The sequence below is a fragment of the Primulina tabacum genome, unplaced genomic scaffold (genome assembly GCF_025594145.1).
Source record: "Primulina tabacum isolate GXHZ01 unplaced genomic scaffold, ASM2559414v2 Contig610, whole genome shotgun sequence".
Taxonomy (NCBI): domain Eukaryota; kingdom Viridiplantae; phylum Streptophyta; class Magnoliopsida; order Lamiales; family Gesneriaceae; genus Primulina; species Primulina tabacum.
Genome location: NW_027459809.1, coordinates 6,710 through 75,178, shown reverse-complemented (window position 1 = coordinate 75,178; position 68,469 = coordinate 6,710). Strand labels below are relative to the sequence as shown.

Here is a 68,469-nt window from a genome sequence, read left to right as displayed (position 1 = left end):
CACAAGTCGATGAGAAAGCTGAAAAGGGATATTAACAGATTTTGCTCTTAAGTTAATCTTTTTTTGGAGGATAGTATATAATGGATAAATACTAGTAAATAATTTTTGGAGGATAGTATATTAGCAAGAGATATGTTATTTGGGTGATATATTCTCCGAAATATCAAACTAAAACATGCTCCCACATTATTCTTATACTCAAAATATCAAACTAAAACATGCTCGAAATATATAAATAAATCCATCTGTATAAATATATTTCAAAATATTTTATAACATTTTATTCTTGTTTAATTATGTGCTCGATATCTATCTAGTTTTCAAAAGTTGATCCGCAGCCAGCATGATTCCCATTTCCTTGGAATAATTGTACAACACTTAACATTGAATTATCTAGAAATCGAAAAATACCATGGATTGCCCCAATTTAGGCTATCTTCGATTAGTTTCAATTTGAGTAAAAAAATAAAAAAACATATAATACATAAATTACATTTGAATTAATACAAAAATTAAATAAATTCAAAATTGAATTAAATGAATTGATATAATCAATGCAAACAATAATTAAAGTGGTCATTTATTACAGTACACACACATATATAATTAATTTTGATATCTGCACACCTACCGTACACACTTTTGTGAGCACCGATGAGGTGTCACTCATCTATTGGATGTGATGAAATATAGAAAAATTACACATCGAATGGATGAGTGATATATATATATATATATAACATTGCAATCATTTGTGTTTAAAATTTATTTATACAGTTTGTAATAAAAATTATATCATAGTAACACAAATCATATCACAAATTAAATTGATTGATATAATCAATGTAAAAATTTTAATTTAGTTTATATTTTCAATAAAGTTTAGTTTCAATTTGAAAAAAAATAATAAAAAATATATAATATATAAATTATATTTAATTAATAAAATGAATTAAATTCAAATTTGAACTAAATGAATTGATATAATCAATACAAACAATAATTGAAATTATCATTTATTGTAGTACATATATTTCAATATTAATGATATATCTTTTCTTTTTTAGAAATAACATTTTGACGGAAATTAATATTTTTGGCAAAATATTAGAGTACTTGGTAAAAGGACATCGTAAAATGCACAATTGTATTTTAAAAAAACCACTAAAGAACCAGTTGTTTCCTCGTTCAATGATTTTACTTCTTAACCTATATTGCTCATTAAAGAAATTGAGGGACTTGATCATGTAGAATACAAGAAGGTTGGCATTATCCATTTTCTCCAATTACCCTTCCTCCTCACCTTTTCTCCCTGCAAGAGTAAGAAAAAAATCGCCTAGATGAGTTAGAAACCACCAATACTCTATCTAAAGTGCATGTCGTGGGATGGAAATGTCTACAAAATACCCAAAGGATAACAAGTCTATAGATATATAGACAAGCTCTGATGAGAAAGCTGAAAAGGGGATATTAACAGATTTTGCTCATAAGTTAATCGCATATGCACTTGTTTTTTCAGTAAAATTTTGGACTACATACTAGTAAAAGATTACTATAAGAAAAGTGGGTATTGCGAAGATCAATATGCGATACATTCACTGTATTTCCACCACATTCGAAGCTCGCAAAGCATCCAATATAAGTTGGACATGTCTGTCAGCTCCCTAATCTGAAAATTGAGAAGTATAATATTAGTATTCTAGTTAAGTCTCATCGTAATAGGTGGCCAAATCATTTAAAAGTTGATATGATCAGCCATAAAATATCAGCTGCCCTCTGGACTATGATAAGAGGTTTTAAATGGCAGCACTAACAGTCGATTTGGTGTTTCAAATCATGGCAGGCAAGATTTTCAGCCAGAGATGATTTTGATCCGATCAGGCCTCTCCAAATCCACTCCAAAGACCACTTACATGAATAACTAACCCGTCAAGCTACTTCATTCTCAAAATAGTATCATTGTTACCTAATGAAACCAACTAAAAGAGTGTACCATGATTCTAATGTGCATTCTTGGTCATACAAATTTACCATTTCCATATCAATATAAATCTTCTGATAAACTCAAGCGTATTACAGTTAGATATCAATTGTCATTTATTTCATCCAAGAATAATCTAACAAAAACCGAAACATTCAAATTTCTTAACCTATATTGCTCACTAAATTCCAATTAAAGAATCAAGCTTTTGATATTTTCAACTTTCTGATCTAGAGCCTCAAAATTTCTCTTCTATGTACCAACAATCAAAAAGAATCGCAAGTTTAAGTTTAGATAAATATGGATAAAGAAATAAGCATAAGCAGGAAATTTTCATTAATTTGACCGACTTACTTTCTTAAGCTTGCTATTAAGTTTATGGGAACCCATCCATCCACATCCATTTTCTGGCGCAAATATGTGTCCTTCACCAAATTATCATCACTGCAAGATACATGTGAAATCCAAGCGTGATACCATGCGCAAATAGACAGCAATGAGCGGATGAATCATTTAGTATGCATAACAAAAATAAAATACCAAAAATAATAATCTATCTGTTTCACAATTTGGAAGGCCAAGTGAGGATCAGGTATGGGAGACGACATTGGTGCATATGGAAACATAGGCATGTGCCCGGGTGAACCTGGGTGGGGTCCAAGAGCAAAATACGTAAAAGATGAAGCATCTGCAAATTGAAACAAAATATAATTAGCACGCAAGATAATCTACAGAAGCAAGTATCTCAAAGCAGCAAACCTCACCATTGTAGAACACTGGGGGACCATAGGGCCGCGCACCCACAGTGGGAGGTGGAGGAATAAAGGAGCACTTGAAACTGGACCACGTATGAAGGGCCGAGAGGCGACACTCTGCTGGGGTGCAAGGTTTACTCTGCTGCCAAAATGATTGATGGTTATAGCTCCAATCATCAATCCAACGGTTCCTGGTATCGTTTGCTACCATGGCCATGATTAGAAGAACCATTCCCTTGAAGTTGCGGTCCACTGTTGTTCCTTCTAAAAGGACCACGGCGGATGGTGTGGCTCATGCCCACTGTGAGATCCTCCTCTCTGTCCAACATCCCAACGTGTGTTGTCCCTAGGAGATACCCCCGAAGAGATGCTGGACTTCACTGGCTTAAAAGGAGACGCTTCAACCACAGAACTGTGTGAATTTGGTGCTTGAGAAAAGCTGCCGTTGGCTGTTATGTTTCTGTGACTTGTCCTGTCACCACCTAGCTCCGGAGAACACTGGCGGATAGGAGATTCATGGTTCGAAGCTGAATTTGTTGCTACTTCCTGTGAAGACCAAGAGTCAACTGACGTCCCCTATTATTCACAAAAAGAAAATTTCGTAAGGAAAGCAGTCTAACTTGTACGAAAACTTGATCATCGAGTTCATAATAGCACTAGAAGCATATAATAAAACCCAAGCAACTAAGAACATCAGATAAATTGAACAGGTAGATTAAAAGGGCCAAAATATAGAGAACAACAATGACAGAAATAATAAACCTGTGACAGAATGATTGGTTCGTGAGAGAGTTCTTCAAGAGAATCAGTCGAACTCGAAGAAGCCTTCGTGGAAGCACGAGCTGATTTGGAGAAATCAGGCCAAGATGCTGTCCCCATCAAAGCACCAACCTGCGGAGCAACACCATTAGCGGATTGTTCCAAACACACTTCTTGGTTACACCAACATTCTCACTTCCCTCAGCCTGACCATCCTCGGCCAAGAAACTAGCAGGTGGTGCGATTAATTGGTTTAGGAAAATTTCAGAAGGCAAAACGTGCTTCTGATCAGAGATACTCGAACATGAACAAGGCGACGCGAGCCGTGAATGGCGATCAATACAGAATTTACAGATTGAACAGAGGCGAGGAGTCAGAAGCAGTAGCCATTGCAGAAAACAAAAAAATAGGTCAGGCAACTGAACATCAACCCACCAACACCATCGAATCGATTAAAGAAAACCCAAAAATTCCCACTCGAAATCGAAATCGCCTATCTCCGCCCGTTTTCTTGTTCGGAAGCAAATAAAAGTGCAGTGTTCTAGTCTCCCCGCATATATATAAGAGCAATGAAGCGGGGAATTAGTTTCTCTACGACAAATATAATTACAGCTCGGATTTAATTAGGATATACGTATTTAGTATCAAGATAAAAGATAAAGGTTAATTTATTTATTTATATATCGGAACAAATAATATTTATATCTCGAAAAAAAAAACAAGAAGTAAAATAATCGATATTTAAAATCCGATATCTTTTATTTATAAAAACAAAGCCTATGTTTTGTAAAAATCGAAAAATCTTTAATGATTTATAAGGTGATTTATATCAAGTTTTACTTTTAAATTTTGACATATGGTGATGATATAATTTATCTCCAAATTATCATTAAGAAGATCTTATCTTTGTATTTCAAATTGTTTCACATTAACTTTTTTGCTAGAAATTTTGATAGAATTAAATAAAACTCAAATACAAGATTAGATAAGAAAAACAAAAAACTTACTCTAAAATTACTAAAAAATAAATAATCTAAATAAGAATAAAATATTACTATTGTCATATTAATTTTTTCCTAAAAAAATAGCCGATTTATCTTTAATACCCATACTTTAAATAAATAATAATTAATGTATAACATACTATACTTTCAAAAATATAGATAAGGATTGGATGTTCAAAATTTGAAAATATGGTGAGAATAAGAACATGAGTGTTACTTCTGTTCTTAGATAATATAGAGATTATAATTTGCTTTAATCATTCTAATCAATTGACAAAAATATTCTTTAATTAAATAAAAATCATGATAGAAATCTACGTTAAACTAAATAGATTTTTTTTGTCAATTGACATGTAATAATTGTTCTAAATAATTTATGTACTAATTGATTCAAGCCCAAAAAATTATTAGAAAAAATTGGCTCTACAATTATTTGTCACTGGTTCAACCCTAAGAATTATTATTATGGTCGATTCATCTATGCACTGCTATCTAGAATTAGAGGTGATTTCAACATGTTCAAGAGTTGATTTTTGTCGTATAAGATTATTCATGGTACACACGTAGCATTTTGTTCTAAATATCACTTATTTTTTTTTGTTCCTGTTGATGATTGTATCTAATATTATTCTATCACATCTCAGGCACATGTAAACGCCACAACATAACGAACTCTTATATCAACTAACAAATACTTCGTATTTGCTCTTATTTATGAAAATTGCAAACCGAGTTTTTATAAGAGTGCATTTATGTCATTATAAACTCATTTAAGTATTCAATTTTCTATATAAGAAGAAATATCAAAGACATGTTTTCGGAAGTCCTCAATAAGCTCATCCATTTAAAAATTTAGTGGTGGTAATATTTTTATTAAATATTGTATATTTGTCCCGGAATCATGAAATACAAAACCTAAAGTGCCTCTTAAAACAAATATAAACCGTACCGTTATCATAGCACAATTTTAGTACAAGGAAATGAATCCCTCTCTCTTTATTCTTAGGTAAATGAAAATGTTCTTTGTTTATGGAAAATCAATTTAAAATAGGAAAGGTTTAAAGTATATTCTAAGGGTGTGTTTGGTTGAGTGGATTAAACAATGATAGATTAATAGTCAAACACTTATCCAATATTTGGTTAAAATTTTAAGATGTTTTAATAATCATTTTGATCCGATTTAAGATCCAATTTTTTAGATAACTATTTGATTATTAATCTAACAAATCAAGTGAGATACACTATCAAAACTTAATAAATTACATTTTTCTCCTCTTATTTCTTAGAGTGTTAAGTTATTTATTGAATAAAGAGTGAGTCTTATGTGAGACCGTCTCACGGATCTTAATCTGTGAGACGGGTCAACCCTACTCATATTCACAATAAAAGTAATACTCAGCATAAAAAATAATACTTTTTCATGGATGACCCAAATAGAGATCCGTCTCAAAAATACGACCCATGAGACCGTCACACAAGTTTTTGCCTTGAATAAAAAATTTATTTTAGAATGTTGTACGTTAGATGTCGATCCTGATATTTAATATATATCATTATTATTTAATTTGATTTAAACTTTAAAAAATATAAAGATATATTTTTATTTTGAAAAAAATAATTTATTTGTATATATTTTAATAAAATAATAAAAACTAAATTTTAATGTTGGTTATGCTTATCAATAATATTTTATTTTTTATATTTAATTTTATGATATTTACACATATTAATTCAGAGATTATTAATATCGTTATTATTATATTATTATTATTATCTAATATTATGTATTGCTTTGAGCACAACAAATAAGTAAACTTAACAAGGGTATAATATTAAATTTATTAATACGCAAAAACTTGTGTGAGACGGTCTCACGGGTCGTATTTGTGAGACGGATCTCTTATTTGGGTTACCCATGAAAAAGTATTACTTTTATGCTAAGAGTATTACTTTTTATTGTGAATATGGGTAGAGTTGACCCGTCTCACGGATTATGATCCGTGGGACGGTCTCACATGAGACTCACTCAATATTTAAAAGCTAATCACATATTCAAAATGTTGAACCAAACAATCTTAATAGTATCACATAATGTTTGATTATCTATAGCATAATTAATCATTTATTTATCTCATCACTTGTACCAAACACACCCTAATAGAATAAGAAAACATGAAATGAAATAAATATTTTAAAGATTCGTCTTGTCTTATTAACCAGTTGAAATCGACTGTGTTAGATCTATTGTCCCTACTAATGCACTAGTATAATCGGTTGGGAGAATTCAGAATCGATTGGACAATATCTTTGTTAGATGACTTCCGAAGAAGTTTTTTTGTTTGAAAACCTCTTTCTCCAAATCCACTAAGATTGGACGTTGATGCAGGATTTGATGTATCCTGGAACCAGTTCGACGTTGGTGCAGTAGTTGGTGATCCACAGGGTGTTTTAGACTGTTCAAACAGTAATTCAACCGACGGTCAAGATGATATTTAAGTTCTAGAAGTTCAACCACTTATTGATTCGGCGGATTTCCTATGACAACAGAATCTTTAGGCCCCAAAATTCACAAGCACACTGACTAGAAAAATTTCACCAGGCGGGCCTACTCCAAATCTCCAGAAACTATACCAAAAGCAATCATGCCAATGTTCTAGCTATACACATATATGGAACAAAAATAATACCAGAAAACAGCAAAAATCAACGAAGATTGTTTTGCGCAACCGCTTGGCACAGTTCATCCTCGTAGAATAGGGCTCTATTAGAAGCCAAGGATTTGCAGACAGGTTTCGGCAAAAAGGATGGCACCAAACATTTTGAAGAAAATGGGGATTCTTGGAAGAGAACAGCTGCAATTTGGCGCATCTCAGTGCATTTTAGACGAGAAGGGGGACGAGGGCCATGCTTAGGTGCCTTGGGTGAGTGAGGACTGCCAATCCACACTCCTTTTCCACCTCCCTTGCTGCAAATGGTTCCAATATGTTTCAACATTTTTTGTTTGTAGTAGACTTCTTAAGTACAAACAACATATTGGAACCATTTGGTTTGAGTGGTTGTAGATTCAATTTCTTGATTTTGGTTTGATCGTACGCTTCTAATGCAGGTGGGTTATCACGATTCAAGGGGTTTGGTGGTTTCACCCACCCCATAATTATAATGTGTTTTTTCCTTAACATTGATTTGTTCTCCCGTGGTTTTTATTGTTTTAGGGTTTAGGTTTTTGCTATGTCCCGCAAATTGGGGGTTTTCAGCATATTTGGGGATTTAGAACATTTAAAGAAATTATAATTTTAGGCTATGTTTGGACCTTGGGTGACAGAGAATGTGAAGAAAACCATCATTCATACTGAGAACCCCAAGGATGCAGTTTTCATTTTCTTTGTGATTGTGTGTGTAGGATTTTGGATGTGAATTTTGTGCTGTATAGGTTTTTGGAGTTGATTAAAGGTGATTTTTCAATCACCTTATGATTATTTTTTTCAGAAACGTCTCACGCAGCGACTACCGAATTTTAGAGGGATGTTGATCTTTAGTAGTACTTTCTCTCGAATTATTCTTTATGCTAATGAAGGAGCTGTCCCTGCTATGCAGTTGGTACCATATTGGGAGCAATGACTGGAGCGCTTATTGGCCAAGAGACAGAAAGTGGATTTGTTAGAGGGGCTTCGGTTGGTGCCATATCCGGTGCTGTTTACTCCATCGAAGTCTTTGAATCATCACTTCTTTTGTGGCAGTCCGATGAATCTGGGATACAGTGTCTCCTGTATTTGGTAAGTCTTATCTATTGAATGGATTAATAATCTTGAGTCAATACTATTCAATTGCAGACGTGATAATTCTGGCATTCAATCTTCGAGATTTATAGCATGTTTAGTAATCTGATGAGTTTGGAGCTAATAATCTGACTGTACAGATTGATGTGATAGTGAGCCTTCTAAGTGGCAGACTTGTCCGCGAGCGTATTGGTCCACTATGCTAAGTGCCGTGCAAAGTCAGGTATTATGCTGCTCGATTGCTTTTCTTTGAAATAGGGATGACAGTATTTTTATTTTTTGACTTTAGAATTTTTTTCGTTAATCAGATGGAACATGTAGAACACATTTGAAGACGTTCCCGACATTTTTGACACCGGTGGGGCAAATGGTTTGTTAGTAGACACAGTTGAAAAGTTCCCATATATACTCTTGCTAATATACTATCCTCCAAAAATTAGATTTACTAGTGTTTATCCATTATATATATAACTTCAAAATATCGTACTCAGCTCAAAATCAAAACGTAGTAAACTAATTTTAAGTATGATTCAAACTATTTTCATCGTAACAATTTATATTATAACAAAAAATATTATTTAATGCTTGTGGCAACACATTAAACGGTATATCGGTTAGATTAAATATTTTCTTTAGTCTTACTTTATAGATTTTCAAAGATATTTTATTGAAAATGTCTATAATTTTTGCAGTGATAAAGATGCAATTAGTAAAAATAATCACATTAAAAACACATTTTATTCATACTGCAATTCAATTTTTTATATATATATATATATATATATATCAAAACATTTTTTATACGCATAAAGTCTCAACTAAATAAAGAACATTATCCTGTCATCAAAATATTAAGTATCAACCAAAAACCAAACAGAAAATATCATATCCAATATTTCAATATAATATAAGATTTTCTGGGGAAAAAAAAGAGAGAGGTAATAGACTGAGACAATCACGAATCCAACTAAATTACCAAGACTATAAGCAATAAGTGGAAGTTAACCAAAATCTTCAGACGGTGACTAAATGAAGAAAGGAAGAACAAAAAACTTTTAGCAAACCAAATCTAGTAAACATTCTCTATCCAAAAATCCATGATTAGGGGGACTAAAATGTAGAAAACAAAAAAAATGTGCCGTGTTTCAGATAGCCGTTGATGACTTCACCGCACAAGCTCGGAAAAGCAGCCTAAAATATAGAGTTGTTGTATGTTCAAAGTCCCCACCTATGTATCGTTAAAACTATGTGTTTGTCTTTTCATCATGTATATGCAGACTAGAAATATTGAGAGATTGAGAACTTGATCATGTAGGATACAAGATGGTTAACATTATTTTCTACAGTTACCCTTCCTCCTCACCTTTCTCCCTGCAAGAGTAAGAAAAAAATCGTCTAGATGAGTTAGAGACCACCACAAGCTCGAAAAAAGCCTAAAATATAGAGTTGTGTGTGTTCAAAGTCCCCACCTATGATAATATAGTATCGCTAGAAACTACGTGTTTGTCTTTCATCATGTATATGCAACTAGAAATATTGAGAGATTGAGGACTTGATCATAGGATACATGTGGTTGGCATTATCCATTTTCTCAGTTACCCTTCTCCTCACCTTTTCTCCCTGCAAGAGTAAGAAAAAAATCGCCTAGATGAGTTAGAGACCACCACAAGCTCGGAAAAGCAGCCTAATAGAGTTGTGTTCAAAGTCCCCACCTATGATAATAATATCACTAGAAACTACGTGTTTGTCTTTTCATCATAATATGCATACTAGAAATATTGAGAGATCGAGGACTTGATCCTGTAGGATACATGATGGTTGGCATTATCCATTTCTTCTTACCCTTCCTTCTCACTTTTTCTCCCTGCAAGAGTAAGAAACAAATCACCTAGATGAGTTAGAGACCACCAATACTCTATCTAAAGTGCATGTGGGCTGAAATGTCTACAAAATACCCAAAGGATAACAAGTATATAGATATAGAAGGCGGTGAGAAAACTGAAAAGGGGACATTAACAGATTTTGCTCGTAAGTTAATAGCATATTCACTTGTTTTTTCAGTAAAATTTTGGACTACACTACTAGTAAAAGATTAACTATTAGAAAAGTGGTATTACGAAGATCAAACATGTTAATCATTCACCTGTATTTCCACCACATTCGAAGCTCGCAAGCATCCAGTATAAGTTGGACATTCTGTCAGCTCCCTAATCTGAAAATTAAGAATGTATAATATTAGTATTCATAGCTAAGTCTCATCTTAATAGGTGGCAAATCATTTAAACAGTTCGATATGATCAGCCATAAAATATCCAGCTGCCTCTGTCACTATGATAAGAGGTTAAATGGCAGCACTAACCATCCTGTATCCTACAGGATCAGGTTCTCAATCTCAATATTTCTAGTCTGCATATACATGATGAAAGACAACACATAGTTTCTAGCGATACATAAGTGAGGACTTTGAACATACAAAAACTCTATATTTTAGGCTGCTTTTCCGAGCTTGTGCGGTGAAGTCATCAACGGCTATTGGCACATCGGCACAGTTTTTTGTTTTCTACATTTTAGTCCCCCTAATAAGGATTTTTAGATAGAGAAGGTTTACTAGATTTGGTTTGCTAAAAGTTTTTCTATTCTTCTTTTCTTCATATAGCCACCGTCTGAAAATTTGGTTAACTTCGACTTATTTCTTATAGTCGTTGCTAATTTAGTTGGATTCGTGATTGTCCCGAGTTTATTACCTCTCTTTTTTTTCAGAAACATCTTATATTATATTGAAATATTGGATATGAATTTTTTCTGTTGGGTTTTTGGTTGATACTTAATATTCTGATAACATGATAAGGTTCTTTATTTTAGTTGAGACTTTATGCTTAGAGAAAAATGCTTGGATATATATAGATATATATATACTATATATATATATATATCTATATTATAAAATTGAATTGTGGTATGACTAAAAATATGTTTTTTTATGTGATTTATTTTTACTAATTGCATCATTACCACTGCAAAAATTATAGATATTTTCAATAAAATATCTTTGAAAATCTATAAAGTAAGTCTAAAGAAAATATTTCATCTAACCCCATATAGTGTTTAATGTGTGGCCACGAGCATTTGAATAATATTTTTTTGTTATAATATAAATGTTACGTTGAAAATAATTTGAATCATACTTAAAATTAGTTTACTACGTTTTGGTTTTACGAGGAGTATGATATTTTTGAAATTATATATATAATGGATAAATACTAGTAATCTAATTTTTGGAGGATAGTATATTAGCAAGAGTATATGATTTATTTGGGTGATATATTCTCCGAAATATCAAACTAAAACATGCTCCCACATTATTCTTATACTCAAAATATCAAACTAAAACATGCTCGAAATATATAAATAAATCCATCTGTATAAATATATTTCAAAATATTTTATAACATTTTATTCTTGTTTAATTATGTGCTCGATATCTATCTAGTTTTCAAAAGTTGATCCGCAGCCAGCATGATTCCCATTTCCTTGGAATAATTGTACAACACTTAACATTGAATTATCTAGAAATCGAAAATACCATGGATTGCCCCAATTTAGGCTATCTTCGATTAGTTTCAATTTGAGTAAAAAAATAAAAAACATATAATACATAAATTACATTTGAATTAATACAAAAATTAAATAAATTCAAAATTGAATTAAATGAATTGATATAATCAATGCAACAATAATTAAAGTGGTCATTTATTACAGTACACACACACATATATAATTAATTTTGATATCTTGCACACCTACCGTACACACTTTTGTGAGCACCGATGAGGTGTCACTCATCTATTGGATGTGATGAAATATAGAAAATTACACATCGAATGGATGAGTGATATATATATATATATAACATTGCAATCATTTGTGTTTAAAATTATTTATACAGTTTGTAATAAAATTAAATATATCATAGTAACACAAATCATATCACAAATTAAATTGATTGATATAATCAATGTAAAAAATTTTAATTTAGTTTATATTTCCATAAAGTTTAGTTTCAATTTGAATAAAAAAATAATAAAAAATATATAATATATAAATTATATTTTAATTAATATAAAAATGAATTAAATTCAAATTTGAACTAAATGAATTGATATAATCAATACAAACAATAATTGAAATTATCATTTATTGTAGTACATATATTTCAATATTAATGATATATCTTTTCTTTTTTAGAAATAACATTTTGACGGGAAATTAATATTTTTGGCAAAATATTAGAGTACTTGGTAAAAGGACATCGTAAAATGCACAATTGTATTTTAAAAAAACCACTAAAGAACCAGTTGTTCCTCGTTCAATGATTTTACTTCTTAACCTATATTGCTCATTAAAGAAATTGAGGACTTGATCATGTAGAATACAAGAAGGTTGGCATTATCCATTTTCTCCAATTACCCTTCCTCCTCACCTTTTCTCCCTGCAAGAGTAAGAAAAAAATCGCCTAGATGAGTTAGAAACCACCAATACTCTATCTAAAGTGCATGTCGTGGGATGAAATGTCTACAAAATACCCAAAGGATAACAAGTCTATAGATATATAGAACAAGTCGCATGAGAAAGCTGAAAAGGGGATATTAGCAGATTTTGCTCATAAGTTAATCGCATATTCACTTGTTTTTTCAGTAAATTTTGGACTACACTACTAGTAAAAGATTTACTATAAGAAAAGTGGTATTGCGAGGATCAAATATGCGATACATTTCACCTGTATTTCCACCACATTCGAAGCTCGCAAAGCATCCAATATAAGTTGGACATTGTCTGTCAGCTCCCTAATCTGAAAAATTGAGAATGTATAATATTAGTATTCATAGTAAGTCTCATCGTAATAGGTGGCAAATCATTTAAAAAGTTTGATATGATCAGCCATAAAATATCCAGCTGCCTCTGTGACTATGATAAGAGGTTAAATGGCAGCACTAACAGTCGATTTGGTGTTTCAAATCATGGCAGGCAAGATTTTCAGCCAGAGATGCTTTTGATCCGATCAGGCATCTCCAAATTCCACTCCAAAGACAACTTACATGAATAACTACCCGTCCAAGCTACTTCATTCTCAAAATAGTATCATTGTTACCTAATGAAACCAACTAAAAAGAGTGTACCATGATTCTAATGTGCATTCTTGGTCATACAAATTTACCATTTCCATATCAATATAAATCTTCTGATAAACTCAAGCGTATTACAGTTAGATATCAATTGTCATTTTATTTCATCCAAGAATAATCTAACAAAACCGAAACATTTCAAAATTCTTAACCTATATTGCTCACTAAATTCCAATTAAAGAATCAAGCTTTTGATATTTTCAACTTTCTGATCTAGAGCCTCAAAATTTCTCTTCTATGTACCAACAATCAAAAAAGAATCGCAAGTTTAAGTTTAGATAAAATGGATAAAGAAATAAGCATAAGCAGGAAATTTTTCATTAATTTGACCGACTTACTTTCTTAAAGCTTGCTATTAAGTTTATGGGAACCCATCCATCCACATCCATTTTCTGGCGCAAATATGTGTCCTTCACCAAATTATCATCACTGCAAGATACATGTGAAAATCCAAGCGTTGATACCATGCGCAAATAGACAGCAATGAGCGGATGAATCATTTAGTATGCATAACAAAAATAACATACCAAAAATAATAATCTATCTGTTTCACAATTTTGGAAGGCAAGTGAGGATCAGGTATGGGAGACGACATTGGTGCATATGGAAACATAGGCATGTGCCCGGGTGAACCTGGGTGGGGTCCAAGAGCAAAATACGTAAAAGATGAAGCATCTGCAAATTGAAACAAAATATAATTAGCACGCAAGATAATCTACAGAAGCAAGTATCTCAAAGCAGCAAACCTCACCATTGTAGAACACTGGGGGACCATAGGGCCGCGCACCCACAGGGGGAGGTGGAGGAATAAAAGGAGCACTTGAAACTGGACCACGTATGAAGGGCCGAGAGGCGACACTCTGCTGGGGTGCAAGGTTTACTCTGCTGCCAAAAGATTGATGGTTATAGCTCCAATCATCAATCCAACGTTCCTGGTATCGTTTGCTACCATGGCCATGATTAGAAGAACCATTCCCTTGAAGTTGCGGTCCACTGTTGTTCCTTCTAAAAGGACCACGCGGATGGTGTGGCTCATGCCCACTGTGAGATCCTCCTCTCTGTCCAACATCCCAACGTGTGTTGTCCCTAGGAGATACCCCCGAAGAGATGCTGGACTTCACTGGCTTAAAAGGAGACGCTTCAACCACAGAACTGTGTGAATTTGGTGCTTGAGAAAAGCTGCCGTTGGCTGTTATGTTTCTGTGACTTGTCCTGTCACCACCTAGCTCCGGAGAACACTGGCGGATAGGAGATTCATGGTTCGAAGCTGAATTTGTTGCTACTTCCTGTGAAGACCAAGAGTCAACTGACGTCCCCTATTATTCACAAAAAGAAAATTTCGTAAGGAAAGCAGTCTAACTTGTACGAAAACTGATCATCGAGTTCATAATAGCACTAGAAGCATATATAATAAAACCCAAGCAACTAAGAACATCAGATAAATTGAACAGGTAGATTAAAAGGGCCAAAATATAGAGAACAACAATGACAGAAATAATAAACCTGTGACAGAATGATTGGTTCGTGAGAGAGTTCTTCAAGAGAATCAGTCGAACTCGAAGAAGCCTTCGTGGAAGCACGAGCTGATTTGGAGAAATCAGGCCAAGATGCTGTCCCCATCAAAGCACCAACCTGCGGAGCAACACCATTAGCAGGATTGTTCCAAACACACTTCTTGGTTACACCAACATTCTCACTTCCCTCAGCCTGACCATCCTCGGCCAAGAAACTAGCAGGTGGTGCGATTAATTGGTTTAGGAAAATTTCAGAAGGCAAAACGTGCTTCTGATCAGAGATACTCGAACATGAACAAGGCGACGCGAGCCGTGAATGGCGATCAATAACAGAATTTACAGATTGAACAGAGGCGGAGGAGTCAGAAGCAGTAGCCATTGCAGAAAACAAAAAAATAGGTCAGGCAACTGAACATCAAACCCACCAACACAATCGAATCGATTAAAGAAAACCCAAAAATTCCCACTCGAAATCGAAATCGCCTATCTCCGCCCGTTTTCTTGTTCGGAAGCAAATAAAAGTGCAGTGTTCTAGTCTCCCCGCATATATATAGAGCAATGAAGCGGGGAATTAGTTTCCTACGACAAATATAATTACAGCTCGGATTTAATTAGGATATACGTATTTAGTATCAAGATAAAAAGATAAAGGTTAATTTTATTTATTTATATATCGGAACAAATAATATTTTATATCTCGAAAAAAAAAACAAAGAAGTAAAATAATCGATATTTAAAATCCGATATCTTTTATTTATAAAAACAAAGCCTATGTTTTTAAAAATCGAAAAATCTTTAATGATTTATAAGGTGATTTATATCAAGTTTTACTTTTAAAATTTTGACATATGGTGATGATATAATTTATCTCCAAATTATCATTAAGAAGATCTTATCTTTGTATTTCAAATTGTTTCACATTAACTTTTTGCTAGAAAATTTTGATAGAATTAAATAAAACTCAAATACAAGATTAGATAAGAAAAACAAAAAACTTACTCTAAAATTACTAAAAAAATAAATAATCTAAATAAGAATAAAATATTTACTATTGTCATATTAATTTTTTCCTAAAAAAATAGCCGATTTATCTTTAATACCATACTTTAAATAAATAATAATTAATGTATAACATAACTATACTTTCAAAAATATAGATAAGGATTGGATGTTCAAAATTTGAAAATATGGTGAGAATAAGAACATGAGTGTTACTTCTGTTCTTAGATAATATAGAGATTATAATTTGCTTTAATCATTCTAAATCAATTGACAAAAATATTCTTTTAATTAAATAAAAATCATGATAGAAATCTACGTTAAACTAAATAGATTTTTTTTGTCAATTGACATGTAATAATTGTTCTAAATAATTTATGTACTAATTGATTCAAGCCCAAAAAATTATTAGAAAAAATTGGCTCTACAAGTATTTGTCACTGGTTCAACCCTAAGAATTATTATTATGGTCTGATTCATCTATGCACTGCTATCTAGAATATAGAGGTGATTTCAACATGTTCAAGAGTTGATTTTTGTCGTATAAGATTATTCATGGTACACACGTAGCATTTTGTTCTAAATATCACTTATTTTTTTTGTTCCTGTTGATGATTGTATCTAATATTATTCTATCACATCTCAGGCACATGTAAACGCCACAACATAACGAACTCTTATATCAACTAACAAATACTTCGTATTTGCTCTTATTTTATGAAAATTGCAAAACCGAGTTTTTATAAGAGTGCATTTTATGTCATTATAAACTCATTTAAGTATTCAATTTTCTATATAAGAAGAAATATCAAAGACATGTTTTCGGAAGTCCTCAATAAGCTCATCCATTTAAAAATTTAGTGGTGGTAATATTTTTATTAAATATTGTATATTTGTCCCGGAATCATGAAATACAAAACCTAAAGTGCCTCTTAAAACAAAATATAAACCGTACCGTTATCATAGCACAATTTTAGTACAAGGAAATGAATCCCTCTCTCTTTATTCTTAGGTAAATGAAAATGTTCTTTGTTTATGGAAAATCAATTTAAAATAGGAAAGGTTCAAAGTATATTCTAAGGGTGTGTTTGGTTGAGTGGATTAAACAATGATAGATTAATAGTCAAACACTTATCCAATATTTGATTAAAATTTTAAGATGTTTTAATAATCATTTTGATCCGATTTAAGATCCAATTTTTTAGATAACTATTTGATTATTAATCTAACAAATCAAGTGAGATACACTATCAAAGCTTAATAAATTACATTTTTCTCCTCTTATTTCTTAGAGTGTTAAGTTATTTATTGAATAAAGAGTGAGTCTTATGTGAGACCGTCTCACGGATCTTAATCTGTGAGACGGACCCTACTCATATTCACAATAAAAGTAATACTCTTAGCATAAAAAATAATATTTTTTCATGGATGACCCAAATAGAGATCCGTCTCACAAAATACGACCCATGAGACCGTCTCACACAAGTTTTTGCTATGTCCCGCAAATTGGGGGTTTTCAGCATATTTGGGGATTTAGAACATTTAAAGAAATTATAATTTTAGGCTATGTTTGGACCTTGGGTGACAGAGAATGTGAAGAAAACCATCATTCATACTGAGAACCCCAAGGATGCAGTTTTCATTTTCTTTGTGATTGTGTGGTGTAGGATTTTGGATGTGAATTTTGTGCTGTATAGGTTTTTGGAGTTGATTAAAGGTGATTTTTCAATCACCTTATGATTATTTTTTTCAGAAACGTCTCACGCAGCGACTACCGAATTTTAGAGGGATGTTGATCTTTAGTAGTACTTTCTCTCGAATTATTCTTTATGCTAATGAAGGAGCTGTCCCTGCTATGCAGTTGGTACCATATTGGGAGCAATGACTGGAGCGCTTATTGGCCAAGAGACAGAAAGTGGATTTGTTAGAGGGGCTTCGGTTGGTGCCATATCCGGTGCTGTTTACTCCATCGAAGTCTTTGAATCATCACTTCTTTTGTGGCAGTCCGATGAATCTGGGATACAGTGTCTCCTGTATTTGGTAAGTCTTATCTATTGAATGGATTAATAATCTTGAGTCAATACTATTCAATTGCAGACGTGATAATTCTGGCATTCAATCTTCGAGATTTATAGCATGTTTAGTAATCTGATTGAGTTTGGAGCTAATAATCTGACTGTACAGATTGATGTGATAGTGAGCCTTCTAAGTGGCAGACTTGTCCGCGAGCGTATTGGTCCAGCTATGCTTAGTGCCGTGCAAAGTCAGGTATTATGCTGCTCGATTGCATTTCTCTGAAAAAGGGATAACAGTATTTTTACTTTTTTGACTTAAGAATTTTTCTTCGTTAATCAGATGGAACATGTAGAAACAACATTTGAAGACGTTCCCGACATTTTTGACACCGGTGGGGCAAATGGTTTGTTAGTAGACACAGTTGAAAAGTTCCCAGATATATACTCTTAGCTAATATACTATCCTCCAAAAATTAGATAATGTTAACCATCTTGTATCCTACAGGATCAAGTTCTCAATCTCTCAATATTTCTAGTCTGCATATACATGATGAAAAGACAAACACATAGTTTCTAACGATACATAAGTGGGGACTTTGAACATACAACAACTCTATATTTTAAGCTGCTTTTCCGAGCTTGTGCGGTGAAGTCATCAACGGCTATCTTGAAACATCGGCACAGTTTTTTTGTTTTCTACATTTTAGTCCCCCTAATAATGGATTTTTGGATAGAGAATGTTTACTAGATTTGGTTTGCTAAAAGTTTTTCTATTCTTCTTTTCTTCATATAGCCACCGTCTGAAAATTTTGGTTAACTTCGACTTATTTCTTATAGTCGTTGCTAATTTAGTTGGATTCGTGATTGTCCCGAGTTTATTACCTCTCTTTTTTTTCAGAAACATCTTATATTATATTGAAATATTGGATATGAATTTTTTCTGTTGGGTTTTTGGTTGATACTTAATATTCTGATAACATGATAAGGTTCTTTATTTTAGTTGAGACTTTATGCTTAGAGAAAAATGCTTGGATATATATATAGATATATATATATATATATATATATATATATATTATAAAAATTGAATTGTGGTATGAATAAAATTATGTTTTTTTATGTGATTTATTTTTACTAATTGCATCATTACCACTGCAAAAATTATAGATATTTTCAATAAAATATCTTTGAAAATCTATAAAGTAAGTCTAAAGAAAATATTTCATCTAACCCATATAGTGTTTAATGTGTGGCCACGAGCATTTGAATAATATTTTTTTGTTATAATATAAATTGTTACGTTGAAAATAATTTGAATCATACTTAAAATTAGTTTACTACGTTTTGGTTTTAAGATGAGTATGATATTTTTGAAATTATATATATAATGGATAAATACTAGTAAATCTAATTTTTGGAGGATAGTATATTAGCAAGAGTATATGATTTATTTGGGTGATATATTCTCCGAAATATCAAACTAAAACATGCTCCCACATTATTCTTATACTCAAAAATATCAAACTAAAACATGCTCGAAATATATAAATAAATCCATCTGTATAAATATATTTCAAAATATTTTATAACATTTTATTCTTGTTTAATTATGTGCTCGATATCTATCTAGTTTTCAAAAGTTGATCCGCAGCCAGCATGATTCCCATTTCCTTGGAATAATTGTACAACACTTAACATTGAATTATCTAGAAATCGAAAAATACCATGGATTGCCCCAATTTAGGCTATCTTCGATTAGTTTCAATTTGAGTAAAAAAATAAAAAACATATAATACATAAATTACATTTGAATTAATACAAAAATTAAATAAATTCAAAATTGAATTAAATGAATTGATATAATCAATGCAAACAATAATTAAAGTGGTCATTTATTACAGTACACACACACATATATAATTAATTTTGATATCTTGCACACCTACCGTACACACTTTTGTGAGCACCGATGAGGTGTCACTCATCTATTGGATGTGATGAAATATAGAAAAATTACACATCGAATGGATGAGTGATATATATATATATAACATTGCAATCATTTGTGTTTAAAATTTATTTATACAGTTTGTAATAAAAATTAAATATATCATAGTAACACAAATCATATCACAAATTAAATTGATTGATATAATCAATGTAAAAAATTTTAATTTAGTTTATATTTTCCATAAAGTTTAGTTTCAATTTGAATAAAAAAATAATAAAAAATATATAATATATAAATTATATTTTAATTAATATAAAAATGAATTAAATTCAAATTTGAACTAAATGAATTGATATAATCAATACAAACAATAATTGAAATTATCATTTATTGTAGTACATATATTTCAATATTAATGATATATCTTTTCTTTTTTAGAAATAACATTTTGACGGTAAATTAATATTTTTGGCAAAATATTAGAGTACTTGGTAAAAGGACATCGTAAAATGCACAATTGTATTTTAAAAAAACCACTAAAGAACCAGTTGTTTCCTCGTTCAATGATTTTACTTCTTAACCTATATTGCTCATTAAAGAAATTGAGGACTTGATCATGTAGAATACAAGAAGGTTGGCATTATCCATTTTCTCCAATTACCCTTCCTCCTCACCTTTTCTCCCTGCAAGAGTAAGAAAAAAAATCGCCTAGATGAGTTAGAAACCACCAATACTCTATCTAAAGTGCATGTCGTGGGATGAAATGTCTACAAAATACCCAAAGGATAACAAGTCTATAGATATATAGAACAAGTCGCATGAGAAAGCTGAAAAGGGGATATTAGCAGATTTTGCTCATAAGTTAATCGCATATTCACTTGTTTTTTCAGTAAAATTTTGGACTACACTACTAGTAAAAGATTTACTATAAGAAAAGTGGTATTGCGAGGATCAAATATGCGATACATTTCACCTGTATTTCCACCACATTCGAAGCTCGCAAAGCATCCAATATAAGTTGGACATTGTCTGTCAGCTCCCTAATCTGAAAAATTGAGAATGTATAATATTAGTATTCATAGTTAAGTCTCATCGTAATAGGTGGCAAATCATTTAAAAAGTTTGATATGATCAGCCATAAAATATCCAGCTGCCTCTGTGACTATGATAAGAGGTTAAATGGCAGCACTAACAGTCGATTTGGTGTTTCAAATCATGGCAGGCAAGATTTTCAGCCAGAGATGCTTTTGATCCGATCAGGCATCTCCAAATTCCACTCCAAAGACAACTTACATGAATAACTAACCCGTCCAAGCTACTTCATTCTCAAAATAGTATCATTGTTACCTAATGAAACCAACTAAAAAGAGTGTACCATGATTCTAATGTGCATTCTTGGTCATACAAATTTACCATTTCCATATCAATATAAATCTTCTGATAAACTCAAGCGTATTACAGTTAGATATCAATGTCATTTTATTTCATCCAAGAATAATCTAACAAAACCGAAACATTTCAAAATTCTTAACCTATATTGCTCACTAAATTCCAATTAAAGAATCAAGCTTTTGATATTTTCAACTTTCTGATCTAGAGCCTCAAAATTTCTCTTCTATGTACCAACAATCAAAAAAGAATCGCAAGTTTAAGTTTAGATAAAATGGATAAAGAAATAAGCATAAGCAGGAAATTTTTCATTAATTTGACCGACTTACTTTCTTAAAGCTTGCTATTAAGTTTATGGGAACCCATCCATCCACATCCATTTTCTGGCGCAAATATGTGTCCTTCACCAAATTATCATCACTGCAAGATACATGTGAAAATCCAAGCGTTGATACCATGCGCAAATAGACAGCAATGAGCGGATGAATCATTTAGTATGCATAACAAAAATAACATACCAAAAATAATAATCTATCTGTTTCACAATTTTGGAAGGCAAGTGAGGATCAGGTATGGGAGACGACATTGGTGCATATGGAAACATAGGCATGTGCCCGGGTGAACCTGGGTGGGGTCCAAGAGCAAAATACGTAAAAGATGAAGCATCTGCAAATTGAAACAAAATATAATTAGCACGCAAGATAATCTACAGAAGCAAGTATCTCAAAGCAGCAAACCTCACCATTGTAGAACACTGGGGGACCATAGGGCCGCGCACCCACAGGGGGAGGTGGAGGAATAAAAGGAGCACTTGAAACTGGACCACGTATGAAGGGCCGAGAGGCGACACTCTGCTGGGGTGCAAGGTTTACTCTGCTGCCAAAAGATTGATGGTTATAGCTCCAATCATCAATCCAACGTTCCTGGTATCGTTTGCTACCATGGCCATGATTAGAAGAACCATTCCCTTGAAGTTGCGGTCCACTGTTGTTCCTTCTAAAAGGACCACGCGGATGGTGTGGCTCATGCCCACTGTGAGATCCTCCTCTCTGTCCAACATCCCAACGTGTGTTGTCCCTAGGAGATACCCCCGAAGAGATGCTGGACTTCACTGGCTTAAAAGGAGACGCTTCAACCACAGAACTGTGTGAATTTGGTGCTTGAGAAAAGCTGCCGTTGGCTGTTATGTTTCTGTGACTTGTCCTGTCACCACCTAGCTCCGGAGAACACTGGCGGATAGGAGATTCATGGTTCGAAGCTGAATTTGTTGCTACTTCCTGTGAAGACCAAGAGTCAACTGACGTCCCCTATTATTCACAAAAAGAAAATTTCGTAAGGAAAGCAGTCTAACTTGTACGAAAACTTGATCATCGAGTTCATAATAGCACTAGAAGCATATATAATAAAACCCAAGCAACTAAGAACATCAGATAAATTGAACAGGTAGATTAAAGGGCCAAAATATAGAGAACAACAATGACAGAAATAATAAACCTGTGACAGAATGATTGGTTCGTGAGAGAGTTCTTCAAGAGAATCAGTCGAACTCGAAGAAGCCTTCGTGGAAGCACGAGCTGATTTGGAGAAATCAGGCCAAGATGCTGTCCCCATCAAAGCACCAACCTGCGGAGCAACACCATTAGCAGGATTGTTCCAAACACACTTCTTGGTTACACCAACATTCTCACTTCCCTCAGCCTGACCATCCTCGGCCAAGAAACTAGCAGGTGGTGCGATTAATTGGTTTAGGAAAATTTCAGAAGGCAAAACGTGCTTCTGATCAGAGATACTCGAACATGAACAAGGCGACGCGAGCCGTGAATGGCGATCAATAACAGAATTTACAGATTGAACAGAGGCGGAGGAGTCAGAAGCAGTAGCCATTGCAGAAAACAAAAAAATAGGTCAGGCAACTGAACATCAAACCCACCAACACAATCGAATCGATTAAAGAAAACCCAAAAATTCCCACTCGAAATCGAAATCGCCTATCTCCGCCCGTTTTCTTGTTCGGAAGCAAATAAAAGTGCAGTGTTCTAGTCTCCCCGCATATATATAGAGCAATGAAGCGGGGAATTAGTTTCCTACGACAAATATAATTACAGCTCGGATTTAATTAGGATATACGTATTTAGTATCAAGATAAAAAGATAAAGGTTAATTTTATTTATTTATATATCGGAACAAATAATATTTTATATCTCGAAAAAAAAAACAAAGAAGTAAAATAATCGATATTTAAAATCCGATATCTTTTATTTATAAAAACAAAGCCTATGTTTTAAAAATCGAAAAATCTTTAATGATTTATAAGGTGATTTATATCAAGTTTTACTTTTAAAATTTTGACATATGGTGATGATATAATTTATCTCCAAATTATCATTAAGAAGATCTTATCTTTGTATTTCAAATTGTTTCACATTAACTTTTTGCTAGAAAATTTTGATAGAATTAAATAAAACTCAAATACAAGATTAGATAAGAAAAACAAAAAACTTACTCTAAAATTACTAAAAAATAAATAATCTAAATAAGAATAAAATATTTACTATTGTCATATTAATTTTTCCTAAAAAAATAGCCGATTTATCTTTAATACCATACTTTAAATAAATAATAATTAATGTATAACATAACTATACTTTCAAAAATATAGATAAGGATTGGATGTTCAAAATTTGAAAATATGGTGAGAATAAGAACATGAGTGTTACTTCTGTTCTTAGATAATATAGAGATTATAATTTGCTTTAATCATTCTAAATCAATTGACAAAAATATTCTTTTAATTAAATAAAAATCATGATAGAAATCTACGTTAAACTAAATAGATTTTTTTTGTCAATTGACATGTAATAATTGTTCTAAATAATTTATGTACTAATTGATTCAAGCCCAAAAAATTATTAGAAAAAATTGGCTCTACAAGTATTTGTCACTGGTTCAACCCTAAGAATTATTATTATGGTCTGATTCATCTATGCACTGCTATCTAGAATATAGAGGTGATTTCAACATGTTCAAGAGTTGATTTTTGTCGTATAAGATTATTCATGGTACACACGTAGCATTTTGTTCTAAATATCACTTATTTTTTTGTGTTCCTGTTGATGATTGTATCTAATATTATTCTATCACATCTCAGGCACATGTAAACGCCACAACATAACGAACTCTTATATCAACTAACAAATACTTCGTATTTGCTCTTATTTTATGAAAATTGCAAAACCGAGTTTTTATAAGAGTGCATTTTATGTCATTATAAACTCATTTAAGTATTCAATTTTCTATATAAGAAGAAATATCAAAGACATGTTTTCGGAAGTCCTCAATAAGCTCATCCATTTAAAAATTTAGTGGTGGTAATATTTTTATTAAATATTGTATATTTGTCCCGGAATCATGAAATACAAAACCTAAAGTGCCTCTTAAAACAAAATATAAACCGTACCGTTATCATAGCACAATTTTAGTACAAGGAAATGAATCCCTCTCTCTTTATTCTTAGGTAAATGAAAATGTTCTTTGTTTATGGAAAATCAATTTAAAATAGGAAAGGTTCAAAGTATATTCTAAGGGTGTGTTTGGTTGAGTGGATTAAACAATGATAGATTAATAGTCAAACACTTATCCAATATTTGATTAAAATTTTAAGATGTTTTAATAATCATTTTGATCCGATTTAAGATCCAATTTTTTAGATAACTATTTGATTATTAATCTAACAAATCAAGTGAGATACACTATCAAAGCTTAATAAATTACATTTTTCTCCTCTTATTTCTTAGAGTGTTAAGTTATTTATTGAATAAAGAGTGAGTCTTATGTGAGACCGTCTCACGGATCTTAATCTGTGAGACGGATCAACCCTACTCATATTCACAATAAAAGTAATACTCTTAGCATAAAAAATAATATTTTTTCATGGATGACCCAAATAGAGATCCGTCTCACAAAATACGACCCATGAGACCGTCTCACACAAGTTTTTGCCTTGAATAAAAAATTTATTTTAGAGTGTTGTACGTTAGATGTCGATCCTGATATTTAATATATATCATTATTATTTAATTTGATTTAAACTTTAAAAAATATAAAGATATATTTTTATTTTGAAAAAAATAATTTATTTGTATATATTTTAATAAAATAATAAAAACTAAATTTTAATGTTGGTTATGCTTATCAATAATATTTTTATTTTTATTATATTTAATTTTATGATATTTACACATATTAATTCAGAGATTATTAATATCGTTATTATTAACATTATTATTATTATTATCTAATATTATGTATTGCTTTGAGCACAACAAATAAGTAAACTTAACAAGGGTATAATATTAAATTTATTAATACGCAAAAACTTGTGTGAGACGGTCTCACGGGTCGTATTTGTGAGACGGATCTCTTATTTGGGTTACCCATGAAAAAGTATTACTTTTTATGCTAAGAGTATTACTTTTTATTGTGAATATGGGTAGAGTTGACCCGTCTCACGGATTATGATCCGTGGGACGGTCTCACATGAGACTCACTCAATATTTAAAAGCTAATCACATATTCAAAATGTTGAACCAAACAATCTTAATAGTATCACATAATGTTTGATTATCTATAGCATAATTAATCATTTATTTATCTCATCACTTGTACCAAACACACCCTAATAGAATAAGAAAACATGAAATGAAATAAATATTTTAAAGATTCGTCTTGTCTTATTAACCAGTTGAAATCGACTACTGTGTTAGATCTATTGTCCCTACTAATGCACTAGCACATTATAATCGGTTGGGAGAATTCAGAATCGATTGGACAATATCTTTGTTAGATGACTTCCGAAGAAGTTTTTTTGTTTGAAAACCTCTTTCTCCAAATCCACTAAGATTGGACGTTGATGCAGGATTTGATGTATCCTGGAATCAGTTCGACGTTGGTGCAGTAGTTGGTGATCCACAGGGTGTTTTAGACTGTTCAAACAGTAATTCAACCGACGGTCAAGATGATATTTAAGTTCTAGAAGTTCAACCACTTATTGATTCGGCGGATTTCCTATGACAACAGAATCTTTAGGCCCCAAAATTCACAAGCACCTAAACTGACTAGAAAAATTTCACCAGGCGGGCCTACTCCAAATCTCCAGAAACTATACCAAAAGCAATCATGCCAATGTTCTAGCTATACACATATATGGAACAAAAATAATACCAGAAAACAGCAAAAATCAACGAAGATTGTTTTGCGCAACCGCTTGGCACAGTTCATCCTCGTAGAATAGGGCTCTATTAGAAGCCAAGGATTTGCAGACAGGTTTCGGCAAAAAGGATGGCACCAAACATTTTGAAGAAAATGGGGATTCTTGGAAGAGAACAGCTGCAATTTGGCGCATCTCAGTGCATTTTAGACGAGAAGGGGGACGAGGGCCATGCTTAGGTGCCTTGGGTGAGTGAGGACTGCCAATCCACACTCCTTTTCCACCTCCCTTGCTGCAAATGGTTCCAATATGTTTCAACATTTTTTGTTTGTAGTAGACTTCTTAAGTACAAACAACATATTGGAACCATTTGGTTTGAGTGGTTGTAGATTCAATTTCTTGATTTTGGTTTGATCGTACGCTTCTAATGCAGGTGGGTTATCACGATTCAAGGGGTTTGGTGGTTTCACCCACCCCATAATTATAATGTGTTTTTTCCTTAACATTGATTTGTTCTCCCGTGGTTTTTATTGTTTTAGGGTTTAGGTTTTTGCTATGTCCCGCAAATTGGGGGTTTTCAGCATATTTGGGGATTTAGAACATTTAAAGAAATTATAATTTTAGGCTATGTTTGGACCTTGGGTGACAGAGAATGTGAAGAAAACCATCATTCATACTGAGAACCCCAAGGATGCAGTTTTCATTTTCTTTGTGATTGTGTGGTGTAGGATTTTGGATGTGAATTTTGTGCTGTATAGGTTTTTGGAGTTGATTAAAGGTGATTTTTCAATCACCTTATGATTATTTTTTTCAGAAACGTCTCACGCAGCGACTACCGAATTTTAGAGGGATGTTGATCTTTAGTAGTACTTTCTCTCGAATTATTCTTTATGCTAATGAAGGAGCTGTCCCTGCTATGCAGTTGGTACCATATTGGGAGCAATGACTGGAGCGCTTATTGGCCAAGAGACAGAAAGTGGATTTGTTAGAGGGGCTTCGGTTGGTGCCATATCCGGTGCTGTTTACTCCATCGAAGTCTTTGAATCATCACTTCTTTTGTGGCAGTCCGATGAATCTGGGATACAGTGTCTCCTGTATTTGGTAAGTCTTATCTATTGAATGGATTAATAATCTTGAGTCAATACTATTCAATTGCAGACGTGATAATTCTGGCATTCAATCTTCGAGATTTATAGCATGTTTAGTAATCTGATTGAGTTTGGAGCTGATAATCTGACTGTACAGATTGATGTGATAGTGAGCCTTCTAAGTGGCAGACTTGTCCGCGAGCTTATTGGTCCAGCTATGCTAAGTGCCGTGCAAAGTCAGGTATTATGCTGCTCGATTGCTTTTCTTTGAAATAGGGATGACAGTATTTTTACTTTTTTGACTTACGAAATTTTCTTCGTTAATCAGATGGGAGCTGTAGGAACAACATTTGAAGACGTTCCCGACATTTTTGACACTGGCGGGGCAAATGGTTTGTTAGTAGACACAGTTGAAAAGTTCCCAAAGATAAGGGTTGCAAGAGACGACATTGTTGATACTTCCGGAGAGGGAGTCTCTTGTTCTGTTTGCCTTCAGGTACTGTTCTAATTTCTTTCCCTTTTTATCTGTCTCTTGTTAGATAAACTACATCAGTGCACCTTGACTTTTGGCCTATATAGTGACATTTATGAAATTTGCGTAATTTCTATGACAAAGCAATTACGCATACGACACATCCTACATCTACACTCGTTGTGGGTATTCATTTATATCCACCTAATTTCAGAAGAGGCCATTGTAATTATTCAAGTGTTGGCCAAAGTTTGAGCTCTTTGTATATAGACTTCTTTTATCGACAAGTTGAACTGATTTAGAAGAATCTGTCCCATGCTTTTAAATATACGCAGGACTTTCAGCTAGGGGAGACCGTGCGAAGTTTACCTCATTGTCACCACTTGTTTCATCTACCTTGCATCGACTCTTGGCTGGTGAGACACGGTTCTTGCCCGTTGTGTAGAAGAGTATTTTGATGCTCTTTTTGTACGGCGAGAAACACCAGCTTGATGATATCCTCTTACTCGTATACGGCCTCTCTATTTGTTCAATAAATCCGTAGTTTTAGATTGGCTAGGTGCAGCTCTATGTATGTAGTTTCTGAGCAACATCTTTCGTGTTCGGTCTCTGCGCTTGATCACGATTTTGTAAAGAAAATTTTGAGGTGTGGTTTGTATTCCCTCACAGATCCTACGTACACACAATGTTTGTTTGCTATTAGTATTTTCTTTATCATCACTAGTTGTGTTGTTACATGGCATTGTATCGTATCCATCTTGTATGACGTGGATAATTTGACTATTCCTATAAATCATCGTAAATTATGCAAATTAGTACAGGCGCATAATATATTTTCATTCTTATTCATTTATAAATATTGTTCCATAGTTTATTTATCAATAAAGTTCAATTTTTCTTGCTTGATTTTCACTTCATTCACAACCATGCTTTGCACTTTCTAACCATTTTAATTTTAACGCTCATCTGGTGTAACTCTTTATTCTTGTTTTTTTTAAAAAAAAAAATCTATTAAGTGTAAGTATTTTAATTTATAACATCGGATTTCAGATTATCTTTTATGACAATCGAAATCACCTGTTTACCATGTAATGAAAAAAATCTCTCACAGTCCAATGGCTAACAAGAAAGTGAGCAATCAAACTACCATTTCAATTCAATCATATGAAAAATTTGAGAATTCTAAAATTGGCTACAAGTCCGTGAGAAAGCTAGTTTTTTTAAAGAACTTTCCTAAGCTAAAGAGATAAAATGAAAGTACTTTTTTATGATATATCAATGAGAATGGAGAGTCCTCCTCCCAATCCATACATACATGATCGATAGAATCACTGCGTAAGTAGGACAGTCAACTTTATACTGTTTACTTTTTGGATTTGAAAAAGAATGCATTATCATTCATTTTGCAATAATTTCTTTAAAAAAAGTATATTCATCTTATTAGCGGTTCTTTTTCTTTTTTTTTTTTTCAAGGAATCGAAAATAAAAATTAGGAGAAAATTATCTCAACTACATTTTCTGAACCAAAACAAATTAAGGCTCGGCTGAGCAAATATTTTTAGTATTTTACAAATAAAAAATAAAAGCATGTGTTTGGATAAATTTTTTGTGAAATATTTTTAAAAAGGTGTTCTACAAAGAACAATTGAGAGTTTTTTTTTTATATTTTTAGAAATAAAGGTAACGATAAAAATCGAAACATACTACTTTTTAATTATAAAAACGATTTTAAAATATATGTCCAAATGCATATTTGTTCTTAAAACAACTTCAAATCTTTATGGTATCGAGACGTTGAAATTATTTTTACTTTTCACAAAATATTGCATAGTTACGCAATTACTTCTGTATGAAGGTCCAAAATACATGTCATTGATAAGACCAAAACTAATTCAATCTTTTCAAAAAAAATAATAATAATAATTCAATCTTTACAAAAAAATTTCGGTATTGTTAGCAATTTATTTGAAGTTATACTAAAGTAAAATTTTAAATATTTAGTCGATCAAAACTCAAAATGTAACAAGTTAATAGATCGAAAAGTTTATTTTTTCCCTACAAAAAAAAATGACCGATTTCAAACTTTAAAATCTTTCTTGATTCAAATTTCAGTTCCATACCTGAAATATGAACTAAGAACCACCGTGAAATCCAAAACAAACGTGTTTAGCAAGGGCAATATAGGTATTTCGCGAGAGATACACGACAAAAGACCCAAACAATTCATCCATGCACGATGATAGAAGAACATGCTACCCACTCAACTCATTCCCCTCTCTACTCTTGAATAGTCCCAACATTTAACAATTCTTAAATCTCAAAGCCGACAGCCAAAATGGGTTTCATTACAGGAAACGGAAAAAACCTCTATCTCGAATCGTCGTGAAAAAACTTTTCCAACGATCATCATCCGATCACGAAAGCGATTCTAGTATTGTGATTGTGCACAACAACAACAAAAGGAAGATTCAGCAATGAAATAAGCAACATCTTGTATGAAGAGACTATGGGTACAGATTTCTTGTCAAGAGAAGATATGGTTGTCTTACTTATTCACGCGCACACATATATATATAGAGAGAATTTTGTTAGAAAAGACGAAAATGATCTTGTAAGTTGGCTTGAATTGAAATTTGATTATTTTATGAGTCAAAATTTGTTCTTAATGTAATAACTTGTCTTCCTTTGTATCTCATAACATAGTATTGAATATTATCCATATGTTTGAAAAGATGGCAGCACTCAGGCGAAAAATTGATTCCAAATACGGACAATGACAAATTATTTTAGTAATTCCTACTTTTAATAAACAGATAATCAAAATCTATTTTGGTCAGACTTATTGGACAAACATGCCCTAAACCATATATTACTTATGATAACATAATGCATGTTTGCATATATTTATACAGGCTAGAAAGGCATTCAGAAAAGTCTGGTGAAGTTGCAAGCCCTCGTTCGAGGGGTTATCGTCCGAAGACAAGCACGCTTAGCCTTGCAATGCACGCACGCACGCACGCACTTGCCCAGTGCACCTCACTGTTCACGCTCGAAAGCTTCTGTTAAACGACTAGTCGAATATAGCCTAAATGGGAGCAATTCATGGTATTTTTCGATTTCTAGAAAATTCAATGTTAAGTGTTGTACAATTATTCCAAGGAAATGGGAATCATGTTGGCTGCGGATCAACTTTTGAAAACTAGATAGATATCGAGCACGTAATTAAACAAGAATAAATGTTATAAAATATTTTGAAATATATTTGTACAGATGGATTTATTTATATATTTCGAGCATGTTTTAGTTTGATATTGAGCTTGAATAATGTTGGAGCTTGTTTTAGTTTGATATTTCGGAGTATATATCACCAAATAAATCATTTACTCTTGCTAATATACTATCCTCCAAAAATTAGATTTACTAGTGTTGATCCATTATATATATAATTTCAAAAATATCATACTCGGCTCAAAACCAAAACGTACGTAGTAAACTAATTTTGAGTATGATTCAAACTATTTTCACCGTAACAATTTATATTATAACAAAAAATATATTATTTAATGCTCGTGGCCACACATTAATTGCTATGTGGGTTAGATGAAATATTTTCTTTAGTCTTACTTTATAGATTTTCAAATATATTTTATTGAAAATATCTATAATTTTTGCAGTGATAAAGATGCAATTAGTAAAAATAAATCACATAAAAACCAAACAGAAAATATTCATATCCAACATTTCAATATAATATAAGATGTTTCTGGGGAAAAAAATAAAAAAAAAGAGAGGCAATAGACTCTGGACAATCACGAATCCAACTAAATTACCAACGACTATAAGAAATAAGTGGAAGTAAACCAATATCTTCCGACGGTGGCTAAAATATAGCTAGAAATTGTGTTAGTCTTTTTATCATGTATATGCAGATTAGAAATATTGAGAGATTGAGGACTTGATCCTGTAGAATACAGGATAGTTGGCATTATCCATTTTCTCCAGTAACCCTTCCTACTCACCTATTCTACCTGCAAGAGTAAGAAAAAAAATCGCCTAGATGAGTTAGAGACCACCACAAACTCTGAAAAGCAGCCTAAAATATAGAGTTGTTGTGTGTTCAAAGTCCCCACTTATGATAATAGTATCGCTAGAAACTACGTGTTTTTCTTTTCATCATTTATATGCAGACTAGAAATATTGAGAGAATGAGGACTTGATTCTGTAGGAAACATGATGGTTGGAATTATCCATTTTCTCCAGTTACCCTTCCTCCTCACCTTTCCTCCCTGCAAGAGTAAGAAAAAAATCGCCTAGATAAGTTAGAAAGCACCGATGCTCTATCTAAAGTGCATGTTGTGGGATGAAATGTCTACAAAATACCCGAAGGATATATAGATATATAGAACAAGTCGGATGAGAAAGCTGAAAAGGGGATATTAACAGATTTTGCTCTTAAGTTAATCTAATTTTTGGAGGATAGTATATAATGGATAAATACTAGTAAATCTAATTTTTGGAGGATAGTATATTAGCAAGAGTATATGATTTATTTGGGTGATATATTCTCCGAAATATCAAACTAAAACATGCTCCCACATTATTCTTATACTCAAAAATATCAAACTAAAACATGCTCGAAATATATAAATAAATCCATCTGTATAAATATATTTCAAAATATTTTATAACATTTTATTCTTGTTTAATTATGTGCTCGATATCTATCTAGTTTTCAAAAGTTGATCCGCAGCCAGCATGATTCCCATTTCCTTGGAATAATTGTACAACACTTAACATTGAATTATCTAGAAATCGAAAAATACCATGGATTGCCCCAATTTAGGCTATCTTCGATTAGTTTCAATTTGAGTAAAAAAATAAAAAACATATAATACATAAATTACATTTGAATTAATACAAAAATTAAATAAATTCAAAATTGAATTAAATGAATTGATATAATCAATGCAAACAATAATTAAAGTGGTCATTTATTACAGTACACACACACATATATAATTAATTTTGATATCTTGCACACCTACCGTACACACTTTTGTGAGCACCGATGAGGTGTCACTCATCTATTGGATGTGATGAAATATAGAAAAATTACACATCGAATGGATGAGTGATATATATATATATATAACATTGCAATCATTTGTGTTTAAAATTTATTTATACAGTTTGTAATAAAAATTAAATATATCATAGTAACACAAATCATATCACAAATTAAATTGATTGATATAATCAATGTAAAAAATTTTAATTTAGTTTATATTTTCAATAAAGTTTAGTTTCAATTTGAATAAAAAAATAATAAAAAATATATAATATATAAATTATATTTTAATTAATATAAAAATGAATTAAATTCAAATTTGAACTAAATGAATTGATATAATCAATACAAACAATAATTGAAATTATCATTTATTGTAGTACATATATTTCAATATTAATGATATATCTTTTCTTTTTTAGAAATAACATTTTGACGGGAAATTAATATTTTTGGCAAAATATTAGAGTACTTGGTAAAAGGACATCGTAAAATGCACAATTGTATTTTAAAAAAACCACTAAAGAACCAGTTGTTTCCTCGTTCAATGATTTTACTTCTTAACCTATATTGCTCATTAAAGAAATTGAGGACTTGATCATGTAGAATACAAGAAGGTTGGCATTATCCATTTTCTCCAATTACCCTTCCTCCTCACCTTTTCTCCCTGCAAGAGTAAGAAAAAAAATCGCCTAGATGAGTTAGAAACCACCAATACTCTATCTAAAGTGCATGTCGTGGGATGAAATGTCTACAAAATACCCAAAGGATAACAAGTCTATAGATATATAGAACAAGTCGCATGAGAAAGCTGAAAAGGGGATATTAGCAGATTTTGCTCATAAGTTAATCGCATATTCACTTGTTTTTTCAGTAAAATTTTGGACTACACTACTAGTAAAAGATTTACTATAAGAAAAGTGGTATTGCGAGGATCAAATATGCGATACATTTCACCTGTATTTCCACCACATTCGAAGCTCGCAAAGCATCCAATATAAGTTGGACATTGTCTGTCAGCTCCCTAATCTGAAAAATTGAGAATGTATAATATTAGTATTCATAGTTAAGTCTCATCGTAATAGGTGGCAAATCATTTAAAAAGTTTGATATGATCAGCCATAAAATATCCAGCTGCCTCTGTGACTATGATAAGAGGTTAAATGGCAGCACTAACAGTCGATTTGGTGTTTCAAATCATGGCAGGCAAGATTTTCAGCCAGAGATGCTTTTGATCCGATCAGGCATCTCCAAATTCCACTCCAAAGACAACTTACATGAATAACTAACCCGTCCAAGCTACTTCATTCTCAAAATAGTATCATTGTTACCTAATGAAACCAACTAAAAAGAGTGTACCATGATTCTAATGTGCATTCTTGGTCATACAAATTTACCATTTCCATATCAATATAAATCTTCTGATAAACTCAAGCGTATTACAGTTAGATATCAATTGTCATTTTATTTCATCCAAGAATAATCTAACAAAACCGAAACATTTCAAAATTCTTAACCTATATTGCTCACTAAATTCCAATTAAAGAATCAAGCTTTTGATATTTTCAACTTTCTGATCTAGAGCCTCAAAATTTCTCTTCTATGTACCAACAATCAAAAAAGAATCGCAAGTTTAAGTTTAGATAAAATGGATAAAGAAATAAGCATAAGCAGGAAATTTTTCATTAATTTGACCGACTTACTTTCTTAAAGCTTGCTATTAAGTTTATGGGAACCCATCCATCCACATCCATTTTCTGGCGCAAATATGTGTCCTTCACCAAATTATCATCACTGCAAGATACATGTGAAAATCCAAGCGTTGATACCATGCGCAAATAGACAGCAATGAGCGGATGAATCATTTAGTATGCATAACAAAAATAACATACCAAAAATAATAATCTATCTGTTTCACAATTTTGGAAGGCAAGTGAGGATCAGGTATGGGAGACGACATTGGTGCATATGGAAACATAGGCATGTGCCCGGGTGAACCTGGGTGGGGTCCAAGAGCAAAATACGTAAAAGATGAAGCATCTGCAAATTGAAACAAAATATAATTAGCACGCAAGATAATCTACAGAAGCAAGTATCTCAAAGCAGCAAACCTCACCATTGTAGAACACTGGGGGACCATAGGGCCGCGCACCCACAGGGGGAGGTGGAGGAATAAAAGGAGCACTTGAAACTGGACCACGTATGAAGGGCCGAGAGGCGACACTCTGCTGGGGTGCAAGGTTTACTCTGCTGCCAAAAGATTGATGGTTATAGCTCCAATCATCAATCCAACGTTCCTGGTATCGTTTGCTACCATGGCCATGATTAGAAGAACCATTCCCTTGAAGTTGCGGTCCACTGTTGTTCCTTCTAAAAGGACCACGCGGATGGTGTGGCTCATGCCCACTGTGAGATCCTCCTCTCTGTCCAACATCCCAACGTGTGTTGTCCCTAGGAGATACCCCCGAAGAGATGCTGGACTTCACTGGCTTAAAAGGAGACGCTTCAACCACAGAACTGTGTGAATTTGGTGCTTGAGAAAAGCTGCCGTTGGCTGTTATGTTTCTGTGACTTGTCCTGTCACCACCTAGCTCCGGAGAACACTGGCGGATAGGAGATTCATGGTTCGAAGCTGAATTTGTTGCTACTTCCTGTGAAGACCAAGAGTCAACTGACGTCCCCTATTATTCACAAAAAGAAAATTTCGTAAGGAAAGCAGTCTAACTTGTACGAAAACTTGATCATCGAGTTCATAATAGCACTAGAAGCATATATAATAAAACCCAAGCAACTAAGAACATCAGATAAATTGAACAGGTAGATTAAAAGGGCCAAAATATAGAGAACAACAATGACAGAAATAATAAACCTGTGACAGAATGATTGGTTCGTGAGAGAGTTCTTCAAGAGAATCAGTCGAACTCGAAGAAGCCTTCGTGGAAGCACGAGCTGATTTGGAGAAATCAGGCCAAGATGCTGTCCCCATCAAAGCACCAACCTGCGGAGCAACACCATTAGCAGGATTGTTCCAAACACACTTCTTGGTTACACCAACATTCTCACTTCCCTCAGCCTGACCATCCTCGGCCAAGAAACTAGCAGGTGGTGCGATTAATTGGTTTAGGAAAATTTCAGAAGGCAAAACGTGCTTCTGATCAGAGATACTCGAACATGAACAAGGCGACGCGAGCCGTGAATGGCGATCAATAACAGAATTTACAGATTGAACAGAGGCGGAGGAGTCAGAAGCAGTAGCCATTGCAGAAAACAAAAAAATAGGTCAGGCAACTGAACATCAAACCCACCAACACAATCGAATCGATTAAAGAAAACCCAAAAATTCCCACTCGAAATCGAAATCGCCTATCTCCGCCCGTTTTCTTGTTCGGAAGCAAATAAAAGTGCAGTGTTCTAGTCTCCCCGCATATATATAGAGCAATGAAGCGGGGAATTAGTTTCCTACGACAAATATAATTACAGCTCGGATTTAATTAGGATATACGTATTTAGTATCAAGATAAAAAGATAAAGGTTAATTTTATTTATTTATATATCGGAACAAATAATATTTTATATCTCGAAAAAAAAAACAAAGAAGTAAAATAATCGATATTTAAAATCCGATATCTTTTATTTATAAAAACAAAGCCTATGTTTTTAAAAATCGAAAAATCTTTAATGATTTATAAGGTGATTTATATCAAGTTTTACTTTTAAAATTTTGACATATGGTGATGATATAATTTATCTCCAAATTATCATTAAGAAGATCTTATCTTTGTATTTCAAATTGTTTCACATTAACTTTTTGCTAGAAAATTTTGATAGAATTAAATAAAACTCAAATACAAGATTAGATAAGAAAAACAAAAAACTTACTCTAAAATTACTAAAAAAATAAATAATCTAAATAAGAATAAAATATTACTATTGTCATATTAATTTTTTCCTAAAAAAATAGCCGATTTATCTTTAATACCATACTTTAAATAAATAATAATTAATGTATAACATAACTATACTTTCAAAATATAGATAAGGATTGGATGTTCAAAATTTGAAAATATGGTGAGAATAAGAACATGAGTGTTACTTCTGTTCTTAGATAATATAGAGATTATAATTTGCTTTAATCATTCTAAATCAATTGACAAAAATATTCTTTTAATTAAATAAAAATCATGATAGAAATCTACGTTAAACTAAATAGATTTTTTTTGTCAATTGACATGTAATAATTGTTCTAAATAATTTATGTACTAATTGATTCAAGCCCAAAAATTATTAGAAAAAATTGGCTCTACAAGTATTTGTCACTGGTTCAACCCTAAGAATTATTATTATGGTCTGATTCATCTATGCACTGCTATCTAGAATATAGAGGTGATTTCAACATGTTCAAGAGTTGATTTTTGTCGTATAAGATTATTCATGGTACACACGTAGCATTTTGTTCTAAATATCACTTATTTTTTTGTGTTCCTGTTGATGATTGTATCTAATATTATTCTATCACATCTCAGGCACATGTAAACGCCACAACATAACGAACTCTTATATCAACTAACAAATACTTCGTATTTGCTCTTATTTTATGAAAATGGCAAAACCGATTTTTTATAAGAGTGCATTTTATGTCATTTTAAACTCATTTAAGTATTCAATTTTCTATATAAGAAGAAATATCAAAGACATGTTTTCGGAAGTCCTCAATAAGCTCATCCATTTAAAAATTTAGCGGTGGTAATATTTTATTAAATATTGTATATTTGTCCCGAATCATGAAATACAAAACCTAAAGTGCCTCTTAAAACAAAATATAAACCGTACCGTTATCATAGCACAATTTTAGTACAAGGAAATGAATCCCTCTCTCTGTATTCTTAGGTAAATGAAAAATGTTCTTTGTTTATGGAAAATCATTTAAATAGGAAAGGTTCAAGTATATTCTAAGGGTGTGTTGGTTGAGTGGATTAAACAATGATAGATTAATAGTCAAACACTTATCCAATATTTGGTTAAAATTTTAAGATGTTTTAATAATTATTTTGATCCGATTTAAGATCCAATTTTTTAGATAACTATTTGATTATTAATCTAACAAATCAAGTGAGATACACTATCAAAACTTAATAAATTACATTTTTCCTCCTCTTATTTCTTAGAGTGTTAATTATTTATTGAATAAAGAGTGAGTCTTATGTGAGACCGTCTCACGGATCTTAATCTGTGAGACGGGTCAACTCTACTCATATTCACAATAAAAGTAATACTCTTAGCATAAAAAGTAATACTTTTTCATGGATGACCCAAATAGAGATCCGTCTCACAAAATACGACCCATGAGACCGTCTCACACAAGTTTTTGCCTTGAATAAAAAATTTATTTTAGAATGTTGTACGTTAGATGTCGATCCTGATATTTAATATATATCATTATTATTTAATTTGATTTAAACTTTAAAAAATATAAAGATATATTTTTATTTTGAAAAAAATAATTTATTTGTATATATTTTAATAAATAATAAAAACTAAATTTTAATGTTGGTTATGCCTTATCAATAATATTTTTATTTTTATTATATTTAATTTTATGATATTTACACATATTAATTCAGAGATATTAATATCGTTATTATTAACATATTATTATTATTATCTAATATTATGTATTGCTTTGAGCACAACAAATAAGTAAACTTAACAAGGGTATAATATTAAATTTATTAATACGCAAAAACTTGTGTGAGACGGTCTCACGGGTCGTATTGTGAGACGGATCTCTTATTTGGGTTACCCATGAAAAAGTATTACTTTTATGCTAAGAGTATTACTTTTATTGTGAATATGGGTAGTTGACCCGTCTCACGGATTATGATCCGTGGGACGGTCTCACATGAGACTCACTCAATATTTAAAAGCTAATCACATATTCAAAATGTTGAACCAAAACAATCTTAATAGTATCACATAATGTTTGATTATCTATAGCATAATTAATCATTTATTTATCTCATCACTTGTACCAAACACACCCTAATAGAATAAGAAAACATGAAATGAAATAAATATTTTAAAGATTCGTCTTGTCTTATTAACCAGTTGAAATCGACTACTGTGTTAGATCTATGGTCCCTACTAATGCACTAGCACATTATAATCGGTTGGGAGAATTCAGAATCGATTGGACAATATCTTTGTTAGATGACTTCCGAAGAAGTTTTTTTGTTTGAAAAACCTCTTTCTCCAAATCCACTAAGATTGGACGCTGATGCAGGATTGATGTATCCGGAACCAGTTCGACGTTGGTGCAGTAGTTGGTGATCCACAGGGTGTTTTAGACTGTTCAAACAGTAATTCAACCGACGGTCAAGATGATATTTAAGTTCTAGAAGTTCAACCACTTATTGATTCGGCGGATTTCCTATGACAACAGAATCTTTAGGCCCCAAAAATTCACAAGCACCTAAACTGACTAGAAAAATTTCACCAGGCGGGCCTACTCCAAATCTCCAGAAACTATACCAAAAGCAATCATGCCAATGTTCTAGCTATACACATATATGGAACAAAAATAATACCAGAAAACAGCAAAAATCAACGAAGATTGTTTTGCGCAACCGCTTGGCACAGTTCATCCTCGTAGAATAGGGCTCTATTAGAAGCCAAGGATTTGCAGACAGGTTTCGGCAAAAGGATGGCACCAAACATTTTGAAGAAAATGGGGATGGAAGAGAACAGCTGCAATTTGGCGCATCTCAGTGCATTTTAGACGAGAAGGGGGACGAGGGCCATGCTTAGGTGCCTTGGGTGAGTGAGGACTGCCAATCCACACTCCTTTTCCACCTCCCTTGCTGCAAATGGTTCCAATATGTTTCAACATTTTTTGTTTGTAGTAGACTTCTTAAGTACAAACAACATATTGGAACCATTTGGTTTGAGTGGTTGTAGATTCAATTGATTTTGGTTTGATCGTACGCTCTAATGCAGGTGGGTTATCACGATTCAGGGGTTTGGTGGTTTCCCCACCCCATAATTATAATGTGTTTTTTCCTTAATTGATTTGTTCTCCGTGGTTTTTATTGTTTTAGGGTTTAGGTTTTTGCTATGTCCCGCAAATTGGGGGTTTTCAGCATATTTGGGGATTTAGAACATTTAAAGAAATTATAATTTTAGGCTATGTTTGGACCTTGGGTGACAGAGAATGTGAAGAAAACCATCATTCATACTGAGAACCCCAAGGATGCAGTTTTCATTTTCTTTGTGATTGTGTGGTGTAGGATTTTGGATGTGAATTTTGTGCTGTATAGGTTTTTGGAGTTGATTAAAGGTGATTTTTCAATCACCTTATGATTATTTTTTTCAGAAACGTCTCACGCAGCGACTACCGAATTTTAGAGGGATGTTGATCTTTAGTAGTACTTTCTCTCGAATTATTCTTTATGCTAATGAAGGAGCTGTCCCTGCTATGCAGTTGGTACCATATTGGGAGCAATGACTGGAGCGCTTATTGGCCAAGAGAAGAAAGTGGATTTGTTAGAGGGGCTTCGGTTGGTGCCATATCCGGTGCTGTTTACTCCATCGAAGTCTTTGAATCATCACTTCTTTTGTGGCAGTCCGATGAATCTGGGATACAGTGTCTCCTGTATTTGGTAAGTCTTATCTATTGAATGGATTAATAATCTTGAGTCAATACTATTCAATTGCAGACGTGATAATTCTGGCATTCAATCTTCGAGATTTATAGCATGTTTAGTAATCTGATTGAGTTTGGAGCTAATAATCTGACTGTACAGATTGATGTGATGATGAGTAGCCTTAAGTGGCAGACTTGTCCGCGAGCGTATTGGTCCAGCTATGCTAAGTGCCGTGCAAAGTCAGGTATTATGCTGCTCGATTGCTTTTCTTTGAAATAGGGATGACAGTATTTTTACTTTTTTGACTTACGAAATTTTCTTCGTTAATCAGATGGGAGCTAGAAACAACATTTGAAGACGTTCCCGACATTTTTGACACTGGCGGGGCAAATGGTTTGTTAGTAGACACAGTTGAAAAGTTCCCAAAGATAAGGGTTGCAAGAGACGACATTGTTGATACTTCCGGAGAGGGAGTCTCTTGTTCTGTTTGCCTTCAGGTACTGTTCTAATTTCTTTCCCTTTTTATCTGTCTCTTGTTAGATAAACTACATCAGTGCACCTTGACTTTTGGCCTATATAGTGACATTTATGAAATTTGCGTAATTTCTATGACAAAGCAATTACGCATACGACACATCCTACATCTACACTCGTTGTGGGTATTCATTTATATCCACCTAATTTCAGAAGAGGCCATTGTAATTATTCAAGTGTTGGCCAAAGTTTGAGCTCTTTGTATATAGACTTCTTTTATCGACAAGTTGAACTGATTTAGAAGAATCTGTCCCATGCTTTTAAATATACGCAGGACTTTCAGCTAGGGGAGACCGTGCGAAGTTTACCTCATTGTCACCACTTGTTTCATCTACCTTGCATCGACTCTTGGCTGGTGAGACACGGTTCTTGCCCGTTGTGTAGAAGAGTATTTTGATGCTCTTTTTGTACGGCGAGAAACACCAGCTTGATGATATCCTCTTACTCGTATACGGCCTCTCTATTTGTTCAATAAATCCGTAGTTTTAGATTGGCTAGGTGCAGCTCTATGTATGTAGTTTCTGAGCAACATCTTTCGTGTTCGGTCTCTGCGCTTGATCACGATTTTGTAAAGAAAATTTTGAGGTGTGGTTTGTATTCCCTCACAGATCCTACGTACACACAATGTTTGTTTGCTATTAGTATTTTCTTTATCATCACTAGTTGTGTTGTTACATGGCATTGTATCGTATCCATCTTGTATGACGTGGATAATTTGACTATTCCTATAAATCATCGTAAATTATGCAAATTAGTACAGGCGCATAAATATTTTCATTCTTTCATAAATATTGTTCCATAGTTTATTTATCAATAAAGTTCAATTTTTCTTGCTTGATTTTCACTTCATTCACAACCATGCTTTGCACTTTCTAACCATTTTAATTTTAACGCTCATCTGGTGTAACTCTTTATTCTTGTTTTTTTTAAAAAAAAAATCTATTAAGTGTAAGTATTTTAATTTATAACATCGGATTTCAGATTATCTTTTATGACAATCGAAATCACCTGTTTACCATGTAATGAAAAAAATCTCTCACAGTCCAATGGCTAACAAGAAAGTGAGCAATCAAACTACCATTTCAATTCATCATATGAAAATTTGAGAATTCTAAAATTGGCTACAAGTCCGTGAGAAAGCTAGTTTTTTTAAAGAACTTTCCTAAGCTAAAGAGATAAAATGAAAGTACTTTTTTATGATATATCAATGAGAATGGAGAGTCCTCCTCCCAATCCATACATACATGATGATAGAATCACTGCGTAAGTAGGACAGTCAACTTTATACTGTTTACTTTTTGGATTTGAAAAAGAATGCATTATCATTCATTTTGCAATAATTTCTTTAAAAAAAGTATATTCATCTTATTAGCGGTTCTTTTTCTTTTTTTTTTTTTTCAAGGAATCGAAAATAAAAATTAGGAGAAAATTATCTCAACTACATTTTCTGAACCAAAACAAATTAAGGCTCGGCTGAGCAAATATTTTAGTATTTTACAAATAAAAAATAAAAGCATGTGTTTGGATAAATTTTTTGTGAAATATTTTTAAAAAGGTGTTCTACAAAGAACAATTGAGAGTTTTTTTTTATATTTTTAGAAATAAAGGTAACGATAAAAATCGAAACATACTACTTTTTAATATAAAAACGATTTTAAAATATATGTCCAAATGCATATTTGTTCTTAAAACAACTTCAAATCTTTATGGTATCGAGACGTTGAAATTATTTTTACTTTTCACAAATATTGCATAGTTACGCAATTACTTCTGTATGAAGGTCCAAAATACATGTCATTGATAAGACCAAAACTAATTCAATCTTTTCAAAAAAAATAATAATAATAATTCAATCTTTACAAAAAAAATTCGGTATTGTTAGCAATTTATTTGAAGTTATACTAAAGTAAAATTTTAAAATTTAGTCGATCAAAACTCAAAATGTAACAAGTTAATAGATCGAAAAGTTTATTTTTTCCCTACAAAAAAAATGACCGATTTCAAACTTTAAAATCTTTCTTGATTCAAATTTCAGTTCCATACCTGAAATATGAACTAAGAACCACCGTGAAATCCAAAACAAACGTGTTTAGCAAGGGCAATATAGGTATTTCGCGAGAGATACACGACAAAAGACCCAAACAATTCATCCATGCACGATGATAGAAGAACATGCTACCCACTCAACTCATTCCCCTCTCTACTCTGAATAGTCCCAACATTTAACAATTCTTAAATCTCAAAGCCGACAGCCAAAATGGGTTTCATTACAGGAACGGAAAAAACCTCTATCTCGAATCGTCGTGAAAAAACTTTCCAACGATCATCATCCGATCACGAAAGCGATTCTAGTATTGTGATTGTGCACAACAACAACAAAAGGAAGATTCAGCAATGAAATAAGCAACATCTTGTATGAAGAGACTATGGGTACAGATTTCTTGTCAAGAGAAGATATGGTTGTCTTACTTATTCACGCGCGCAAACATATATATATAGAGAGAATTTGTTAGAAAAGACGAAAATGATCTTGTAAGTTGGCTTGAATTGAAATTTGATTATTTTATGAGTCAAAATTTGTTCTTAATGTAATAACTTGTCTTCCTTTGTATCTCATAACATAGTATTGAATATTATCCATATGTTTGAAAACATGGCAGCACTCAGGCGAAAAATGATTCCAAATACGGACAATGACAAATTATTTTAGTAATTCCTACTTTTAATAAACAGATAATCAAAATCTATTTTGGTCAGACTTATTGGACAAACATGCCCTAAACCATATATACTTATGATAACATAATGCATGTTTGCATATATTATACAGGCTAGAAAGGCATTCAGAAAAGTCTGGTGAAGTTGCAAGCCCTCGTTCGAGGGGTTATCGTCCGAAGACAAGCACGCTTAGCCTTGCAATGCACGCACGCACGCACGCACTTGCCCAGTGCACCTCACTGTTCACGCTCGAAAGCTTCTGTTAACGACTAGTCGAATATAGCCTAAATGGGAGCAATTCATGGTATTTTTCGATTTAAGAAAATTCAATGTTAAGTGTTGTACAATATTCCAAGGAAATGGGAATCATGTGCTGCGCGATCAACTTTTGAAAACTAGATAGATATCGAGCACGTAATTAAACAAGAATAAATGTTATAAAATATTTTGAAATATTTGTACAGATGGATTTATTTATATATTTCGAGCAGTTGATTGAGCTTGAATGATTGTTTTAGTTTGATATTTCGGAGTATATATCACCAAATAAATCATTTACTCTTGCTAATATACTATCCTCCAAAAATTAGATTTACTAGTGTTGATCCATTATATATATAATTTCAAAAATATCATACTCGGCTCAAAACCAAAACGTACGTAGTAAACTAATTTTGAGTATGATTCAAACTATTTTCACCGTAACAATTTATATTATAAAAAAAATATATTATTTAATGCTCGTGGCCACACATTAATTGCTATGTGGGTTAGATGAAATATTTTCTTTAGTCTTACTTTATAGATTTTCAAATATTTTATTGAAAATATCTATAATTTTGCAGTGATAAAGATGCAATTAGTAAAAAAATCACATAAAAACCAAACAGAAAATATTCATATCCAATATTTCAATATAATATAAGATGTTTCTGGGGAAAAAAAATAAAAAAAAAGAGAGGCAATAGACTCTGGACAATCACGAATCCAACTAAATTACCAACGACTATAAGAAATAAGTGGAAGTAAACCAATATCTTCCGACGGTGGCTAAAATATAGCTAGAAATTGTGTTAGTCTTTTTATCATGTATATGCAGATTAGAAATATTGAGAGATTGAGGACTTGATCCTGTAGAATACAGGATAGTTGGCATTATCCATTTTCTCCAGTAACCCTTCCTACTCACCTATTCTACCTGCAAGAGTAAGAAAAAAAATCGCCTAGATGAGTTAGAGACCACCACAAACTGAAAAGCAGCCTAAAATATAGAGTTGTTGTGTGTTCAAAGTCCCCACTTATGATAATAGTATCGCTAGAAACTACGTTTTGTCTTTTCATCATTTATATGCAGACTAGAAATATTGAGAGAATGAGGACTTGATTCTGTAGGAAACATGATGGTTGGAATTATCCATTTTCTCCAGTTACCCTTCCTCCTCACCCTGCAAGAGTAAGAAAAAAATCGCCTAGATAAGTTAGAAAGCACCGATGCTCTATCTAAAGTGCATGTTGTGGGATGAAATGTCTACAAAATACCCGAAGGATATAGATATATAGAACAAGTCGGATGAGAAAGCTGAAAAGGGGATATTAACAGATTTTGCTCTTAAGTTAATCTAATTTTGGAGGATATAATGGATAAATACTAGTAAATCTAATTTTTGGAGGATAGTATATTAGCAAGAGTATATGATTTATTTGGGTGATATATTCTCCGAAATATCAAACTAAAACATGCTCCCACATTATTCTTATACTCAAAAATATCAAACTAAAACATGCTCGAAATATATAAATAAATCCATCTGTATAAATTATTTCAAAATATTTTATAACATTTTATTCTTGTTTAATTATGTGCTCGATATCTATCTAGTTTTCAAAAGTTGCATGATTCCCATTCTTAACATTGAATTATCTAGAAATCGAAAAATACCATGGATTGCCCCAATTTAGGCTATCTTCGATTAGTTTCAATTTGAGTAAAAAAATAAAAAACATATATACATAAATTACATTTGAATTAATACAAAATTAAATAAATTCAAAATTGAATTAAATGAATTGATATAATCAATGCAAACAATAATTAAAGTGGTCATTTATTACAGTACACACACATATATAATTAATTTTGATATCTGCACACCTACCGTACACACTTTTGTGAGCACCGATGAGGTGTCACTCATCTATTGGATGTGATGAAATATAGAAAAATTACACATCGAATGGATGAGTGATATATATATATATATAACATTGCAATCATTTGTGTTTAAAATTTATTATACAGTTTGTAATAAAAATTAAATATATCATAGTAACACAAATCATATCACAAATTAAATTGATTGATATAATCAATGTAAAAAAATTTTAATTTAGTTTATATTTTCAATAAAGTTTAGTTTCAATTTGAATAAAAAAATAATAAAAAAATATATATATAAATTATATTTTAATTAATATAAAAATGAATTAAATTCAAATTTGAACTAAATGAATTGATATAATCAATACAAACAATAATTGAAATTATCATTTATTGTAGTACATATATTTCAATATTAATGATATATCTTTTCTTTTTTAGAAAAACATTTTGACGGAAATTAATATTTTTGGAAAATATAGAGTACTTGGTAAAAGGACATCGTAAAATGCACAATTGTATTTTAAAAAAACCACTAAAGAACCAGTTGTTTCCCGTTCAATGATTTTATTCTTAACCTATATTGCTCATTAAGAAATTGAGGACTTGATCATGTAGAATACAAGAAGGTTGGCATTATCCATTTTCTCCAATTACCCTTCCTCCTCACCTTTTCTCCCTGCAAGAGTAAGAAAAAAAATCGCCTAGATGAGTTAGAAACCACCAATACTCTATCTAAAGTGCATGTCGTGGGATGAAATGTCTACAAAATACCCAAAGGATAACAAGTCTATAGATATATAGAACAAGTCGCATGAGAAAGCTGAAAAGGGGATATTAGCAGATTTTGCTCATAAGTTAATCGCATATTCACTTGTTTTTTCAGTAAAATTTTGGACTACACTACTAGTAAAAGATTTACTATAAGAAAAGTGGTATTGCGAGGATCAATATGCGATACATTTCACCTGTATTTCCACACATTCGAAGCTCGCAAAGCATCCAATATAAGTTGGACATTGTCTGTCAGCTCCCTAATCTGAAAAATTGAGAATGTATAATATTAGTATTCATAGTTAAGTCTCATCGTAATAGGTGGCAAATCATTTAAAAAGTTTGATATGATCAGCCATAAAATATCCAGCTGCCTCTGTGACTATGATAAGAGGTTAAATGGCAGCACTAACAGTCGATTTGGTGTTTCAAATCATGGCAGGCAAGATTTCAGCCAGAGATGCTTTTGATCCGATCAGGCATCTCCAAATTCCACTCCAAAGACAACTTACATGAATAACTAACCCGTCCAAGCTACTTCATTCTCAAAATAGTATCATTGTTACCTAATGAAACCAACTAAAAAGAGTGTACCATGATTCTAATGTGCATTCTTGGTCATACAAATTTACCATTTCCATATCAATATAAATCTTTGATAAACTCAAGCGTATTACAGTTAGATATCAATTGTCATTTTATTTCATCCAAGAATAATCTAACAAAACCGAAACATTTCAAAATTCTTAACCTATATTGCTCACTAAATTCCAATTAAAGAATCAAGCTTTTGATATTTTCAACTTTCTGATCTAGAGCCTCAAAATTTTCTTCTATGTACCAACAATCAAAAAAGAATCGCAAGTTTAAGTTTAGATAAAATGGATAAAGAAATAAGCATAAGCAGGAAATTTTTCATTAATTTGACCGACTTACTTTCTTAAAGCTTGCTATTAAGTTTATGGGAACCCATCCATCCACATCCATTTTCTGGCGCAAATATGTGTCCTTCACCAAATTATCATCACTGCAAGATACATGTGAAAATCCAAGCGTTGATACCATGCGCAAATAGACAGCAATGAGCGGATGAATCATTTAGTATGCATAACAAAATAACATACCAAAAATAATAATCTATCTGTTTCACAATTTTGGAAGGCAAGTGAGGATCAGGTATGGGAGACGACATTGGTGCATATGGAAACATAGGCATGTGCCCGGGTGAACCTGGGTGGGGTCCAAGAGCAAAATACGTAAAAGATGAAGCATCTGCAAATTGAAACAAAATATAATTAGCACGCAAGATAATCTACAGAAGCAAGTATCTCAAAGCAGCAAACCTCACCATTGTAGAACACTGGGGGACCATAGGGCCGCGCACCCACAGGGGGAGGTGGAGGAATAAAAGGAGCACTTGAAACTGGACCACGTATGAAGGGCCGAGAGGCGACACTCTGCTGGGGTGCAAGGTTTACTCTGCTGCCAAAAGATTGATGGTTATAGCTCCAATCATCAATCCAACGTTCCTGGTATCGTTTGCTACCATGGCCATGATTAGAAGAACCATTCCCTTGAAGTTGCGGTCCACTGTTGTTCCTTCTAAAAGGACCACGCGGATGGTGTGGCTCATGCCCACTGTGAGATCCTCCTCTCTGTCCAACATCCCAACGTGTGTTGTCCCTAGGAGATACCCCCGAAGAGATGCTGGACTTCACTGGCTTAAAAGGAGACGCTTCAACCACAGAACTGTGTGAATTTGGTGCTTGAGAAAAGCTGCCGTTGGCTGTTATGTTTCTGTGACTTGTCCTGTCACCACCTAGAGAACACTGGCGGATAGGAGATTCATGGTTCGAAGCTGAATTTGTTGCTACTTCCTGTGAAGACCAAGAGTCAACTGACGTCCCCTATTATTCACAAAAAGAAAATTTCGTAAGGAAAGCAGTCTAACTTGTACGAAAACTTGATCATCGAGTTCATAATAGCACTAGAAGCATATATAATAAAACCCAAGCAACTAAGAACATCAGATAAATTGAACAGGTAGATTAAAAGGGCCAAAATATAGAGAACAACAATGACAGAAATAATAAACCTGTGACAGAATGATTGGTTCGTGAGAGAGTTCTTCAAGAGAATCAGTCGAACTCGAAGAAGCCTTCGTGGAAGCACGAGCTGATTTGGAGAAATCAGGCCAAGATGCTGTCCCCATCAAAGCACCAACCTGCGGAGCAACACCATTAGCAGGATTGTTCCAAACACACTTCTTGGTTACACCAACATTCTCACTTCCCTCAGCCTGACCATCCTCGGCCAAGAAACTAGCAGGTGGTGCGATTAATTGGTTTAGGAAAATTTCAGAAGGCAAAACGTGCTTCTGATCAGAGATACTCGAACATGAACAAGGCGACGCGAGCCGTGAATGGCGATCAATAACAGAATTTACAGATTGAACAGAGGCGGAGGAGTCAGAAGCAGTAGCCATTGCAGAAAACAAAAAAATAGGTCAGGCAACTGAACATCAAACCCACCAACACAATCGAATCGATTAAAGAAAACCCAAAAATTCCCACTCGAAATCGAAATCGCCTATCTCCGCCCGTTTTCTTGTTCGGAAGCAAATAAAAGTGCAGTGTTCTAGTCTCCCCGCATATATATAGAGCAATGAAGCGGGGAATTAGTTTCCTACGACAAATATAATTACAGCTCGGATTTAATTAGGATATACGTATTTAGTATCAAGATAAAAAGATAAAGGTTAATTTTATTTATTTATATATCGGAACAAATAATATTTTATATCTCGAAAAAAAACAAAGAAGTAAAATAATCGATATTTAAAATCCGATATCTTTTATTTATAAAAACAAAGCCTATGTTTTTAAAAATCGAAAAATCTTTAATGATTTATAAGGTGATTTATATCAAGTTTTACTTTTAAAATTTTGACATATGGTGATGATATAATTTATCTCCAAATTATCATTAAGAAGATCTTATCTTTGTATTTCAAATTGTTTCACATTAACTTTTTGCTAGAAAATTTTGATAGAATTAAATAAAACTCAAATACAAGATTAGATAAGAAAAACAAAAAACTTACTCTAAAATTACTAAAAAATAAATAATCTAAATAAGAAAAAATATTTACTATTGTCATATTAATTTTTTCCTAAAAAAATAGCCGATTTATCTTTAATACCATACTTTAAATAAATAATAATTAATGTATAACATAACTATACTTTCAAAAATATAGATAAGGATTGGATGTTCAAAATTTGAAAATATGGTGAGAATAAGAACATGAGTGTTACTTCTGTTCTTAGATAATATAGAGATTATAATTTGCTTTAATCATTCTAAATCAATTGACAAAAATATTCTTTTAATTAAATAAAAATCATGATAGAAATCTACGTTAAACTAAATAGATTTTTTTTGTCAATTGACATGTAATAATTGTTCTAAATAATTTATGTACTAATTGATTCAAGCCCAAAAAATTATTAGAAAAAATTGGCTCTACAAGTATTTGTCACTAGTTCAACCCTAAGAATTATTATTATGGTCTGATTCATCTATGCACTGCTATCTAGAATATAGAGGTGATTTCAACATGTTCAAGAGTTGATTTTTGTCGTATAAGATTATTCATGGTACACACGTAGCATTTTGTTCTAAATATCACTTATTTTTTTGTGTTCCTGTTGATGATTGTATCTAATATTATTCTATCACATCTCATGCACATGTAAACGCCACAACATAACGAACTCTTATATCAACTAACAAATACTTCGTATTTGCTCTTATTTTATGAAAATGGCAAAACCGATTTTTATAAGAGTGCATTTTATGTCATTATAAACTCATTTAAGTGTTCAATTTTCTATATAAGAAGAAATATCAAAGACATGTTTTCAGAAGTCCTCAATAAGCTCATCCATTTAAAAATTTGGTGGTAAATTTTTATTAAATATGTATATTTGTCCCGGAATCATGAAATACAAAACCTAAAGTGCCTCTTAAAACAAAATATAAACCGTACCGTTATCATAGCACAATTTTAGTACAAGGAAATGAATCCCTCTCTCTGTATTCTTAGGTAAATGAAAATGTTCTTTGTTTATGGAAAATCAATTTAAAATAGGAAAGGTTCAAAGTATATTCTAAGGGTGTGTTTGGTTGAGTGGATTAAACAATGATAGATTAATAGTCAAACACTTATCCAATATTTGGTTAAAATTTTAAGATGTTTTAATAATCATTTTGATCCGATTTAAGATCCAATTTTTTAGATAACTATTTGATATTAATCTAACAAATCAAGTGAGATACACTATCAAAACTTAATAAATTACATTTTTCTCCTCTTATTTCTTAGAGTGTTAAGTTATTTATTGAATAAAGAGTGAGTCTTATGTGAGACCGTCTCACGGATCTTAATCTGTGAGACGGGTCAACCCTACTCATATTCACAATAAAAGTAATACTCTTAGCATAAAAATAATACTTTTTCATGGATGACCCAAATAGAGATCCGTCTCACAAAATACGACCCATGAGACCGTCTCACACAAGTTTTTGCCTTGAATAAAAAATTTATTTTAGAATGTTGTACGTTAGATGTCGATCCTGATATTTAATATATCATTATTATTTAATTTGATTTAAACTTTAAAAAATATAAAGATATATTTTTATTTTGAAAAAAATAATTTATTTGTATATATTTTAATAAAATAATAAAAACTAAATTTTAATGTTGGTTATGCTTATCAATAATATTTTTATTTTTATTATATTTAATTTTATGATATTTACACATATTAATTCAAGATTATTAATATCGTCATTATTAACATTATTATTAATTATCTAATATTATGTATTGCTTTGAGCACAACAAATAAGTAAACTTAACAAGGGTATAATATTAAATTTATTAATACGCAAAAACTTGTGTGAGACGGTCTCACGGGTCGTATTTGTGAGACGGATCTCTTATTTGGGTTACCCATGAAAAAGTATTACTTTTTATGCTAAGAGTATTACTTTTTATTGTGAATATGGGTAGAGTTGACCCGTCTCACGGATTATGATCCGTGGGACGGTCTCACATGAGACTCACTCAATATTTAAAAGCTAATCACATATTCAAAATGTTGAACCAAACAATCTTAATAGTATCACATAATGTTTGATTATCTATAGCATAATTAATCATTTATTTATCTCATCACTTGTACCAAACACACCCTAATAGAATAAGAAACATGAAATGAAATAAATATTTTAAAGATTCGTCTTGTCTTATTAACCAGTTGAAATCGACTACTGTGTTAGATCTATTGTCCCTACTAATGCACTAGCACATTATAATCGGTTGGGAGAATTCAGAATCGATTGGCAATATCTTTGTTAGATGACTTCCGAAGAAGTTTTTTTGTTTGAAAACCTCTTTCTCCAAATCCACTAAGATTGGACGTTGATGCAGGATTTGATGTATCCTGGAACCAGTTCGACGTTGGTGCAGTAGTTGGTGATCCACAGGGTGTTTTAGACTGTTCAAACAGTAATTCAACCGACGGTCAAGATGATATTTAAGTTCTAGAAGTTCAACCACTTATTGATTCGGCGGATTTCCTATGACAACAGAATCTTTAGGCCCCAAAATTCACAAGCACCTAAACTGACTAGAAAAATTTCACCAGGCGGGCCTACTCCAAATCTCCAGAAACTATACCAAAAGCAATCATGCCAATGTTCTAGCTATACACATATATGGAACAAAAATAATACCAGAAAACAGCAAAAATCAACGAAGATTGTTTTGCGCAACCGCTTGGCACAGTTCATCCTCGTAGAATAGGGCTCTATTAGAAGCCAAGGATTTGCAGACAGGTTTCGGCAAAAAGGATGGCACCAAACATTTTGAAGAAAATGGGGATTCTTGGAAGAGAACAGCTGCAATTTGGCGCATCTCAGTGCATTTTAGACGAGAAGGGGGACGAGGGCCATGCTTAGGTGCCTTGGGTGAGTGAGGACTGCCAATCCACACTCCTTTTCCACCTCCCTTGCTGCAAATGGTTCCAATATGTTTCAACATTTTTTGTTTGTAGTAGACTTCTTAAGTACAAACAACATATTGGAACCATTTGGTTTGAGTGGTTGTAGATTCAATTTCTTGATTTTGGTTTGATCGTACGCTTCTAATGCAGGTGGGTTATCACGATTCAAGGGGTTTGGTGGTTTCACCCACCCCATAATTATAATGTGTTTTTTCCTTAACATTGATTTGTTCTCCCGTGGTTTTTATTGTTTTAGGGTTTAGGTTTTTGCTATGTCCCGCAAATTGGGGGTTTTCAGCATATTTGGGGATTTAGAACATTTAAAGAAATTAATTTTAGGCTATGTTTGGACCTTGGGTGACAGAGAATGTGAAGAAAACCATCATTCATACTGAGAACCCCAAGGATGCAGTTTTCATTTTCTTTGTGATTGTGTGGTGTAGGATTTTGGATGTGAATTTTGTGCTGTATAGGTTTTTGGAGTTGATTAAAGGTGATTTTTCAATCACCTTATGATTATTTTTTTCAGAAACGTCTCACGCAGCGACTACCGAATTTTAGAGGGATGTTGATCTTTAGTAGTACTTTCTCTCGAATTATTCTTTATGCTAATGAAGGAGCTGTCCCTGCTATGCAGTTGGTACCATATTGGGAGCAATGACTGGAGCGCTTATTGGCCAAGAGACAGAAAGTGGATTTGTTAGAGGGGCTTCGGTTGGTGCCATATCCGGTGCTGTTTACTCCATCGAAGTCTTTGAATCATCACTTCTTTTGTGGCAGTCCGATGAATCTGGGATACAGTGTCTCCTGTATTTGGTAAGTCTTATCTATTGAATGGATTAATAATCTTGAGTCAATACTATTCAATTGCAGACGTGATAATTCTGGCATTCAATCTTCGAGATTTATAGCATGTTTAGTAATCTGATTGAGTTTGGAGCTGATAATCTGACTGTACAGATTGATGTGATAGTGAGCCTTCTAAGTGGCAGACTTGTCCGCGAGCGTATTGGTCCAGCTATGCTAAGTGCCGTGCAAAGTCAGGTATTATGCTGCTCGATTGCTTTTCTTTGAAATAGGGATGACAGTATTTTTACTTTTTTGACTTACGAAATTTTCTTCGTTAATCAGATGGGAGCTGTAGAAACAACATTTGAAGACGTTCCCGACATTTTTGACACTGGCGGGGCAAATGGTTTGTTAGTAGACACAGTTGAAAAGTTCCCAAAGATAAGGGTTGCAAGAGACGACATTGTTGATACTTCCGGAGAGGGAGTCTCTTGTTCTGTTTGCCTTCAGGTACTGTTCTAATTTCTTTCCCTTTTTATCTGTCTCTTGTTAGATAAACTACATCAGTGCACCTTGACTTTTGGCCTATATAGTGACATTTATGAAATTTGCGTAATTTCTATGACAAAGCAATTACGCATACGACACATCCTACATCTACACTCGTTGTGGGTATTCATTTATATCCACCTAATTTCAGAAGAGGCCATTGTAATTATTCAAGTGTTGGCCAAAGTTTGAGCTCTTTGTATATAGACTTCTTTTATCGACAAGTTGAACTGATTTAGAAGAATCTGTCCCATGCTTTTAAATATACGCAGGACTTTCAGCTAGGGGAGACCGTGCGAAGTTTACCTCATTGTCACCACTTGTTTCATCTACCTTGCATCGACTCTTGGCGGTGAGACACGGTTCTTGCCCGTTGTGTAGAAGAGTATTTTGATGCTCTTTTTGTACGGCGAGAAACACCAGCTTGATGATATCCTCTTACTCGTATACGGCCTCTCTATTTGTTCAATAAATCCGTAGTTTTAGATTGGCTAGGTGCAGCTCTATGTATGTAGTTTCTGAGCAACATCTTTCGTGTTCGGTCTCTGCGCTTGATCACGATTTTGTAAAGAAAATTTTGAGGTGTGGTTTGTATTCCCTCACAGATCCTACGTACACACAATGTTTGTTTGCTATTAGTATTTTCTTTATCATCACTAGTTGTGTTGTTACATGGCATTGTATCGTATCCATCTTGTATGACGTGGATAATTTGACTATTCCTATAAATCATCGTAAATTATGCAAATTAGTACAGGCGCATAATATATTTTCATTCTTATTCATTTATAAATATTGTTCCATAGTTTATTTATCAATAAAGTTCAATTTTTCTTGCTTGATTTTCACTTCATTCACAACCATGCTTTGCACTTTCTAACCATTTTAATTTTAACGCTCATCTGGTGTAACTCTTTATTCTTGTTTTTTTTAAAAAAAAAATCTATTAAGTGTAAGTATTTTAATTTATAACATCGGATTTCAGATTATCTTTTATGACAATCGAAATCACCTGTTTACCATGTAATGAAAAAAATCTCTCACTCCAATGGCTAACAAGAAAGTGAGCAATCAAACTACCATTTCAATTCAATCATATGAAAAATTTGAGAATTCTAAAATTGGCTACAAGTCCGTGAGAAAGCTAGTTTTTTTAAAGAACTTTCCTAAGCTAAAGAGATAAAATGAAAGTACTTTTTTATGATATATCAATGAGAATGGAGAGTCCTCCTCCCAATCCATACATACATGATCGATAGAATACTGCGTAAGTAGGACAGTCAACTTTATACTGTTTACTTTTTGGATTTGAAAAAGAATGCATTATCATTCATTTTGCAATAATTTCTTTAAAAAAAGTATATTCATTATTAGCGGTTCTTTTTTTTTTTTTTTTTCAAGGAATCGAAAATAAAAATTAGGAGAAAATTATCTCAACTACATTTTCTGAACCAAAACAAATTAAGGCTCGGCTGAGCAAATATTTTTAGTATTTTACAAATAAAAAATAAAAGCATGTGTTTGGATAAATTTTTTGTGAAATATTTTTAAAAAGGTGTTCTACAAAGAACAATTGAGAGTTTTTTTTTTATATTTTTAGAAATAAAGGTAACGATAAAAATCGAAACATACTACTTTTTAATTATAAAACGATTTTAAATATATGTCCAAATGCATATTTGTTCTTAAAACAACTTCAAATCTTTATGGTATCGAGACGTTGAAATTATTTTTACTTTTCACAAAATATTGCATAGTTACGCAATTACTTCTGTATGAAGGTCCAAAATACATGTCATTGATAAGACCAAAACTAATTCAATCTTTTCAAAAAAAATAATAATAATAATTCAATCTTTACAAAAAAAATTCGGTATTGTTAGCAATTTATTTGAAGTTATACTAAAGTAAAATTTTAAATATTTAGTCGATCAAAACTCAAAATGTAACAAGTTAATAGATCGAAAAGTTTATTTTTTCCCTACAAAAAAAATGACCGATTTCAAACTTTAAAATCTTTCTTGATTCAAATTTCAGTTCCATACCTGAAATATGAACTAAGAACCACCGTGAAATCCAAAACAAACGTGTTTAGCAAGGGCAATATAGGTATTTCGCGAGAGATACACGACAAAAGACCCAAACAATTCATCCATGCACGATGATAGAAGAACATGCTACCCACTCAACTCATTCCCCTCTCTACTCTTGAATAGTCCCAACATTTAACAATTCTTAAATCTCAAAGCCGACAGCCAAAATGGGTTTCATTACAGGAAACGGAAAAAACCTCTATCTCGAATCGTCGTGAAAAAACTTTTCCAACGATCATCATCCGATCACGAAAGCGATTCTAGTATTGTGATTGTGCACAACAACAACAAAAGGAAGATTCAGCAATGAAATAAGCAACATCTTGTATGAAGAGACTATGGGTACAGATTTCTTGTCAAGAGAAGATATGGTTGTCTTACTTATTCGCGCGCACACATATATATATAGAGAGAATTTTGTTAGAAAAGACGAAAATGATCTTGTAAGTTGGCTTGAATTGAAATTTGATTATTTTATGAGTCAAAATTTGTTCTTAATGTAATAACTTGTCTTCCTTTGTATCTCATAACATAGTATTGAATATTATCCATACGTTTGAAAACATGGCAGCACTCAGGCGAAAAAATGATTCCAAATACGGACAATGACAAATTATTTTAGTAATTCCTACTTTTAATAAACAGATAATCAAAATCTATTTTGGTCAGACTTATTGGACAAACATGCCCTAAACCATATATTACTTATGATAACATAATGCATGTTTGCATATATTTATACAGGCTAGAAAGGCATTCAGAAAAGTCTGGTGAAGTTGCAAGCCCTCGTTCGAGGGGTTATCGTCCGAAGACAAGCACGCTTAGCCTTGCAATGCATGCACGCACGCACGCACTTGCCCAGTGCACCTCACTGTTCACGCTCGAAAGCTTCTGTTAAACGACTAGTCGAATATAGCCTAAATGGGAGCAATTCATGGTATTTTTCGATTTAGAAAATTCAATGTTAAGTGTTGTACAATTATTCCAAGGAAATGGGAATCATGCTGGCTGCGGATCAACTTTTGAAAACTAGATAGATATCGAGCACGTAATTAAACAAGAATAAATGTTATAAAATATTTTGAAATATATTTGTACAGATGGATTTATTTATATATTTCGAGCATGTTTTAGTTTGATATTGAGCTTGAATAATGTTGGAGCTTGTTTTAGTTTGATATTTCGGAGTATATATCACCAAATAAATCATTTACTCTTGCTATACTATCCTCCAAAAATTAGATTTACTAGTGTTGATCCATTATATATATAATTTCAAAAATATCATACTCGGCTCAAAACCAAAACGTACGTAGTAAACTAATTTTGAGTATGATTCAAACTATTTTCACCGTAACAATTTATATTATAAAAAAAATATTTATTTAATGCTCGTGGCCACACATTAATCGCTATGTGGGTTAGATGAAATATTTTCTTTAGTACTTTATAGATTTTCAAATATATTTTATTGAAAATATCTATAATTTTGCAGTGATAAAGATGCAATTAGTAAAAATAAATCACATAAAAACCAAACAGAAAATATTCATATCCAACATTTCAATATAATATAAGATGTTTCTGGGGAAAAAAAATAAAAAAAAGAGAGGCAATAGACTCTGGACAATCACGAATCCAACTAAATTACCAACGACTATAAGAAATAAGTGGAAGTAAACCAATATCTTCCGACGGTGGCTAAAATATAGCTAGAAATTGTGTTAGTCTTTTTATCATGTATATGCAGATTAGAAATATTGAGAGATTGAGGACTTGATCCTGTAGAATACAGGATAGTTGGCATTATCCATTTTCTCCAGTAACCCTTCCTACTCACCTATTCTACCTGCAAGAGTAAGAAAAAAAATCGCCTAGATGAGTTAGAGACCACCACAAACTCTGAAAAGCAGCCTAAAATATAGAGTTGTTGGTGTTCAAAGTCCCCACCTATGATAATAGTATCGCTAGAAACTACGTGTTTGTCTTTTCATCATTATATGCAGACTAGAAATATTGAGAGAATGAGGACTTGATCTGTAGGAAACATGATGGTTGGAATTATCCATTTTCTCCAGTTACCCTTCCTCCTCACCTTTCCTCCCTGCAAGAGTAAGAAAAAAATCGCCTAGATAAGTTAGAAAGCACCGATGCTCTATCTAAAGTGCATGTTGTGGGATGAAATGTCTACAAAATACCCAAAGGATATATAGATATATAGAACAAGTCGGATGAGAAAGCTGAAAAGGGGATATTAACAGATTTTGCTCATAAGTTAATCTAATTTTTGGAGGATAGTATATAATGGATAAATACTAGTAAATCTAATTTTTGGAGGATAGTATATTAGCAAGAGTATATGATTTATTTGGGTGATATATTCTCCGAAATATCAAACTAAAACATGCTCCCACATTATTCTTATACTCAAAAATATCAAACTAAAACATGCTCGAAATATATAATAAATCCATCTGTATAAATATATTTCAAAAATTTTATAACATTTTATTCTTGTTTAATTATGTGCTCGATATCTATCTAGTTTTCAAAAGTTGATCCGCAGCCAGCATGATTCCCATTTCCTTGGCATAATTGTACAACACTTAACATTGAATTATCTAGAAATCGAAAAATACCATGGATTGCCCCAATTTAGGCTATCTTCGATTAGTTTCAATTTGAGAAAAAAATAAAAAACATATAATACATAAATTACATTTGAATTAATACAAAAATTAAATAAATTCAAAATTGAATTAAATGAATTGATATAATCAATGCAAACAATAATTAAAGTGTCATTTATTACAGTACACACACATATAATTAATTTTGATATCTGCACACCTACCGTACACACTTTTGTGAGCACCGATGAGGTGTCACTCATCTATTGGATGTGATGAAATATAGAAAAATTACACATCGAATGGATGAGTGATATATATATATATAACATTGCAATCATTTGTGTTTAAAATTTATTTATACAGTTTGTAATAAAAATTAAATATATCATAGTAACACAAATCATATCACAAATTAAATTGATTGATATAATCAATGTAAAAAATTTTAATTTAGTTTATATTTTCAATAAAGTTTAGTTTCAATTTGAATAAAAAATAATAAAAATATATAATATAAATTATATTTTAATTAATATAAAATGAATTAAATTCAAATTTGAACTAAATGAATTGATATAATCAATACAAACAATAATTGAAATTATCATTTATTGTAGTACATATATTTCAATATTAATGATATATCTTTTCTTTTTTAGAAATAACATTTTGACGGGAAATTAATTTTTGGCAAAATATTAGAGTACTTGGTAAAAGGACATCGTAAAATGCACAATTGTATTTTAAAAAAACCACTAAAGAACCAGTTGTTTCCTCGTTCAATGATTTTACTTCTTAACCTATATTGCTCATTAAAGAAATTGAGGACTTGATCATGTAGAATACAAGAAGGTTGGCATTATCCATTTTCTCCAATTACCCTTCCTCCTCACCTTTTCTCCCTGCAAGAGTAAGAAAAAAAATCGCCTAGATGAGTTAGAAACCACCAATACTCTATCTAAAGTGCATGTCGTGGGATGAAATGTCTACAAAATACCCAAAGGATAACAAGTCTATAGATATATAGAACAAGTCGCATGAGAAAGCTGAAAAGGGGATATTACAGATTTTGCTCATAAGTTAATCGCATATTCACTTGTTTTTTCAGTAAAATTTTGGACTACACTACTAGTAAAAGATTTACTATAAGAAAAGTGGTATTGCGAGGATCAAATATGCGATACATTTCACCTGTATTTCCACCACATTCGAAGCTCGCAAAGCATCCAATATAAGTTGGACATTGTCTGTCAGCTCCCTAATCTGAAAAATTGAGAATGTATAATATTAGTATTCATAGTTAAGTCTCATCGTAATAGGTGGCAAATCATTTAAAAAGTTTGATATGATCAGCCATAAAATATCCAGCTGCCTCTGTGACTATGATAAGAGGTTAAATGGCAGCACTAACAGTCGATTTGGTGTTTCAAATCATGGCAGGCAAGATTTTCAGCCAGAGATGCTTTTGATCCGATCAGGCATCTCCAAATTCCACTCCAAAGACAACTTACATGAATAACTAACCCGTCCAAGCTACTTCATTCTCAAAATAGTATCATTGTTACCTAATGAAACCAACTAAAAAGAGTGTACCATGATTCTAATGTGCATTCTTGGTCATACAAATTTACCATTTCCATATCAATATAAATCTTCTGATAAACTCAAGCGTATTACAGTTAGATATCAATTGTCATTTTATTTCATCCAAGAATAATCTAACAAAACCGAAACATTTCAAAATTCTTAACCTATTGCTCACTAAATTCCAATTAAAGAATCAAGCTTTTGATATTTTCAACTTTCTGATCTAGAGCCTCAAAATTTCTCTTCTATGTACCAACAATCAAAAAGAATCGCAAGTTTAAGTTTAGATAAAATGGATAAAGAAATAAGCATAAGCAGGAAATTTTTCATTAATTTGACCGACTTACTTTCTTAAAGCTTGCTATTAAGTTTATGGGAACCCATCCATCCACATCCATTTTCTGGCGCAAATATGTGTCCTTCACCAAATTATCATCACTGCAAGATACATGTGAAAATCCAAGCGTTGATACCATGCGCAAATAGACAGCAATGAGCGGATGAATCATTTAGTATGCATAACAAAATAACATACCAAAAATAATAATCTATCTGTTTCACAATTTTGGAAGGCAAGTGAGGATCAGGTATGGGAGACGACATTGGTGCATATGGAAACATAGGCATGTGCCCGGGTGAACCTGGGTGGGGTCCAAGAGCAAAATACGTAAAAGATGAAGCATCTGCAAATTGAAACAAAATATAATTAGCACGCAAGATAATCTACAGAAGCAAGTATCTCAAAGCAGCAAACCTCACCATTGTAGAACACTGGGGGACCATAGGGCCGCGCACCCACAGGGGGAGGTGGAGGAATAAAAGGAGCACTTGAAACTGGACCACGTATGAAGGGCCGAGAGGCGACACTCTGCTGGGGTGCAAGGTTTACTCTGCTGCCAAAAGATTGATGGTTATAGCTCCAATCATCAATCCAACGTTCCTGGTATCGTTTGCTACCATGGCCATGATTAGAAGAACCATTCCCTTGAAGTTGCGGTCCACTGTTGTTCCTTCTAAAAGGACCACGCGGATGGTGTGGCTCATGCCCACTGTGAGATCCTCCTCTCTGTCCAACATCCCAACGTGTGTTGTCCCTAGGAGATACCCCCGAAGAGATGCTGGACTTCACTGGCTTAAAAGGAGACGCTTCAACCACAGAACTGTGTGAATTTGGTGCTTGAGAAAAGCTGCCGTTGGCTGTTATGTTTCTGTGACTTGTCCTGTCACCACCTAGCTCCGGAGAACACTGGCGGATAGGAGATTCATGGTTCGAAGCTGAATTTGTTGCTACTTCCTGTGAAGACCAAGAGTCAACTGACGTCCCCTATTATTCACAAAAAGAAAATTTCGTAAGGAAAGCAGTCTAACTTGTACGAAAACTTGATCATCGAGTTCATAATAGCACTAGAAGCATATATAATAAAACCCAAGCAACTAAGAACATCAGATAAATTGAACAGGTAGATTAAAAGGGCCAAAATATAGAGAACAACAATGACAGAAATAATAAACCTGTGACAGAATGATTGGTTCGTGAGAGAGTTCTTCAAGAGAATCAGTCGAACTCGAAGAAGCCTTCGTGGAAGCACGAGCTGATTTGGAGAAATCAGGCCAAGATGCTGTCCCCATCAAAGCACCAACCTGCGGAGCAACACCATTAGCAGGATTGTTCCAAACACACTTCTTGGTTACACCAACATTCTCACTTCCCTCAGCCTGACCATCCTCGGCCAAGAAACTAGCAGGTGGTGCGATTAATTGGTTTAGGAAAATTTCAGAAGGCAAAACGTGCTTCTGATCAGAGATACTCGAACATGAACAAGGCGACGCGAGCCGTGAATGGCGATCAATAACAGAATTTACAGATTGAACAGAGGCGGAGGAGTCAGAAGCAGTAGCCATTGCAGAAAACAAAAAAATAGGTCAGGCAACTGAACATCAAACCCACCAACACAATCGAATCGATTAAAGAAAACCCAAAAATTCCCACTCGAAATCGAAATCGCCTATCTCCGCCCGTTTTCTTGTTCGGAAGCAAATAAAAGTGCAGTGTTCTAGTCTCCCCGCATATATAAGAGCAATGAAGCGGGGAATTAGTTTCCTACGACAAATATAATTACAGCTCGGATTTAATTAGGATATACGTATTTAGTATCAAGATAAAAAGATAAAGGTTAATTTTATTTATTTATATATCGGAACAAATAATATTTTATATCTCGAAAAAAAAAACAAAGAAGTAAAATAATCGATATTTAAAATCCGATATCTTTTATTTATAAAAACAAAGCCTATGTTTTTAAAAATCGAAAAATCTTTAATGATTTATAAGGTGTTATATCAAGTTTTACTTTTAAAATTTTGACATATGGTGATGATATAATTATCTCCAAATTATCATTAAGAAGATCTTATCTTTGTATTTCAAATTGTTTCACATTAACTTTTTGCTAGAAAATTTTGATAGAATTAAATAAAACTCAAATACAAGATTAGATAAGAAAAACAAAAAACTTACTCTAAAATTACTAAAAAAATAAATAATCTAAATAAGAATAAATATTTACTATTGTCATATTAATTTTTTCCTAAAAAAATAGCCGATTTATCTTTAATACCATACTTTAAATAAATAATAATTAATGTATAACATAACTATACTTTCAAAAATATAGATAAGGATTGGATGTTCAAAATTTGAAAATATGGTGAGAATAAGAACATGAGTGTTACTTCTGTTCTTAGATAATATAGAGATTATAATTTGCTTTAATCATTCTAAATCAATTGACAAAAATATTCTTTTAATTAAATAAAAATCATGATAGAAATCTACGTTAAACTAAATAGATTTTTTTTGTCAATTGACATGTAATAATTGTTCTAAATAATTTATGTACTAATTGATTCAAGCCCAAAAAATTATTAGAAAAAATTGGCTCTACAAGTATTTGTCACTGGTTCAACCCTAAGAATTATTATTATGGTCTGATTCATCTATGCACTGCTATCTAGAATATAGAGGTGATTTCAACATGTTCAAGAGTTGATTTTTGTCGTATAAGATTATTCATGGTACACACGTAGCATTTTGTTCTAAATATCACTTTTTTTTGTGTTCCTGTTGATGATTGTATCTAATATTATTCTATCACATCTCATGCACATGTAAACGCCACAACATAACGAACTCTTATATCAACTAACAAATACTTCGTATTTGCTCTTATTTTATGAAAATGGCAAAACCGATTTTTTATAAGAGTGCATTTTATGTCATTTTAAACTCATTTAAGTATTCAATTTTCTATATAAGAAGAAATATCAAAGACATGTTTTCGGAAGTCCTCAATAAGCTCATCCATTTAAAAATTTAGCGGTGGTAATATTTTTATTAAATATTGTATATTTGTCCCGGAATCATGAAATACAAAACCTAAAGTGCCTCTTAAAACAAATATAAACCGTACCGTTATCATAGCACAATTTTAGTACAAGGAAATGAATCCCTCTCTCTGTATTCTTAGGTAAATGAAAATGTTCTTTGTTTATGGAAAATCAATTTAAAATAGGAAAGGTTCAAAGTATATTCTAAGGGTGTGTTTGGTTGAGTGGATTAAACAATGATAGATTAATAGTCAAACACTTATCCAATATTTGGTTAAAATTTTAAGATGTTTTAATAATCATTTTGATCCGATTTAAGATCCAATTTTTTAGATAACTATTTGATTATTAATCTAACAAATCAAGTGAGATACACTATCAAAACTTAATAAATTACATTTTTCTCCTCTTATTTCTTAGAGTGTTAATTATTTATTGAATAAAGAGTGAGTCTTATGTGAGACCGTCTCACGGATCTTAATCTGTGAGACGGGTCAACCCTACTCATATTCACAATAAAAGTAATACTCTTAGCATAAAAAGTAATACTTTTTCATGGATGACCCAAATAGAGATCCGTCTCACAAAATACGACCCATGAGACCGTCTCACACAAGTTTTTGCCTTGAATAAAAAATTTATTTTAGAATGTTGTACGTTAGATGTCGATCCTGATATTTAATATATCATTATTATTTAATTTGATTTAAACTTTAAAAAATATAAAGATATATTTTTATTTTGAAAAAAATAATTTATTTGTATATTTTAATAAAATAATAAAAACTAAATTTTAATGTTGGTTATGCTTATCAATAATATTTTTATTTTTATTATATTTAATTTTATGATATTTACACATATTAATTCAGAGATTATTAATATCGTATTATTAACATTATTATTATTATTATCTAATATTATGTATTGCTTTGAGCACAACAAATAAGTAAACTTAACAAGGGTATAATATTAAATTTATTAATACGCAAAAACTTGTGTGAGACGGTCTCACGGGTCGTATTTGTGAGACGGATCTCTTATTTGGGTTACCCATGAAAAAGTATTACTTTTTATGCTAAGAGTATTACTTTTTATTGTGAATATGGGTAGAGTTGACCCGTCTCACGGATTATGATCCGTGGGACGGTCTCACATGAGACTCACTCAATATTTAAAAGCTAATCACATATTCAAAATGTGAACCAAACAATCTTAATAGTATCACATAATGTTTGATTATCTATAGCATAATTAATCATTTATTTATCTCATCACTTGTACCAAACACACCCTAATAGAATAAGAAAACATGAAATGAAATAAATATTTTAAAGATTCGTCTTGTCTTATTAACCAGTTGAAATCGACTACTGTGTTAGATCTATTGTCCCTACTAATGCACTAGCACATTATAATCGGTTGGGAGAATTCAGAATCGATTGGCAATATCTTTGTTAGATGACTTCCGAAGAAGTTTTTTTGTTTGAAAACCTCTTTCTCCAAATCCACTAAGATTGGACGTTGATGCAGGATTTGATGTATCCTGGAACCAGTTCGACGTTGGTGCAGTAGTTGGTGATCCACAGGGTGTTTTAGACTGTTCAAACAGTAATTCAACCGACGGTCAAGATGATATTTAAGTTCTAGAAGTTCAACCACTTATTGATTCGGCGGATTTCCTATGACAACAGAATCTTTAGGCCCCAAAATTCACAAGCACCTAAACTGACTAGAAAAATTTCACCAGGCGGGCCTACTCCAAATCTCCAGAAACTATACCAAAAGCAATCATGCCAATGTTCTAGCTATACACATATATGGAACAAAAATAATACCAGAAAACAGCAAAAATCAACGAAGATTGTTTTGCGCAACCGCTTGGCACAGTTCATCCTCGTAGAATAGGGCTCTATTAGAAGCCAAGGATTTGCAGACAGGTTTCGGCAAAAAGGATGGCACCAAACATTTTGAAGAAAATGGGGATTCTTGGAAGAGAACAGCTGCAATTTGGCGCATCTCAGTGCATTTTAGACGAGAAGGGGGACGAGGGCCATGCTTAGGTGCCTTGGGTGAGTGAGGACTGCCAATCCACACTCCTTTTCCACCTCCCTTGCTGCAAATGGTTCCAATATGTTTCAACATTTTTTGTTTGTAGTAGACTTCTTAAGTACAAACAACATATTGGAACCATTTGGTTTGAGTGGTTGTAGATTCAATTTCTTGATTTTGGTTTGATCGTACGCTTCTAATGCAGGTGGGTTATCACGATTCAAGGGGTTTGGTGGTTTCACCCACCCCATAATTATAATGTGTTTTTTCCTTAACATTGATTTGTTCTCCCGTGGTTTTTATTGTTTTAGGGTTTAGGTTTTTGCTATGTCCCGCAAATTGGGGGTTTTCAGCATATTTGGGGATTTAGAACATTTAAAGAAATTATAATTTTAGGCTATGTTTGGACCTTGGGTGACAGAGAATGTGAAGAAAACCATCATTCATACTGAGAACCCCAAGGATGCAGTTTTCATTTTCTTTGTGATTGTGTGGTGTAGGTTTGGATGTGAATTTTGTGCTGTATAGGTTTTTGGAGTTGATTAAAGGTGATTTTTCAATCACCTTATGATTATTTTTTCAGAAACGTCTCACGCAGCGACTACCGAATTTTAGAGGGATGTTGATCGTAGTACTTTCTCTCGAATTATTCTTTATGCTAATGAAGGAGCTGTCCCTGCTATGCAGTTGGTACCATATTGGGAGCAATGACTGGAGCGCTTATTGGCCAAGAGACAGAAAGTGGATTTGTTAGAGGGGCTTCGGTTGGTGCCATATCCGGTGCTGTTTACTCCATCGAAGTCTTTGAATCATCACTTCTTTTGTGGCAGTCCGATGAATCTGGGATACAGTGTCTCCTGTATTTGGTAAGTCTTATCTATTGAATGGATTAATAATCTTGAGTCAATACTATTCAATTGCAGACGTGATAATTCTGGCATTCAATCTTCGAGATTTATAGCATGTTTAGTAATCTGATTGAGTTTGGAGCTGATAATCTGACTGTACAGATTGATGTGATAGTGAGCCTTCTAAGTGGCAGACTTGTCCGCGAGCGTATTGGTCCAGCTATGCTAAGTGCCGTGCAAAGTCAGGTATTATGCTGCTCGATTGCTTTTCTTTGAAATAGGGATGACAGTATTTTTACTTTTTTGACTTACGAAATTTTCTTCGTTAATCAGATGGGAGCTGTAGAAACAACATTTGAAGACGTTCCCGACATTTTTGACACTGGCGGGGCAAATGGTTTGTTAGTAGACACAGTTGAAAAGTTCCCAAAGATAAGGGTTGCAAGAGACGACATTGTTGATACTTCCGGAGAGGGAGTCTCTTGTTCTGTTTGCCTTCAGGTACTGTTCTAATTTCTTTCCCTTTTTATCTGTCTCTTGTTAGATAAACTACATCAGTGCACCTTGACTTTTGGCCTATATAGTGACATTTATGAAATTTGCGTAATTTCTATGACAAAGCAATTACGCATACGACACATCCTACATCTACACTCGTTGTGGGTATTCATTTATATCCACCTAATTTCAGAAGAGGCCATTGTAATTATTCAAGTGTTGGCCAAAGTTTGAGCTCTTTGTATATAGACTTCTTTTATCGACAAGTTGAACTGATTTAGAAGAATCTGTCCCATGCTTTTAAATATACGCAGGACTTTCAGCTAGGGGAGACCGTGCGAAGTTTACCTCATTGTCACCACTTGTTTCATCTACCTTGCATCGACTCTTGGCTGGTGAGACACGGTTCTTGCCCGTTGTGTAGAAGAGTATTTTGATGCTCTTTTTGTACGGCGAGAAACACCAGCTTGATGATATCCTCTTACTCGTATACGGCCTCTCTATTTGTTCAATAAATCCGTAGTTTTAGATTGGCTAGGTGCAGCTCTATGTATGTAGTTTCTGAGCAACATCTTTCGTGTTCGGTCTCTGCGCTTGATCACGATTTTGTAAAGAAAATTTTGAGGTGTGGTTTGTATTCCCTCACAGATCCTACGTACACACAATGTTTGTTTGCTATTAGTATTTTCTTTATCATCACTAGTTGTGTTGTTACATGGCATTGTATCGTATCCATCTTGTATGACGTGGATAATTTGACTATTCCTATAAATCATCGTAAATTATGCAAATTAGTACAGGCGCATAATATATTTTCATTCTTATTCATTTATAAATATTGTTCCATAGTTTATTTATCAATAAAGTTCAATTTTTCTTGCTTGATTTTCACTTCATTCACAACCATGCTTTGCACTTTCTAACCATTTTAATTTTAACGCTCATCTGGTGTAACTCTTTATTCTTGTTTTTTTA

General features: G+C 32.7%; 8 protein-coding genes and 2 pseudogenes across 9 annotated transcripts; 4 read left to right on the top strand and 6 right to left on the bottom strand.

Moving 5' to 3' along the window:
• Positions 1-9,621: 9,621 nt before the first annotated feature.
• LOC142534595 (la-related protein 1C-like) lies at positions 9,622-15,351 on the bottom strand. The gene is made up of 10 exons (XM_075641456.1): positions 14,962-15,351; positions 14,210-14,774; positions 13,986-14,133; positions 13,797-13,887; positions 13,053-13,124; positions 12,756-12,764; positions 10,419-10,487; positions 10,131-10,139; positions 9,843-9,895; positions 9,622-9,646 (listed from the first exon to the last, which is right to left on the bottom strand). The coding sequence occupies exons 1-10, from the start codon at positions 15,349-15,351 to the stop codon at positions 9,622-9,624; spliced, it is 1,431 nt and encodes a 476-aa protein (XP_075497571.1).
• A 2,154-nt stretch (positions 15,352-17,505) lies between these two features.
• On the top strand, positions 17,506-28,812 carry LOC142534596 (NEP1-interacting protein 1-like). Of its 2 annotated transcripts, none has more exons than XM_075641458.1 (4): positions 17,506-18,011; positions 18,156-18,239; positions 27,949-28,116; positions 28,428-28,812. In XM_075641458.1, exons 1-4 carry the CDS (start codon positions 17,853-17,855, stop codon positions 28,548-28,550), a joined length of 534 nt encoding a protein of 177 aa, XP_075497573.1. In that variant the 5' UTR covers positions 17,506-17,852; the 3' UTR covers positions 28,551-28,812. The 2 variants fall into 2 exon arrangements, with proteins under 2 accessions (XP_075497573.1, XP_075497574.1); XM_075641459.1 differs by lacking the exons at positions 17,506-18,011; positions 18,156-18,239 and adding exons at positions 27,093-27,633; positions 27,778-27,861.
• Positions 28,813-32,246: 3,434 nt separating this feature from the next.
• Positions 32,247-36,419, bottom strand: LOC142534594 (la-related protein 1C-like). The gene is made up of 7 exons (XM_075641455.1): positions 36,030-36,419; positions 35,277-35,841; positions 35,053-35,200; positions 34,864-34,954; positions 34,118-34,189; positions 33,819-33,827; positions 32,247-32,378 (listed from the first exon to the last, which is right to left on the bottom strand). The coding sequence occupies exons 1-7, from the start codon at positions 36,417-36,419 to the stop codon at positions 32,247-32,249; spliced, it is 1,407 nt and encodes a 468-aa protein (XP_075497570.1).
• A 3,923-nt stretch (positions 36,420-40,342) lies between these two features.
• Positions 40,343-41,993, top strand: LOC142534593 (NEP1-interacting protein-like 1; annotated as a pseudogene).
• A 3,374-nt stretch (positions 41,994-45,367) lies between these two features.
• Positions 45,368-49,469, bottom strand: LOC142534592 (la-related protein 1C-like). The gene is made up of 7 exons (XM_075641454.1): positions 49,080-49,469; positions 48,333-48,891; positions 48,109-48,256; positions 47,921-48,011; positions 47,179-47,249; positions 46,881-46,889; positions 45,368-45,497 (listed from the first exon to the last, which is right to left on the bottom strand). Exons 1-7 carry the CDS (start codon positions 49,467-49,469, stop codon positions 45,368-45,370), a joined length of 1,398 nt encoding a protein of 465 aa, XP_075497569.1.
• Positions 49,470-52,805: 3,336 nt separating this feature from the next.
• LOC142534591 (F-box protein At4g35930-like) lies at positions 52,806-53,254 on the bottom strand. The gene is made up of 2 exons (XM_075641453.1): positions 53,130-53,254; positions 52,806-53,067 (listed from the first exon to the last, which is right to left on the bottom strand). Exons 1-2 carry the CDS (start codon positions 53,252-53,254, stop codon positions 52,806-52,808), a joined length of 387 nt encoding a protein of 128 aa, XP_075497568.1.
• Positions 53,255-53,434: 180 nt separating this feature from the next.
• LOC142534588 (NEP1-interacting protein 1-like) lies at positions 53,435-55,049 on the top strand (annotated as a pseudogene).
• Positions 55,050-59,955: 4,906 nt separating this feature from the next.
• LOC142534590 (la-related protein 1C-like) lies at positions 59,956-62,611 on the bottom strand. The gene is made up of 6 exons (XM_075641452.1): positions 62,222-62,611; positions 61,469-62,033; positions 61,245-61,392; positions 61,057-61,147; positions 60,314-60,385; positions 59,956-60,024 (listed from the first exon to the last, which is right to left on the bottom strand). The coding sequence occupies exons 1-6, from the start codon at positions 62,609-62,611 to the stop codon at positions 59,956-59,958; spliced, it is 1,335 nt and encodes a 444-aa protein (XP_075497567.1).
• Positions 62,612-65,950: 3,339 nt separating this feature from the next.
• On the bottom strand, positions 65,951-66,399 carry LOC142534589 (F-box protein At4g35930-like). Its single transcript, XM_075641450.1, has 2 exons — positions 66,275-66,399; positions 65,951-66,212 (listed from the first exon to the last, which is right to left on the bottom strand). Exons 1-2 carry the CDS (start codon positions 66,397-66,399, stop codon positions 65,951-65,953), a joined length of 387 nt encoding a protein of 128 aa, XP_075497565.1.
• Positions 66,400-67,095: 696 nt separating this feature from the next.
• LOC142534587 (NEP1-interacting protein 1-like) lies at positions 67,096-68,193 on the top strand. Its single transcript, XM_075641449.1, has 3 exons — positions 67,096-67,242; positions 67,330-67,497; positions 67,809-68,193. Exons 1-3 carry the CDS (start codon positions 67,111-67,113, stop codon positions 67,929-67,931), a joined length of 423 nt encoding a protein of 140 aa, XP_075497564.1. The 5' UTR covers positions 67,096-67,110; the 3' UTR covers positions 67,932-68,193.
• Positions 68,194-68,469: the final 276 nt, after the last annotated feature.

Coding starts and splice junctions, on each gene's coding strand:
- LOC142534590 (XM_075641452.1), bottom strand. CDS start 62,611: ATGGCTACTGCTTCTGACTCCTCCGCCTCTGTTCAATCTGTAAATTCT. Junction 61,148..61,244: donor CAGATAGATTATTATTTTTG/GTATGTTATTTT, acceptor TGTATCTTGCAG/TGATGATAATTTGGTGAAGG. Junction 60,386..61,056: donor TAATAGCAAGCTTTAAGAAA/GTAAGTCGGTCA, acceptor TCAATTTTTCAG/ATTAGGGAGCTGACAGACAA.
- LOC142534589 (XM_075641450.1), bottom strand. CDS start 66,399: ATGGGGTGGGTGAAACCACCAAACCCCTTGAATCGTGATAACCCACCT. Junction 66,213..66,274: donor CCAAATGGTTCCAATATGTT/GTTTGTACTTAA, acceptor AACCATTTGCAG/CAAGGGAGGTGGAAAAGGAG.
- LOC142534591 (XM_075641453.1), bottom strand. CDS start 53,254: ATGGGGTGGGTGAAACCACCAAACCCCTTGAATCGTGATAACCCACCT. Junction 53,068..53,129: donor CCAAATGGTTCCAATATGTT/GTTTGTACTTAA, acceptor AACCATTTGCAG/CAAGGGAGGTGGAAAAGGAG.
- LOC142534587 (XM_075641449.1), top strand. CDS start 67,111: ATGTTTAGTAATCTGATTGAGTTTGGAGCTGATAATCTGACTGTACAG. Junction 67,243..67,329: donor TAAGTGCCGTGCAAAGTCAG/GTATTATGCTGC, acceptor TTCGTTAATCAG/ATGGGAGCTGTAGAAACAAC. Junction 67,498..67,808: donor CTTGTTCTGTTTGCCTTCAG/GTACTGTTCTAA, acceptor AAATATACGCAG/GACTTTCAGCTAGGGGAGAC.
- LOC142534595 (XM_075641456.1), bottom strand. CDS start 15,351: ATGGCTACTGCTTCTGACTCCTCCGCCTCTGTTCAATCTGTAAATTCT. Junction 13,888..13,985: donor CAGATAGATTATTATTTTTG/GTATGTTATTTT, acceptor TGTATCTTGCAG/TGATGATAATTTGGTGAAGG. Junction 9,647..9,842: donor ATGGATAATGCCAACCACAT/GTATCCTATGAT, acceptor TTACTCTTGCAG/GGAGAAAGGTGAGGAGGAAG.
- LOC142534592 (XM_075641454.1), bottom strand. CDS start 49,469: ATGGCTACTGCTTCTGACTCCTCCGCCTCTGTTCAATCTGTAAATTCT. Junction 48,892..49,079: donor AACCAATCATTCTGTCACAG/GTTTATTATTTC, acceptor TGTGAATAATAG/GGGACGTCAGTTGACTCTTG. Junction 47,250..47,920: donor TAATAGCAAGCTTTAAGAAA/GTAAGTCGGTCA, acceptor TCAATTTTTCAG/ATTAGGGAGCTGACAGACAA.
- LOC142534594 (XM_075641455.1), bottom strand. CDS start 36,419: ATGGCTACTGCTTCTGACTCCTCCGCCTCTGTTCAATCTGTAAATTCT. Junction 35,842..36,029: donor AACCAATCATTCTGTCACAG/GTTTATTATTTC, acceptor TGTGAATAATAG/GGGACGTCAGTTGACTCTTG. Junction 34,190..34,863: donor TAATAGCAAGCTTTAAGAAA/GTAAGTCGGTCA, acceptor TCAATTTTTCAG/ATTAGGGAGCTGACAGACAA.
- LOC142534596 (XM_075641458.1), top strand. CDS start 17,853: ATGACTGGAGCGCTTATTGGCCAAGAGACAGAAAGTGGATTTGTTAGA. Junction 18,012..18,155: donor TACAGTGTCTCCTGTATTTG/GTAAGTCTTATC, acceptor CTGACTGTACAG/ATTGATGTGATAGTGAGCCT. Junction 18,240..27,948: donor TTAGTGCCGTGCAAAGTCAG/GTATTATGCTGC, acceptor TTCGTTAATCAG/ATGGGAGCTGTAGGAACAAC.